The sequence below is a fragment of the Musa acuminata genome, unplaced genomic scaffold (genome assembly GCF_036884655.1).
Source record: "Musa acuminata AAA Group cultivar baxijiao unplaced genomic scaffold, Cavendish_Baxijiao_AAA HiC_scaffold_1137, whole genome shotgun sequence".
In the NCBI taxonomy this organism is placed as follows: domain Eukaryota; kingdom Viridiplantae; phylum Streptophyta; class Magnoliopsida; order Zingiberales; family Musaceae; genus Musa; species Musa acuminata.
Window position 1 is genome coordinate 2,271,493 of NW_027021349.1, and position 60,948 is coordinate 2,332,440.

Consider the following 60,948-nt stretch of genomic DNA (forward strand, 5'->3'; position numbering starts at 1 on the left):
TTGTGCCTATTCTTATACTATCTCTTCAAAATTGAATTCATCTAAAATTTTTTCTTCAATTGAGCTTTATGTGATTTTTTTAAACTCTTGTATATTTTTTTTCTTAATTCTTTTTATATTTGAATGCATTATATAAAAGTTTATATTTGTCTCGTATTGTTTCGTATAGGTACATATATGTTTTCATTATTTTGTATATGCTTATAATATATGTCGATTTCATTACTCACTATTATTTATTAGTGTCCTACAAGTCAATCACGTAAGAGATAGTATATGTGACATATTGAATAATCTTTTTGGTTATTATTATTATGACATTTTATCTCTTTATATTGATGATGAATATACATATTATGACATCCCTAGATCTAAATAATAGGAATTAGATTATAATGAGATTATAATAATAAGACTAATTCGCCTATAAACATAGACTCTAAATATTTCTGGTCATAGGTTACTTGAGAGTAATATAAAGATAACCGGATAGATTAATGTGTTATATACTCATCCATATAATGGAGGTAGTTGATCTCATAGCTACCTGTGTAGGGACATTAGGGATATAGTATAGGTGCTTATTAGAGAATGAGTTCACTAAGTGGTCCACTTACGAAATGCTGGTTGGTTAATGATATCTCATTGTCAGATAATAATTTCGTAGTTCTAGTTATGTATCTAATCTATAGACTTAAGACATTAAGGATACCCTATATGAGTATGTTAGAACTCTTACAGATTCTAAGCTTAGGGTTGATCTCTTTAGGGGATCGACCTCCTTGGAACTCTATAGGGGTTTCTTCCTCCAAGTTGCTGCTCAAGGCTACTAAGACATATTCATCTATTGCTTATTAAAAGAGAATGAATACATGACTATTTATAGGCTTCTATACCCCAACTCCTAATAGGACTCCTACTCAAGACTCCTAATAGAACTCCTACTCAAGACTCCTACAGATAATCAGCTCCTAATGCTTCTCTAAAAAGCAACATCCAAACTAATCCTATCCTTAGTCGGCCTCTTTATGATCTTTAATTGGGATCGACTAGGTAGGTTTAACCTGAATACCCCTTTCAATGAAACTCAATAAGGACTCTCCTAGCTAGAGTCCTAATAGACCCGCCCTCTTCAAATCAGCCTTATCCTCGAGGCTGATAATATATGAATTCTAAAAATTTAATCTTTAAGTCATCATATTTCTCCCAAGTGGCATCTTCTGCTTGTAGGTTCACCCACTGTATTAGCACTTCAATAGAGAGTCATCGTCATTGAGTCACGATCTGTTGATCAATAATAGCACTCGACTGGGTCTGGAGTTATCCTTAAGTAGTCATATTTGGTAGATGACTTTCGGCTATCTCGTTTTGTCCCAGCTTGAGCTTTAAACACGACACATGGAAGACTAGATGGATTCGGGAGCTGGCGGGTAAGTCTAATTTGTATGCTACCGCTCTGATGCGCTCCAAAATTTGGTAGGGTCCATAGAATCAAGGTGAAAGCTTCATAGATGCTCTGGTCTGGATTGATGTTTGCTTGTATAGCTGGAGTCATAGGAAGACCCAATCTCCTACTGAAAATTCTCTTTCATCTTTGTGTTGATCATATTATTATTTCATCCTTGCTTGAGCTGCAGTGAGATTATCTTTTAGCAACTTCAGCATTTTGTCTCTGTCCTATAGTTTCCTATCTACTTTTTCTACTTTAGAGGTACCCAACACATATATTGGGATCACAGGGGGAGGTCGACCGTACATAGCCTCATAGGGAGTACAATTTGTGGATGAATGATAAGTTGTATGATACCACCACTTAGCCTAGGGAAGCCATTTTGTCCACTCTTTTGGCTGGTCGATAGTGAAGCATATGAGGTATGTCTCTAAGCACCTATTCACTACTTCAATCTGGCCATCGGTTTGTGGGTGATACGTCATACTCATTTTCAATTTAGTGCCTTGTATTTGGAATAACTCTATCCAAAATCTACTTGTGAAGACCCTATCATGATCACTTATAATAGATCTCGGCATCCCATGTAATTTTATAATATTCTCCATAAAGATTCGAGCAATACTAGAAGCAATGTAGGGATTACGAACAACACAAAAGTGAGCATACTTTGTAAGACGATCAACCACAACAAAAATTATACATTTTCCTTATAACGAGGGAAGTTGTTCGATGAAGTCCATTGATATATCAGTCCATATTGAGTCCGGGATGGGTAAACATTGCAGCTTTTCGGGACTTACCATTGTCTTGCCTTCATGTCGCTGACATACATCACATTATTCCACAAATTTAGCAATAGTATTTTTCATCCCTATCCAATAAAAATATTGCTTAATTCTCTTATAAGTTCTAAGAAACCCAGAGTGCTCGGCCATAGGTGTGGAATGCATCTCTTGAAAGATGATCTTTATGCAAGTAGAATTTGGCAAGTACAATGAATCCCTTATAGTGTAATTCTTTTGAGTCCCAATTATAATGAGCCACGAAGCTTGGTGTTTCCTCCAATTTTTTTATGATCTTACTAGTCTCCAGATCTTCCTACCATTCACTCTTAATATCCTTAAAGAAGTAACTGGTTGAAAGTAAAACGATAAAAAATTCAGCTTGCTCGGGTACCGACAAAAGTGCATCTGCAACAACATTCTCTTTCCCCTTTTTGTAAGTTATTTCATAATCATATCCAAGAAGCTTTGTTACCCATGTTTGCCGCTTGGGGGAAGATATTTTCTGCTCCAAGAAATATTTTAGGCTTTTATGATCGATCTTGATTTGAAAGCGTCACCCGATCAAGTATGTTCTCTATTTGGTCACCGCATGCACAATCGCGAGCATCTCATTATCATAAATAGTCATCTTGAGATGGGAGGGAGATAATGCCTTATTAGTATAAGTGAGGGGGTGGCCATCTTGCACTAGTACAATACCAATCCTGACTCTGGAGGCATCAGCTTCAATAACAAAAGTCTTCCCGAAGTCGGGTAGCGCTAGTATGGGCATTGTCATCATTGCAGCTTTAAGTTCATAGAAGACGATGGTGGCTTTGTCCAACCATTGAAAGGCATCTTTTTTTAGCAAGAAAGTAAGAGGTACACTAATCTTTCCATAGTTTTTCATGAACTTACGGTAGTAGCCTATTAAACCGAGAAAGCTGCGTAGCGATTTTCTATTCCTCGAGGTCGGCTAGTTCTGCATTGCTTCAATTTTATAGGAGTCAACCGCCACACCTTCCTCTGATATGATATACCCAAAATATTCTACCTTATGTTGAAGAAAGTTATACTTTAAATTTTTTGACAAAAAGAACATGTTCTCACAAAATCATTAAAACAAGTCATAAGTGCTGAAAATGACTTTCAAGAGAAGGGCTGTAAATAAGGATATCGTCGAAGAAAATCAGCACAAACTTATAAAGATAATTCTAAAAAATATCATTCATAAGGCTTTAAAAGGTGGAGGGAGCATTGGCGAGACCAAAGGGCATTACCAAAAATTCGTAGTGGCAGTTGTGTGTTCGAAAGGCGGTTTTCGGTATGTCTTTTTCGTACACTCGTATCTGATGATACCCAGATCGAAGGTCTAGCTTTGTGAAGATTTGTGCTCCTTTTAATTTATCAAAAATTCATCTACTAGTAGAATAGGGTATTTGTCCTTGACGGTTATAACATAGAGAGCTCGGTAATCAATGCACATTCGCTATGTTCCGTCATTTCATACAAGGAGCACCAATGAAGAGTAGGGGTTGCAGCTTGGCCAAATAACTCCTATTTCGAGCATCTCTTTGACAATCATTTCTATTTCATTCCTCTGTAAATGTAAATATTGATATGACTGAGTATTTGCTAGAGGTTTGCTTGAGAAAATTGGTATACAATGATCATACCGATGGGTAGGAGGTAAGTTACGCGGTTCATCAAATATATCTAAAAAATCAGCAAGCAAAGGAAATAGGTTTAGATTTTCAAATTTTGTTGGCTCTCTCTTAGTTTGCTACTCAAGTTGTACCAAAAAGTCATTGCATACTTTATGCAAAACCTTCTCCATTCGTTGTGTGTAAATCGTCGTTACGTCGCCCCTACGTTTCCCATGCAGCATCACCTGTTTCCCCTTATTATAAAATTTCATAATTAATTTCATAAAGTTCTAGGAAACATCACCTAATGTCATCAGTTATTCAATACTGAGCACAACCTCATAATCATCAAGAGGGAGGAGGAAGAAATATACAATTATCTCTTAGTCCTACAGTAGTAGTTTCACCCGCGGGCACCTACGATCACACTTCAAAATACATCCGTCAGCGATCTTAACATCAAACTTGCTACAATTCTCAATAGGTAAGGCCATCTGAATAGGAACCTTGCTATTCATAAAATTATTAGTGTTCCCAGTGTCAATAAGAACAGGGATTGGCTATTGCTTCAGAAGTCCTCCCACGCGGGTTCGTGTAATCGACAAGGGCATGCATTGTAATGTAAACCGGCTGTTGTTCTTCATCCATGACCACTTCCTCATACTCTTGGACCTCCTCCTCTATTTCTTCAAGAGGTTTAATAGGCGGCAGAGCCTTTTGCAGCGATGATTGCGGTTCCATGGCTTGTCACAATGCAAATAAAGACCCTTTGCTGATCGGTCATATAGTTCTTCTCTTGTCAATTTTTTTGGCAGCGAAGGATGGTTGGGAGTAGAAGGATGTTTATATGCCATGGGCCTAGGAGAGGTTTTCATCCTTCAAGCATCTTGGTTGAGCTCTTCTTCTTGTATTCAGGTGAAAGAAATCGTAGCTGTCATGGTACGGGGTTGCCATGCCTTAACCTCCCTTTTTATTTCTGGCTTGAGTCCTTCAATGAATGTTCTTAACAATTGATAGTTAGTCCAATCATGAGTAAGATAGGATAACTTCTCAAACCTGGTTTAGTACTCTTGAATCGTAGAGGTTTGTCGAATCTTTACGAGTTGGCCATCGATATTTTCATACTCTGTAGGTCCGAAATGATTCAGCAGTGCATTCTTAAATTGATTCAATGCCAAAGCCCCATGATTGGTTCAAAAAATTCATAAAAAAAATATATCAAAAAATGACACTAAAAACAAAATTGAACCCAAGAAAGAACAAATTATATGCTATGAATTCAAGAAGAAAGGACATTTCAAAAGCGAATGTCCCCAAATGAAGAAGAAACAACCAAAGAAGAAGAAAATGCTCAAATCAACATGGGATGATTCGAGCGATTTTGAAGACGAAGAACAAAGCAACAAGGAAATCACCAACTACGCACTAATGGCTATCGGAGATGAGGTAAGTGGTTTATTATATATAAATTTATCTTTCAATGAACTTTTAAGTGTTTTTCATGATTTGTTCGATGAATATAGAATAATAAGCAAAAAGTATAATTCTTTAAAAAAGGAGCATGTCCTTCTAAATACCAAATTTGAAAAACTTAAGCATGATAGTCCTTCATTGCCTACATGCATTAGTGTGAACACTTCGAAGTACTTAAGAAGGAAAACTTGCTACTCAAAGAAACTCTAGAAAAGTTTAAGGTTAGTAGCAAGTCCTTGAACATGATCCTTGCCAATAAGGGTCACATTCATAGAAGAGACGAAATCAGATTTGTGAGTAGGTCTCACCAAAATCTAACCACCTTTGTTAAAGGCCCTACCTTGCATGTATCACCCCATACCAAATGTAACTTTTGTTGCAAACTCAGACATGTTGCTCATAAATGTCCATTTAAGAGGTATAGTCCACATAAGTTAATTTGGGTCCCTAAAGGAACCTTAAATAACTCAATGCAAAATGATAAGTTAGGTAGATCTATTTATGAGGAACCCAAGGCAAAATAGGTACCTAAAAGAAAACACCCTTTCTTGTAGAAATATTTATCATCACAAGTTAAGAGCAAGAAATGGTACATTGATAGTGTATTCTCAAGGCTTATGACCTGAGATCCAAAATACTTTATAAAGCTCTTTAGCCAAAATAATAAATGAAATATCATTAGAATTAGAACTATCGGTAACAAAATGAATATGGTTTATATTCAATCAAATCATACTTGATGATTATTTGATCTCTTATGTTTCTAACTTCCATATACTAAAGAGGAAAAATTATCCAAATGAATAATGGTTGTTCTTGAGAATTCTTATGCATGAGTTCCTCTTTTATATTTTTCAGATTTCTTAATTTTTAAAAATTGAGTCTTTTTTTTCGAGATCATTCCTTCTCTTTGCAATTCACAAAATAAGAGATCTGATTCTTGGACCATAGGTATGTATGAATGATCATTTCTATAAGAATTCTTCCTTCTATTTACGAAAGTCAAACTTTGAAATGACTTGATATGATATTTATGCAAATAAGTGTTTGCACCACATAATGATTGTAATCTTACTTATCTCAAAAGAAAAAGAGGCAAGAGTATTTGCTTGCTGCATATCAAAAGAAAAATGCTAGATAAGGAAAACCTGCACCAAAACAAAGCACCAATGGTGGCACTATCGGACTAGCGGTAACACCGCCAGTACTCACTATCAGTAGGCGATAGCATCGCCCAACTGGCGATACCACCGCCCACAACTCTGCCCTATAAAAATACTTTTAGGACCAGTGGTAGAACTACAAGGGTAATCCTCAATTTTTTTCTCAATTCATAGATCTTGCTTTTTATAGTTTTCTCATTGATAATATGTTTGGTTCCATGGTATCTAGAAGATCCTCACGGGACAAAAAAAAGAGGAGAGTAGATAAAACCTATGATTCTATATTCTTTGATTCCCCTCAACATGCCCTTAAATTCCCAACCTTGGAATCTATAAGTGTTCATAAGGGAAAATATGTAGATCTAGAAGAATTGAGTAATTTAAAATAAATTCAATGCCAACTTAGTTGTCCTTCCAATCTTCCAAATAAGTGAACTCATTTATTCTAGACTTGTTTGTTTATTTTACAACAACTTGCGTGTTGATGAAAACGATGAGGTGTCCACTTATCTTTTAGGGCATCACATACTTATCATGGATAGTGTAATTTGCAACCTTATAGGAATTCCTGAGAAAATAAGAGGTTGCTACTTTAGAGGGCTATGAGATGAAGAATCAATTGAGGTTACATATTCTGAGGCATTAAAAACTATCTTTAGTAACCCAAATCTGTCCATCATTCCAAAAAGTTGTGAACATTTGCTACCCATTAGCACAAAATTGCTTCATCATAGAGTGATAAGTATTCTACGTCCAAAACAACATCATCATGATGAACTTAGTCAAATGGAATTAGAAACAATGGGACACGATAACTGTTTTGGATATCTGATAAAACAAAACATGATTGAACTATCAACAAAAGATATGATGCTTCCTTATAGTGGTTTAATCACTAGACTAATGCATGCACATAACATAGTTATTCCATCTGATGAAGAAACCTTAAAACTAGATTGATTCAATGTCATCAATAGAAACCTATTAAGGAGATTAAGATACATAGTAAGAAACGGAATTTGGACTAGATTACCTAGAAGAACTGAACCTCCCCCACCTGAACCAAAATCAGAAACACCTATCTATAGGGAAAGTCATTCTCCTCCTATCAGTCCCCTTGAGGTAGCACCTTCGACAGAGCAAGCACTCTCCTCATCTGTCGATCCAATAGTGACTCGACTGGATCGAATTGAACTACATCAAGTTCATATCTTAACCGAGATGCAGTAAATTCATCAGCAACTAAATACTTTGTTTATGTATTTTGATTTACCACCACCTAAATAGGTTATATATTTTCTTTTACTATTAAAAGGGAGTAGGGAACTAAAAAGTACCATGATGAGTTGTGCTCTATATATTCTTCTTACATTCTCTGATGTTTTGTGCTGATGTGCTTCGTGATGATGGTTTAATGCTTACAACACTTGAAGAATTAGGCATGATAAATCTTTTGAATGTATAAATTCCTTGGTATATTTTTCGAACTTCTCTTCTTTTTCTTTTTGTAACTTGAGTTTTCTTTTTAAATTGAGATCGCTTTTTCCTTCCAGTGATATTTACAAAAGAGAAGACTCAACTCATGGACTTTTGGTATTTACAACTTGATGTCTTGTTTTTCATGAGTTCTTCTTTCTTCTATTTAAAAGGAAATGATTTGATTTATGAAGATTTATTCATGGATTTTTTATCCTTCATTTGATGTTTCTTTCCCATGAATTCTTGCTTACTCTTCTCATGAAAGAAGAATTTTTATGGACTATGATGATCATTTCCAATGTCAGGGATGTTAAACTATCTGAATGCATGAGTTCGTTGTATATCTTTTTCGAACTTTCTTGACTTTTTATAAATAAAGCTTTCATTTATTTCATTTCATAAATAAAGCTTTCATGAAATCCAAAATTTCAATTTGCATGATATCAAATTTTCTTCATACTCTTGCTCCATCACTTATTTTTGATACACTTAGACCCTTCACTCATGAATTTGACAAATACATCTCTCACGGATTTCACTCTTATGAATTTTTAATGAGAAATAAATTTTATTGACGGATATTCATGAACTTTCAATATTTTGATTCTTCTTGATAAATACACTATTCATGAATCTTTCCTTCTTGATAAATGCATTATCGTAATAAGTTAAATTTTGCTTGAGACGATTGTCCATTTCCTTTTTATTGATGGCAAAGGGGGAGAAATATGGTAAACTTGGAATTATAAATATTTGACATAATGTGTTAAATGTATCGTATTATAAATGCTTGAATGTTTTGCGACTGCTAGAAATATGATTGGAATCGTCAAATACATCATAAATACTTGAAAAACATAAATACTTAAAATTATTTTATTCTTAAAATCATGCTTGATTTCGTATCAAAATGATTGTCTATCATTATGATTATAATGCTTAATTTCCTACTTACAATTGATATCATGCCTCAGATTGATGAATTATCATCTTTTATCGAAATTTGAATATTTTTAAAATTCATATTTGAAATTCGTATCATACTTGAAAATGATGATTGTCTATCATCATTCTATATTGGACTTAAAAATAGATGTCATGCCTTGATATCATTTGTACTATGATAAATATGTGATATCGTATTTTGAGATGGTAAATCATGATTGGTATCATGATGTGCATATCGATAAGTTTAATTGCATATAACTTATCGGTTCGATGATTGAGTTCAAGAGTGTCTTTTCTCAAGTATGGCATATAGATAGGGGGAGTTAAGGTTAACTTCGTCATCAATTGATTGTCATCATCAAAAAGGGGGAGATTGTTGAATCTTGGATTTTGATGATAAAATCAATTGGTAAATTATTTGATCTAATATATATGTTAAGAAATGTGTGTAGGATTAACTACGATAGCAATCAAGGCATAAAGCAAAATGAAATGCCGAAGTCAATATCGAGATTTTGTTGGGAGTTTAGAATTCAGCGGGAGTCCGGAGGTTCGTCGGAAATTCTACCAGAATTGACCGAGAAGAAACTCGTCGGAACTCGCTAAGAAAATCATCGTAAAGTTCAGGAGCTTACCGAGAGTCCGCTGGAAGATTGCTGAGAGATCATTGGAAGTCTGCTAGAAGATTGTCGGATGCTCGCCGGAAGAAACCTAGACTTACCGGGCTTGTTTTGTTTATTGTATGCCTTAAAAATCGTAGTTGGCTCATAATTAGGATTATGTTAGGAAGGTAATCTCATTAACCTTGTTAAGGGCTAATTGGTCCCGTAATTGGATTGGTTTGGGCCGAATTCAAGGCCCAAACAAGTTGTTAAATATTGTCAAGCGGTGGCATCGCCCAGGGTGGGCGGTGGAACCACCTGAGGCTCAACCTCCCAGGTGGTTTGGGCAGTGGTACTGCCTAGACTGAGCGGTGGTACTATCAGAGCCCAATCTCCAAGACTCTATCAAGCGATAGTACTACCAGACTAGGCGGTGGTACCACCTAGTGGCAGGCTATCAGGCGATGGTACCGCCTAGTGTCAGTGATGCAGGTGGTGGTACTATCCAGCATAGGCAAAGGTACCACCAGTACCCCAAAAACTCGGGATGAGATACTTTTTTGCTCCAATTTTAAAGTCATTAGGGCCTATAAATACCCCGTCCTTTTCTGTATGAAAGGGTAACAAAGTGTAATCAAAGTGTAGAAAAATCTTTAAATGTTTGGGTGTAAAAGTATCATAAAAGTGCAAAGAGTCCTCCTCCTCGCTCTCTTTAGCTCTGTAATCATCCAAGAAGAGGTGTGAGTCTTGTAAAGGTTTTTGTTAGGATCGGAGCGGCACTAAGAGGGGGGGGTGAATTAGTGCAGCGGATTAAAACTTCGATTTTAATCAAAATCTTTCGTACGTTAAGAACGAAACTTGAGAAATTTAACTTGAAGGCGTATTCTTAAAGTTGCGCAGTAAGAGTAATAAGGAACTAAAGCAGTAAGAAGATTTGCAGTAATGTAAATGACAATAATAAAAAGCAAACCAGAGATTACGCCGATTTTTAGAGTGGTTCGGTCAAATGACCTACTCCACTTGCGAGGCCCCTCTTCGATGAGGCTCCCACCTTCCACTAGCAAGTCTCTTGAAATGGAAGGGTAAACACCCCTCTTACAACCTTTTACAAGCAGCTCAACCTCTTACAAATTTTCAATAAGAAAGGAGGAGGAGAACTCTCTAGCAAATTGAAAACAAGACTTGCTAAGACTTTCTAAGACTTTTCTCTCAATAAAAAATGCTTCTCAAAAGTTGTTACCTCAGCTGAGATTTGAGGGGTATTTATAGGCCTCAAGAGGATTCAAATTTTGGGTTTCAAAATTTGAATTCTCTTAGGGTTCCCGGTGCTGGAGGTTCCACCGCCCAGCCAGGCGGTGCCACCGCCCAGCACTCGGGTGCTGGACGGTGCAACCGCCCAGCCAAGGAGGTGTCACCGCCCAGCTCTCGGGTGCTGGGCGGTTTCACCGCCCAGCCAGGCGGTGCCACCGCTTGGCTCTCCGATTCATTGGTTTGGCTTAATTTTAGCCCAAACCAAATCTGACTTTGGGCCCAGTTGGCCCCTAACCAGGATATAGGATTATCTCTTAATCCTAATCCTAATTACAAGTGAACTACATAACACAAAAACATCCTAAGCAAATTTTCAACCGCGAACGTCGAGTCTTGTTCCGGCGAGCTTTCCGACGAACTTCTTCCGACGGACTCCCTGCAAGCTCCCAATCTTTGTGATGACTTTAACGAGTAGCCGAGCCTTCTCGGTGATCTCCGCGAGCCTCCGACGATTTCTTCGACGAACTTCCGACACGTTCCCGATTTCTTCTCGGATGGTTCCGGCAGCATCTCCGATGATTCTTCGGTCTCTTAAACGTCCATCGAGCTCGACTCCGGTATCCTTGCTTTATGTTTGCTGGTTATCGTAGTTAATCCTGCACACTTAACTCAATAATATGGATTAGATCAATTAACCCACCAATTGATTATATCATCAAAATCCGAGATTCAACAATCTCCCCCTTTTTTATGATGACAATCAATTGATGACGGAGTTAAACATAACTCCCCCTATCTATATTCCATATTATGAGAAGATAAAAAACACTTGAATTCCATCCCATTGGATTCAAGCATAACCCGATAAGTTCTAATCGTAGAACTTTATCGTTATCCTCATTAAACAATAGTAAGTACGAAACTTCGATGAAAATCATAAGTTAAATGATACGGGACGAATTTTGCTACGACAGAAGATAAAGATTTTCAATATAAATTTCATGATATCAAACTTGTGATATTTTCAAGGATTTGCAAGTCATATAAGACATTCATATCACACAGAAGATAAAGATTTTCAATATAAATTTCATGATATCAATCTTGTGATATTTTCAAGGATTTGCAAGTCATATAGGACATTCATATCACATAAGTTTTTGTAATTCATATTAGTCATGCTATCATTCTGGTGCAAGTCATCACTTCTCCCCCTTTGTCATCAACAAAAAGAGACAAGCCAGCTAATTGATGATCATAGAAAAAGGTTTAGCATTTATCAAAGTTCATCATTCAAATTTGCCAGAAATAGTTTATCCAAAAGACATCATCATCTATGCAGATTAAGACAGTAGTTATCTAAAGGAAAGATCAGTTATCGTACAATCGATGACAAACATGAACTTGTTTTTAAAAGCAAACAGAACAGAATAAAAAGATACATCAATTTAATCATTAGGAGGTAATCCATAGTGCTGATACATGATATCTATTTTTTCATTCATCTGTCGTAGTGTCTTCAAAATTTCAACTTGTTGATTCTGAATTTGTTCTTGCTGTGATTTGATCTGAGATAGCTCCGCCATAATGATATCTTCAGAGGAGGAAACAGGAGCTGAAGGTGCTGCTCCAAAGGGACTAGGAGGAGGAGATTCATTTCCCATAAGAATTGGTGTTTCGGGTTGTTCTATTGGTGTAGGAATTGGATCCGTCCTTCTAGGCTGCCTAACCCATATGCCATTGCTAAGAGTGCACCTAAGTTTTTTTAGCAGGTTTTTATTTATTATGTTATATCGATCATTTTGAATAGATTCTTCATCGGGTGGTATGCAAATGTCATAGGCATGAAGAATTCTAGTGATTAACCTCCCATATGGCAATATAGTATCTTTAGTCATAATTTCCTGCATGTGTTGGCGAATCAAGTACCCAAAACAATTATGCTGACTGGTCATAATCCAATACATGGTTCCTATCTCTAATTGACTTACTTCGTCAAGATGAAATTGTTTGGGGAATATGATGCTTGTGATAATGTGATGAAGAATTTTAGAGTTGAAAGGCATTAAGTGTTCACAGCTCTTGGGTAGGAAGTCAAGGTTTGGATTTGCAAAAATTGTTTTCACGGCTTCGGAATAGGTTGCTCCTATTTTTTTGACGTCCCATTTACCTTTAAAATAGCATCCCCTATCTTTTTCAGTTATGCCAATTAGCTCACAAATGGTGCTGTCAAAAATTCTAATGGGTGTTCCTAGAATGTAAGTGCTTAGGCTATCATTGTCTTCATATAGGTTGGCATAGAACAATCTCACTAACCATGGATAGATTGGTTCATCTATTTGTAGTAGAGGTAGAGCTTCTAGTTGAGCAAACCACTTAATGGGATCTAAGTCCTCTAGTTCATCCAAATCAACGTATTTTCCCTTATGGATACATCGTGTTTCAAATTTTGGAAAGCTAAGGGCTACCTCTTTTGATCTAAAAAGGTCATGGTTATATGAATCTTCTTCAATCCTTATTCCTTTTGATCTCTTTGGTGCCATTTTCTAGACAAGATGATGATGAAATTGTGAAAAATAAGCAAGAGAAAGAGAAAAGAAATGAGGGATTTCAAGTGTTACCTTGTGGAGATTATGTTGAGAGATGGAAAGCTTGGACCACCAAGAATCCTTCTCCAATGTTTCTAAGAGGTAGAATGAGGGTTAGAGGGAATGGGAGAGGGTTTTGGAGGGGTCTTTCTTCGGGTTGGGGGCGGTGTCACCGCCGGCCCTAACCCCTCGGGTTAAAAGGGTGACTCGGTCGGTGTCACCGCCAAACTGGTCGGTGTCACTGCCTGGCGCCCGAGCGCCAGTCGGTCCAACCGCCTGATCTGGCGGTGCCACCGCTGGCATCACGCGGAGGAAAGAAAAAAATTTCTTCCTTCCTTTTGTTTAGCTTCTTCCCTCAAGATCATAATTTATACTTTAATGGATCATTTTGAATTGTAGAAGAAGGAAGAATTCAAATTTATAAACGAAGGGAAAAGAACGAGTCCTTTTTTTTTGTGAAGTTCATTTTAGGGACAATTTAGCATGCCTAATTCCCTTCGGATGAATTCAAATTGGTCTTCATTCAAGGCTTTTGTGAATATATCTGCTAATTGATGCTTTGTGTCAATGAATTCTAGAACAACATTATTGTTAAGGACATGATCGCGTATGAAATGATGCCTAACGTCGATGTGCTTAGTTCTAGAATGCTGAATTGGATTTTTAGTAAGGCATATGGCACTAGTATTATCGCATTTTATGGGAATATTTTCAAGGTGAATTCCATAGTCTTCTAATGTATTTTTCATCCAAATTACTTGTGCACAACATGCACTTGCAGCAATGTATTCGGTTTCCGCCGTAGATAGTGCAACTGAATTTTGTTTCTTGGAAGTCCAAGAAACAAGTGCATGTCCTAAAAATTGGCATGTTCCGGATGTACTTTTTCTATCTATCCTGCATCCGCCAAAATCGGCATCTGCATAAGCTATTAGATCAAAATTTTCAGATTTTGGATACCACAATCCTAAATTTGGAGTTCCTTTAAGATACCTAAATATTCTTTTAACACTCTTAAGATGAGATAATTTAGGATTAGATTGAAACCTAGCGCAAAGTCCTACACTAAACATAATATCCGGTCTAGTCGCAGTGAGGTAGAGTAGACTACCTATCATTCCCCTATATGTTTTTTGATCGAAACTTTCACCATTTTCATCCATATCTAACTTAGTCGCAGTACTCATAGGGGTGTTTATTGCTTTTGAATTATCCATGTTAAATCGTTTTAACAATTCTAATGTATATTTGGATTGGTTAAGAAATATACCATCACTAAGTTGTTTGATTTGTAATCCCAAAAAGAAAGTTAATTCACCCATTAAACTCATTTCAAATTCAAGACTCATACATTTGGCAAATGATTCACATAGTGATTCATCCGAAGAGCCAAACACAATATCGTCAACATAAATTTGCATAATAAGAAAATTATTTTCAAAATGTTTAATAAACAATGTAGTATCAACCTTGCCTTTGGTAAAATTATTTAAAATAAGAAAGGAACTAAGCCTTTCATACCAAGCTCTAGGAGCTTGTTTTAAGCCATAGAGAGCTTTAGTCAATTTGAATACATGATTAGGAAGAAGAGAATTTTCAAATCCGGGAGGTTGTTCGACAAATACTTCTTCGGAAATAAAACCATTCAAGAAAGCACTTTTAACATCCATTTGAAATAGTTTAAAATTATTACTACTAGCATAGGCAAGGAGCATCCTTATGGCTTCTAATCGAGCCACGGGAGCGAAGGTTTCTTCGTAATCGATACCTTCTTCTTGGTTGAAACCTTTGGCCACTAATCTAGCCTTGTTTCTAACCACGATACCATTTTCGTCTTGCTTGTTTCTAAAGACCCACTTAGTACCTATGACTAAGTGGTCACTTGGTCTAGGAACAAGCTTCTATACCTCATTCCTCTCAAATTGGTTCAATTCTTCTTGCATTGCAATGATCCAAAAATCATCTTTTAAGGCTTCGTCAATGCATTTAGGTTCAATTTGAGAAAGGAAAGCGGCGTTAGCACAGAAATTTTTGAAAGAAGAACGAGTTTGAACCCCTTTTGATGTATCTCCTATAATTTGCTCTTTTGGATGAGCATCTACATACTTCCATTCTTTTGGTAAAGAAATTTCGGAAGAAGATGCATTCAAATGGCTATTTTGAGGAAAGGGTTCATTTAAATTCAAATTATCAAAACCAAGATCATCATCAAAATCATTTTTCTTTAAATCACAAATTTTATTAAAAACTACATGAATAGACTCTTCAATTACTAAAGTTTTTTTATTAAAAACTCGAAAAGCTTTAGAAACGGAAGAGTAACCAAGAAAGATGCCTTCATCGGATTTAGCATCAAATTTTCCTAAAGCATCCCTTTCATTTAAAATAAAGCATTTACAACCAAAAACTTTAAAATAGGAGATGTTTGGTTTTTTGTTATTCCATAATTCATAGGGAGTTTTGGATAAGGATGGTCTTATTAGGACTCTATTCATGATATAGCAAGCCGTATTTACAGCTTCGGCCCAAAAGTACTTAGGTAAACTATGTTCATTCAACATAGTTCTTGCCATTTCTTGTAGGTTTCTATTTTTCCTTTCAACTACTCCATTTTGTTGAGGATTTCTTGGAGTTGAGAAGTTGTGATTGTACCCATTACTTTCGCAAAAATTTTGAAAGTCACGGTTTTGGAATTCACCACCGTGATCACTCCGAATTGATGAAATCATGAAGCCTTTTTCGTTTTGAGTGAGTTTACAAAATTTAGAGAAACACTTGAAGCAATCACTTTTGTGAGCTAAGAAATAGGTCCAAGTGTATCTAGAGTAGTCATCCACAATCACAAAAGCATATTTGCTTCCACCTAGACTTGTTGTATCAATTGGTCCAAATAGGTCCAAATGGATCAATTGTAATGGTCTAGTAGTGCTAATTTGATTTTTTGGTTTGAAGCTTGTTTTTATTTGTTTGCCTAGTTGACATGCATCGCATACTTTGTCCTTAATAAACTTTATATTTGGAATTCCTCGTACTAATTCTTGAGATGAGATCTTAGATATTGTTTTCATGCTTGCATGGCCTAATCTCCTATGCCAAAGCCAAGCATCATCATTTATGACGGAGAAGCACATTTCATTACTTAGTTCATCAAGATTGATGGTATAGACATTATTTTGTTTTAAAGCAATCATAGTCATGTTATGATTTGGTTTTTCAATAATGCACATATTTGATTCAAATCTAACGATGTAACCTTTATCGCATAGTTGACTAATACTCAAGAGATTATGTTTCAATCCATCAACTAGTAAGACATCATCAATGGAAAAATTAAATTTGTTACCAATAGTTCCCTTGCCAATGATTTTGCCCTTGTTGTTGTCTCCGAAGGTAACGTACCCTTCTTCTTTGCTAGTGAGCATAGAGAAATGAGATGGATCTCCAGTCATATGTCTTGAGCATCCACTATCGAGATACCATCTCTTGCTCCTAGCTTGTGGGTTTGTCTACAAAAGAGGATGATTTTTAGGTACCCATTTGATTTTGGGTGCCTCAAAAATTGACCCACTAACTTTGTTATTTATGATTGAATTCTTTATAGTTCCTTTAGGAACCCATATTAATTTTTGTGAACTAATTTTCCTAAATGGGCATTTGTAGGCAATATATCCGGATTTGCAACAAAAGTTGCATTTCATATAAGAGGAAACATGTAATGTAGGTCCTTTTATGAAAGTGGTAGGATTTTGATGTAATCCTTTTACAAATCCAATTCCATTTCTATTTGCGATGTGACCCTTGTGTGCAAGGATCATATCTAATCCTTTGCTACCAACCTTAAACTTGTTTAAGGTTTCCTTAAGAAGCAAATTTTCATTTTTTATTGCTTCTAAGTGCTCACACTTAGAGCATGGAGGAGTTTGAAGACTATCAAACTTATCTTGTAGCAAAGCATGCTCTTTCTTTAAGATACTTAACTTCTTGCTAACAGTTCTACATTCATCAAATAATTCATGAAAAGCGATAGATAGTTCTTCAAAAGATAAATCTTCATTAAATAAATCACATACCTCTTCTCCTAACGCCATTAGCGCGTAATGAGCAACTTGCTCGGTGTTGGACTCCTCTTCTTCGGATGCGCTTGAATCATCCCACGTTGCCTTGAACGCCTTCTTCTTCGATGTTCTCTTTTTGGCTTGAGGACAATCGTTCTTGTAGTGTCCCGATTTTTTGCATTCATAGCAAATCACTTGGTCCTTCTTTTGTTCAAATTTGTTTTTAAATTTGTTCTTTCTTAAGTATTTCTTAAATTTTTGAGTCAAAAGTGCAATGTCATTATCACTGTCCTCATCACTTGATATTCCTTTCAAGTGGTCTTCTTGTGATTTGAGTGCCATATCCTTCCTGTTCTTTGGAAGGGGGTTCTCGAGCTCGTCATGAGCTTGACATGTCATTTCGTAGGTCATTAGAGACCCAATGAGTTCTTCAAGAGGGAATGCTTTAAGGTCTTTGGCCTCTTGAATGGCCGTAACTTTTGGATCCCAACTTTTAGGGAGGGATCTTAAGATTTTAGTTACTAGTTCAAAGTTAGTAAAATCTTTACCAAGAGCTTTGAGTCCATTGATGACATCCGTAAACCAGGTGTACATGTCTCCGATGGACTCACTTGGTTTCATTCGGAAAAGTTCGTAAGAGTGCACAAGGATGTTGATTTTGGACTCTTTCACTCGGCTAGTGCCTTCATGAGTGACCTCAAGAGTTCTCCAAATATCAAAAGCCGAATCACACATTGAAACACGATTAAATTCGTTTTTGTCTAGTGCACAAAACAAGGCATTCATAGCCTTTGCATTTAAAGCAAAAACCTTCTTCTCCGATTCATCCCATTCGCTCATCGGAAGAGAAGATTTTTGAAATCCATTCTCGACAATAGACCAAAGCTCAAAGTCCATAGAAATGAGGAAGATTCTCATGCGAGTCTTCCAATATGTGTAATCCGACCCATTAAACAAAGGTGGTCGTGCAATAGAATGGCCCTCTTGCATGCCGGAGTAAGCCATCTCTCTTGGGTATTAAACCAAATATGAGAGATAACCTTGCTCTGATACCACTTGTTAGGATCGGAGCGGCACTAAGAGGGGGGGGTGAATTAGTGCAGCGGATTAAAACTTCGATTTTAATCAAAATCTTTCGTACGTTAAGAACGAAACTTGAGAAATTTAACTTGAAGGCGTATTCTTAAAGTTGCGCAGCAAGAGTAATGAGGAACTAAAGCAGTAAGAAGATTTGCAGTAATGTAAATGACAATAATAAAAAGCAAACCAGAGATTACGCCGATTTTTAGAGTGGTTCGGTCAAATGACCTACTCCACTTGCGAGGCCCCTCTTCGATGAGGCTCCCACCTTCCACTAGCAAGTCTCTTGAAATGGAAGGGTAAACACCCCTCTTACAACCTTTTACAAGCAGCTCAACCTCTTACAAATTTTCAATAAGAAAGGAGGAGGAGAACTCTCTAGCAAATTGAAAACAAGACTTGCTAAGACTTTCTAAGACTTTTCTCTCAATCAAAAATGCTTCTCAAAAGTTGTTACCTCAGCTGAGATTTGAGGGGTATTTATAGGCCTCAAGAGGATTCAAATTTTGGGTTTCAAAATTTGAATTCTCTTAGGGTTCCCGGTGCTGGAGGTTCCACCGCCTGGCTCTCCGATTCATTGGTTTGGCTTAATTTTAGCCCAAACCAAATCTGACTTTGGGCCCAGTTGGCCCCTAACCAGGATATAGGATTATCTCTTAATCCTAATCCTAATTACAAGTGAACTACATAACACAAAAACATCCTAAGCAAATTTTCAACCGCGAACGTCGAGTCTTGTTCCGGCGAGCTTTCCGACGAACTTCTTCCGACGGACTCCCTGCAAGCTCCCAATCTTTGTGATGACTTTAACGAGTAGCCGAGCCTTCTCGGTGATCTCCGCGAGCCTCCGACGATTTCTTCGGCGAACTTCCGACACGTTCCCGATTTCTTCTCGGATGGTTCCGGCAGCATCTCCGATGATTCTTCGGTCTCTTAAACGTCCATCGAGCTCGACTCCGGTATCCTTGCTTTATGTTTGCTGGTTATCGTAGTTAATCCTGCACACTTAACTCAATAATATGGATTAGATCAATTAACCCACCAATTGATTATATCATCAAAATCCGAGATTCAATAGTTTTCTCCTAAACCAACGAAAAGGAGAAAATGATATAAATAGGTGGTTGGTCTTCGCCTATTGAAGGAAGACTATTAGTGGACGTCGGTGACCTCAACGGTGGAGAAATCGGAAGTGGATGTAAGTTACAACGACCGAACCACTTATTAAATTTTTCAACGAGAGATCATAAGAGATTAATAAATCTATTTATGTCATTTTGAATCTCTTGAAAGTGATTTTGATGATTTTGATTTTGAATGAGTTTTTACCTATATCGTGATTTTGATTCCTCGGAATTATAATTTGAAATCTTTTATGAATCAAGATCTCTTATTATGTGTTCTCGTATTATTTAAGAAGAGATTTTTTATGATTCATGATTTTTTGAATTATAACTTGAGATTTTTTCTTTAATATATAAATCATAATCTTGACAACTTAAACTTTTTATGCATGAATCGAGATATTCTATTTGTTTCTCTGATGATTCTTTTTACTTTTTATACAAAAGAGGAGTTTTATCCAAATCATTCTTCTTTTCACTATTTGATTTATCCAAAAGAATCATAATTTATCTTTTCGATATTTATAATTTAAAATTTGATTCATGATTCCATTTATTCATGAAGTATATATCTAATTACCTAATTAATTTTTCTTGATATTCTTCATGTGATGATATGAAATTATGAATGAAATACTCATGATATTATATTGATGCGTACAAATGAGAAATTATGATCATGCATGGAAGGATTAATGTAATTTGACATTTTGATACCATGTAATACTCATGATTTTTTTTTTCTTTTCAATGAAACGATGTGAAAGTCAACAACTATCATTTTCTGAAATGATACCTTATTTTAATATGCCATATTGAAATAAGATTGATACTTTATCTTTGTCATGTTTTGAAAATTGATGTAAAGGGAAAAGAATTACAACATTGTATTCTTCCCTTCTTTTTTACAATGACAAAGGGGGAGAAAAACTGTCAGCTTGTACATTTCAAAGGGAAGCAAAGAACTTGCTAGCTTGCATATTTCAAGAATAATAAAATTACTAGCTTGCACTTCTCAAAAGAGAAGAAAGAACTTCCTATCTTGAACATCACCAAGAATAGCTAGCTTGCATGTTCTAAATGATGCAAAACTTGCTATCTTACCGGCTTGCATAATTAAACATTTGCTAGCTATACCTTTCTCCTTTTTATTGATGACAAAGAGGGAGAAGGTATGATGATCATTTGAGTTATGATGCTCTTTGATGTTTTGAAATTTGATGCTTCGAAATTATGTCTTTAAAATTTGATAGTTGCACTTCTCCTTTTTGTTGATGACAAAGGGGGAGAAATTATGATAATCATGCATGAAATGATGTATTGAAATTTGGATTATGCATGATTTTATGATGACATGTTGCTTGGACTTATAATTCTTTAAATTCAAATTTTCTATCAATATGGTATATTGATAGGGTGAGTTAAGGTTAACTCCATCATCAATTGGTTGTCATCATCAAAAAGGGGGAGATTGTTGAATCTCAAATTTTAATGATGAAACCAATTGATAATATTATGATCTAATCTACGTTTTGAGTGATGCAGGACTAGCTTCGATCAGGAGAGGTAAATTGATTAAAGCAGGAGGAATTGGATGTTGGGTCGGAGTTGAACATGTCAGAAGATTAGACGTTGGGTCGGAGGATCGGTCGACGTGTTGGTAGAAGATTTCATACCATGAATTTGGGTATCGGATCAAAGGATCGAACATTGCGCTAAGGAGATCGGAAGTTGCGGGAGTCAAAATATTGATTGGGCAATACGCTAAAAGAGAGGACGATGTGCCAAAGGATCAGATAAAGCGTTGGATGAACCAATGATATACCGGACAACGGATGATGTGTGCTTCGTAATAATTTGTCTAGATCAAATTAGTTTAGGTCATAATTAGGTTGGTTTAGAATTTAATTAAGTCAACTCAATTAGGGGCCAATTGAGCTTGAATTGGGACTATTTTGGGCCAAGAGAAAGGACCATTCAGTGACCTGAAGCCACATCAAGCGGTGGCACCACTGGAGTTGGCAGTGAAACTGCTTGAGGATCAACCTCCCAAGTGGTCTAGATGGTGGTACCATCAGCCATAAATGGCTATCAGGTTGTGGTACCGCTAGACTGAGCAGTGGTACCGCCTAGTGTCAATGCTGCAAGCAGTGGTATAGCCCAACACAAGTAGTGGTACGGCTAGTACCATGAAAATCGAAGATGAGACACTTTTAAGCTCCAAGTTTGAATCCATTTGGGGCCTATAGATATCCCTCTTATCCCTACTTATAACACATAAGAACTTAGAGCAAAAAAAAGAAAAACACCGTAGTAATCTTATGAGAACTTCTCTCAAGCTCTAAGTGTTAGTGAAGTTTAAAAGAGAAGGTAGTGGGGGTGTAAAGGTTATCTCCTGAACCTGTCAAAAGAAGAATCGAGTTGTATGGGTACTTGATCTTCGCCCATTAAAAGATGATTGGTAGTGGAAGCCGATGACCTCGAGTGAAGAGAAATCGGGAGTGGATGTAGGTCACGATAACCACTATAAAACTTAGTTGCATTTCTACTCTTGCTATTTACCTTTACCACAAACTGTCTTACTTGCTTACTACTTTCACTACGCTTACGAACGAGCTTTCGAGTTAAACTCATCTTTCTGACATCGGTTTTTAATCGTATGAAGATTTTCAAATCGACGTTTTCTATGTACGCAATAATTCACCCCCAACACCCTCCCCCCCACTTAGTGCCGACTCGATCCTAACATATGCATGTTCATATTTTCTTTTGTTTAGATATTATAATTATGTATAGGTGTCAAAAATACTATATACAGAGCGAAACCGTGTCAATTTTATCTAGTAAGTTAGTATTTAAATTTTAGATTATCTACTCTTCACTGCATTCCTATTGATAGCAATAATATGGATTAAAATGTGACATCCTACTTTAGTCATGCATATAGGGTATATGTGGAATTAGGAATTAGTTGTTACAAGTATTTACTTAATTCCAAATCCCACACAACCCTAAGGGAACCTACAAAAACATATATAGAGCCTAATCGTATTCCTAATGGGCTCAATTTAACTCAAATAAAACCTTTTTCTCATAAAATAATAGATTGTAAGTAACTCATACCAATCTCATATTAAAGTCATGTCAAATGCCTTGGAACAGTAAGAGATTTATATAATATATATTTAAAATTTAAATATAAATTTAACGTCTAGACTACTTAAAAGCATTTGTAAAAATTAACTTATATTTTGTAAAACTAAAATCCTAGGTTTAGCAAGGGAAATATTAAGTTTTTCTTACCTCAACCTTTATAGAGCTGGGTCTCTATGAGAAAACCCGAGAGAAAGTCTAATTTGGCTTAATAAAGATTATATTTTTTTTATCTAAACTCATCCTTCAATTTCACTTATGTATCTCAACATTTTTTTTTTTTCGTATAACAGTCGTCTTTGATTTATATTTTTATTTAATTTTTTATTAATTTATTATATCTAAATAGCTATATTTTTTTGTCTAAACTCATCCTTCAATTTTATCTATATATCTCAACATTTCTTTTTGTATAACTATCCTCTTTGATTTATATTTTTATTTAATTTTTATTACTTTATTATATCTAAATAGTTTATTATCCTCCACATACATGATATTTAAAGCTCAAACTTCCCTACTTTAATTATGGTTCAACTCGTTCTAAGTCTTGAGATTCACTTGATCAATTAAAATTCAATTGTTACTTCCAATCACTATATGTATACTTATTATCATCTCAAACTTCCCTACTTTAATTATGGTTCAACTCGTTCTAAGTCTTGAGATTCACTTGATCAATTAAAATTCAATTGTCACTTCCAATTAGTATATGTATACTTATTATCATCTCATATTCAAGTTGACTAGTACACTTTATTTTGTTGTACTAAAGAATTATGCCTTCTTGCTAAAAATATGCTTAAAGTAGACATTGATACTTATGCATGCTCAATTAAAATTTTATAAAATATTATAAATAATATATTTTGAAAAGCTTGTACTTAAACTTTAAAAGTAAAAAAAAATATAAATATATCATTTATCATATTTATAAAGTATATATATATATATCAAAAATCACATTAGTATATATATATATATATATATATATATATATATATATATATATATATATATATATATATATAATTTCTATTAATAGTTGTAATTCAATATATGAGACTCCAATACTATAACTATATACTTAAAATAGGAGAGAAAATAATTTTGGATTAAAAGAATTTTTTTTATAAAATAAGTATTATGACAGCAAAATACTTTTTCACTGATATGAATGTATGAGGTTAATAAAAAAAAATTCATAGATAATTAGGTATAATCTTAATAGATGATAAAAATGATATGAATATATAAATCCACAACTCATATAAACAAACGAGACAGTTAATGTTAATAATGCGAGGAAAGGTAAAATAATACATAAAAAATTATTATTGGATGATGTAGATAAAATATTTAGATGCTCTTAATTTAATTAAGATAAAAGATCCATATAATTTGCACATCTTCAATGCAAAAGGAAATTTGCTGATGTGAAATGGTTGTGGGGATGAATCGTCAAAATAAACACTGCTTGCATCTTAGAAAGTATATTAAGAGGAGATTTACGTGCCTCATGACTGAAGAAGGGAAAATTATCCACAACAAAACCAAAGCTCTGTATCAACTACTCCAAAGTCCAAAAAAAAGATGTACAAAGAGTGCTTCATGAGATATTTCTTGAGGTTTCATGAGATATTTCTTGAGGTTTCACCCGACACTTTCTGATGCAGCAGACACAAGCAGACCATTGTGGAGAAGGTGAGTAGGCAGAGGAGCTTTGCAATTAGCAATGTGAGACTTCAGCCTTGGGATATTAGGATGTGCACTGCGACACCTGTGGCAGCGCAACTCCATTTTCAGCAAGCTCTCATCTTCGATAACTGTTGCCACTCCATGCTTTTCGATTTCGTTGATTGCGTCAGCAGAATCACGAAAGAACAAGGTGTTGAAAGAGTTCCAGTGTTTCTTGTTCTTCAAGTGTGCCGAATCAAAATCTTGGCTTATGACATGAAGATGCAGTTGCCGCATTGATGGAACCTTGATGACAATCACATCAGACCAGAATCAGATTAAATAAGTAGATATAATGAGAAATTTGATGATAATGATGAACTTACTGAATGATATCCAAGTCTAAATATCAAAGAAGAATCCTCGCATAAGAACATCTTGGCCCATTTTAGCCCTGCAGAATGCATTCGCTTCAATAACGGAAGGTGTTCCTTGTGGACATCCACAAGACAATCAAGGCCGTCCAATCTCGACAGGACCAGAACATGTTTTGTCGCCTGCACAGTAATTGTGGCTAAAGAAAATGGACAGTGAATGACAAAACAAATATTGATTTTCAAACCTTGGGATACAGGTCATTTAAAACAACAAAGTCATCTGACATCTCCATCACAACATCCTTGTGTTTCTCAGGGTTCAATGCAATTACATGAAGTGCTTGGGCCCAAGCATTCCATGTCCTTTTTGAAACTTCAGCACAATTTTTTTCCTTCACCTCAAGACCTGGGTTGGAACTGCTCGTCAAGTTGCTAGAATTTTCATCCCAATTCAATACATCAGAATGAGTTTCAGAATGTGCATATCCATGACCGCCATGTGGAGTGCTGATTTTCTCCTTTGCAGCAGCATTGAAGGGAAAGCCTTTGCATTTTTTGTTTCTCTCTGAATCATACCAGCCCTCTCGCTTGATCTTTTGATCACTATGTGAGAAACAAGTGCCAGTTGTTCCTTTCAAGGGATTCTGTGAATTAGAAATACCACTTGAACTTCTTTTGCTTTCATTCCTCATTTGACACTTGAAGATGGAAGCAAAGTTTTCAAAAAGCGATGAGTAAGCATCATGAAGAATCTTGCAACCTTCAACATAGTCATTCTTTAGATAATTTGGTCTCTGTGGGTTCATGTTTGGTCCAAGAACATGAATAACATGAGTCACCCCTTCTCGTAAGTGGAGAGGTGAAGACGAAGGAAGAGGGACAACAACAGAATTCCCAGGACTAAGAGTTTCTGCTCGTTCCTTTGTTGCAATTTCAAGTGAATCACCTGCTGCTCTATATATTGCTGCATTGACACCTCCACCTCCTGGTTTCAGCCGCCTGCATGAAGCACCACTCTGATATATAAACATTCCCGGTTCCTGAGCAGATTATGTTGTAAAAATTTTCATTTATGATCTTCATAGGCAACGCAAAACGTGAAACTAAGGTTTACCGTACCATGACATACCGCCCTGTCACGAACGGTCGTCGCGCACTCGCAACAACTTCATTCAACAAACCATTCGTCGCTTTTGCATGCTTGAACAGAGATATGGCAGCTTGTTTTGCCTTAGTTTTGTGTTTTTACTTGTAAAAATACATGTTCGAATAGGTTGCAGCGCACAGTGCGACCGCTCACCGCACCGGGCCAAAAAGCCCCAAAATGGCTCCGTTTTCGCGTGTCGCGGGCTGTTTTCTGCAGCCCTCTATAGCGCGCAAAACGTCAGCCATCTCAGTACCCTGGAACCCCCCGGGGTGGCATAGGGCTGGATGGGGCTTCGGTATATTGTTAGGCATTGAAAAATCTTCACAAGTTCGCACGTTGACTTGACGGGAACTTGCCTTCGTGCCCGGCACCCTATCACGGACTTAGTTGGTTTGCCTAAGTCGTGCGGCACCCTTGCGTGTCCGTCCGCAAAGGTCAGCCTCCCCGAAGCCTCTCATTATCCCTTAGGACCAACAAAAGAGAGAACGGGTTAGAGAGAACGCCTCAATCGGGATCCACAAGCAAACATCTCCGAAAAACACTTCATAGACAATGCAAATTACAAACAGACTTTACAAGCTCTGAACAGTGGCACAACAAAGGGTAAAATGGTCCATTACAGACCGAAAATCTCTCGCACATGTCCACATGACACAACCTTTATTTACAAGCCTAAAGAGGCCACCAACTCAACTAAAATGGGACTATTAAGCCTTCAGCCGCCCCTCTACATGCTGTACAAGGCATGAACATGCCAAAAGACACGGACATACATAAGCATTACATCAAACATCTTGTTTAGAAGTTTGTCCGTGACATTCTCCCCCACTTATTCCTTCGACGTCCTCGTTGAAGCCTTTGTCGACACTGCAACTCCTCGCCTTTGCTGAGTCTTCAATCTTCTGCTCCAGCTACAATGCGCCTCTTGGCTCCTAACTGCTCTCCGCTACTGTTTTTGAGTAGTCGAACCTTTGATCCGCCATGCTGCTTCAACTCACCAATGACTCTGACTCTGGTGTGGGGTTGGCTGAGTTGTGTTGATCCTTGTTGATTCCTGCGGATCCCCCAGATGAAGGAAAAGACCATCCTTACTGCGCCAGTCTCTCAAATTCCTCATGCTGCTTGAACTGGGTGGATGCTTGTTGGAGCTTTAACGAGCATCGTCTCGCAAACTTTTGAAGTTTTGGGTCCTTCCTCCACAAAATTTGCTCATTGACTCTTCTTTCACTTAGTTGTCACATCCAAGTAGGTTCGCATCACTTCCGCTTTCGATTGGCATTTCGTTGGGAAATGAAGCGGACAATCTACTCTCAGTAGCACTGATCACCGTTGGTGAGGATTTGACAACTATTGTCTTTCATTATCTTCGAAGGGTCTTTGAACTTGTGCAGAGCTCCTCTACTGGATAGATAAGAGAATTGGGGTACTCGCTTTCGCCCATTCTCTTAAGGGTTGAGAAGGCAAAGGTTACTTGACTTCGCCCGCCTCCTCGAGGATGTACTCCATGCATCGAGCTGGTTACTAGCCTTCGCCTGCTCTTTGCTCACACTTCTGAAGCACTTGAAGTGTTTGCACTCCTTGCGTTGAGTTAGTTACTGTGATTCACCTTCTCAATGCCCTCGAACTTCTAGAATGCAGTAAGTTTTCACCCCAACTTGGAGTAATTCTCTCATAGGTTTGGTCGCCTCTGGGATTGTACCGTCTTCTCCATCAACCCTATCGCCTACTCCTCTGAGTAGCAAAGGTACAGCACCGCGTACTGCCTGCTTCGTTCCTTGGTTATGCACTCTTGCATGACCCGAAGTCCTTCACTTTCGGCTATCTTGATGAGAAGCACATTGACACCAGTCTTACGAAGTTCTTCGGCCTCTGCCCTTCAGCCTTGTCTCGGTACTTGGAGATTGCCTCTGCATTCTCCACCTCCTCGGCCCCTTTCATAACCAAGCGCTCTCCCTCCATGAGAGCAAGGGATCAATGACTTTCACGGAAGTCCCGCCTCTGCGGTACCATGGCGCTGCCATGCCCATGGCCCTACTATCCGTCGCCTCGCATCTGCATCCCTTTCCTTCACGATCAGTAGATATGTCTCCGTGGCACTCCTCTGAGTCCACCTCCATTCTAACTGATGCTTGATTTTGGGTAGCTAAGTCCCTCTGGACTCGTCGTCGCTTCTTCGCCCCTTTCGACCCCCTGCTTCAACACCTCTGTGTTCTCCAAGCAGTCCGTTTGGTCGATGGAAAGACAGACTGCAACTCCCATGCATGGCCTCTGCCATCACGTTGTAGGGTTTGCACCGGTTCTGTTCTCCTTAGCTTCCTTGGTAGCAACGTTCGCTTACTCGGCCTTGTCCTCTGACTTACCGGGCTCCCTTAAGCGAATATGAGCTCTGGAGCAGTCCAACTCTCCAGCTGCTTCAATCATACCTCTGTATGATCAAGTCCCTCCCATGGGACTCACTGGTACTTGCCTTCGAACTTTTCCCTTGGTGGAACACAGCCCCCATATGCTGATGACCAAGGCTTTCATTCGATGCAAAATTCGATACACGCACGGAAGACCCGCCTCTGCGGTACCATGGCCTTCACTCCTTGAATCCATAGCCCTTCTTACCGTCGTGTTGTTCACCGAAGTGGAGCTTCCAGTAGCTCCCGATCATACCTCCGTATGATCTAGTCCCTCACGGGACTATGTCGTGTGTATCGCATTTCCACGAACTGTTCCACCACGATCCACTGCACCATGTCGCCTCCTGGTGACATCTCCATTGCATTCTGATCCTTGTGGAATAAACTCGAATTGTGAACCCTCCATGTGTGGCCTCTGCCAATACATCGCAGGGTCTCCTCCACCTTCGATTTTGTTCGCTCCTTTGGCAATCGACCTTCATCCACCCACTCTTGGGTCACACCTAGATGAAGCACCGCTCTAGGACAGTCCGTCGCCTAGTAGCTCCCGAAGTCCACCGACTTCACTGTAATTTGTGCACCATTGTCTGGATCCTGGACCTCTGCCCCTACCAGCACAATCTCCGCTGCGCACCGCTTCCTTCATGGCAACTTGAATGGCAACACTATGGCATATTCTTCAAGAGTACCCGCCTCTGCATCCTCTTGCCCCGTGTTAAGGCCTTCTGAACCCAACTTCGTCTCCGCAAATTGAGTCGCCTTAGTTCCTCCATCAAATGCTTTTCCGAGATAAGGTGCATGTGCCCAGAAGCTCCCTTCTTCTTCGGCACCATGCAAGATGAGTCCGCTCCGTCAGAATGAAGGACCCATGGAACAACATGATCCTACTCTTGCCTCTGCAAGAGTTCATGTCCTTGACCTCTGTCTAAGGAAAGCCCTGTGCCTCTGCTCCATGTTCCAACTTCTATGCAGGCTCCCTTCATGCGGCTTGAGTACTTCGCCAAGTTACACCCAAGTTGCTCCGCTCCTCGTTTTTTCATTGAGTCGATGGTGGCCCTCGCGCCCACCATTCCAGGGGTCAGCCCTCCCTTGAGTCCGATCTCCATATCGACTCCAAGTGTGCCTTCATTTAAGTTGCTTTGGGTCGCTCCCCCACTTGATCTCGCAATGCATCCACCAATGCATTCTCTCAAGCGAGATCATGTGACGACTCCTCGCCGCTTGCTCAGTCCATCGAGCTTTGTGGAGTTGTTGTTTGTTGAGGTACTCCTCCTCAACATGTGAGGTCCGTCTCACATGATTCTCCCTCTGGAGAGCCGAGACTTATCCCTCCTGGATAACTGTCCCATTGGAGCAACATCTCTCTTCGTTTCGAAGACCACCATCCCCTTGGACTACTCCGATCTGCTGAACAAACTGTGCATTGTTCTGCCTCTTGCAAACGCACTTGCTAGATTGCGACTCCCCGTCAATACAGTCCCCACTGCACCCCTCAAGGCCTAGCAACATGCTGAACTCATTGCACACTTCAGCCTCCTACGGACGTATCCTTCACATGCCGAAGAGAAAGTTTCAATGCTCCATGGCGCCGAGTTTCGGTCGCCTTGGGATGGCCACGAACATTCCATCGTCCGCATACAAGCCCATGCATGAGTACCAGATTCTTCGAGTTAGCAATTCCCCTCACCTCTGTGAGCTTTGCATAACTCTTTTGGTCGTTGAGCAACTCATTCCACCTTGCATGGTCTCATCCTTTACCAAGCGCCTCGCTTGGCTTGAGCACCATCAAGTATGGTTGTCAACGTTGAGCCATAGGTCAAACTCAGCCATCCCAACCTTTGTGCGCTCCACATTCTTCCAAGCTTGCCTGTTCTCGTGGTGCCTCTTGCGCGAAAGGTTGGCCATTCCTCCGAATGCCAATGTCAGATACCCGCTCCTCTGAGCGACTCCTTTTCCCTACATCTCTATGCCTGTTTTCCCCCAAACAGTCGCACGTGTGCTGACTGCCCTCAACGCAGCCCCGCTAGGTCCCCAACGTTTGCATGCTAAGTGTTTCTATGAGTGCTTGTCCCGCTCTGATACCATCTATCACGGACTTAGCTGGTTTGCCTAAGTCGTGCGGCACCCTTGCGTGTCCATCCGCAAAGGTCAGCCTCCCCGAAGCCTCCCATTATCCCTTAGGACCAATAAAAGAGAGAACGGGTTAGAGAGAACGCCTCAATCGGGATCCACAAGCAAACATCTCCGAAAAACACTTTATAGACAATGCAAATTACAAACAGACTTTACAAGCTCTGAACAATGGCACAACAAAGGGTAAAATGGTCCATTACAAACCGAAAATCTCTCGCACGTGTCCACATGACACAACCTTTATTTACAAGCCTAAAGAGGCCACCAACTCAACTAAAATGGGACTATTAAGCCTTCGGCCGCCCCTCTACATGTTGTACAAGGCATGAACATGCCAAAAGACACGGACATACATAAGCATTACATCAAACATCTTGTTTAGAAGTTTGTCCGTGACAACCCGGTGAGCAGTTGTTTATGGACTTGCAACTGTTCGTTCTACCTTCTAAAGTCCTTGTTTTCCTCCTTCCTCTCTTTTCTCCTATGCACACAAGGTGCTTGCTGAATTACTTGTAAAGCTTCCCTCTTTGCGAGACGTCGGGACTTGTCCGTCGCTCGTTTTCAATCTAATCAACTTTTTGTTTTACAGGACCTTCGGGACCTGTACGAGGTTGCAACTATGCTGAACCTTTGCGGACGCATATGTCGCAAGGACGCCTCAAGACTTAGGCAATCCCAGCTACGTCCGAGAAGTTGGTGCAAGGGTGCGTTGCGACTTAGGCAACTCAAGCTAAGTTCGCGTCTTAGCCGCAAGGGTGCCTCACGACTTAGGCAATTCCAACTAAGTCCGTGACATTGTGGTATCAGAGCGAGCAAGCAATTCGAGCAAGCAGCGAAGGAACTTCGCAATCTTGCCATGGCCAAGCATCGTGGCGAATCGAGCAAGGTGGGGCAAGCCGGACCTTTGCCCCAAGCAGCCGTAGGTGGGTTGCAAGTGCAAACTCACTCTCATGTCGTTGGAGCCGCTTTGGAGGATCGTGGCAGCGAACATGATGAGCGAGAAATTGGCTGCTCTCCACGAGCGGAGGAGGCACAATCTGGAGCGCCAACCGGGAAGAGGAGTCATAAGGAGAGACTCACAGCGGCGGAAACCCACTTGGATGTTCTTGAAGTGAGCTTGGAGGAACTCTACCAAGGCCAGTGAAGGCTTCTTGGGGTAGAGAGCTCACAAGAAGAAGCTAAATCCCGAATCAACAAGGTTGAGGCCCTAGTCGATCGACTAACGGATGATATTAAAGACTCCGTGCAACATTTGCACGAAGTCGTGGCGGAACTCGCTTCTAAAGTGACAGCACTCACAAGGGCACTAAATGCGGGAGGGAGCAACACCCGCGTTGCACCGCCACAAAACCTGAGGGTACCTGAGCCTCATTGCTATGGAAGTGCTAGGGATGCAAAAAAGCTCGAGAATTTCTTATTTGGCATGGAACAGTACTTTCAAGCTACATGCATGATTATGAAGATACCAAAGTTTCAATAGCAACCATTTATCTGAACGGGGATGCAAACCTTTGGTGGCGAACCCGATGGAAGGAGATCCAACAAGGTCGGTGTCGGGTGGACACATGGGAGGACTTAAAGCGGGAGTTGAGAACTCGGTTTCTACCTAAGAACACAGAGTTCGTCGCAAGCAGGAAACTAAGACAACTCCGCCAAAGTACTTCCATTCGAGACTACGTGAAGCAATTTTTTGTACTAATGCTGGACATACAGGACATGTCCGAGAAGGATAAACTGTTCAGCTTCCTCGATGGTTTGAAGTCATCGGCTCAACAAGAACTACATCGAAGGAATGTCACCGATGTGATCGGGGCAATTGCTACTGCAGAAAGGTTCACCAACTTTGTTTCCTCTGAGGACCCGGGAAAAAGGAAACAATCTTCAGGAAATCGCCCTCCAAAATATTCTCGAGAGAAGGAGCCCGGGGGCGAACAAAGGAAGAAGAGTTCCCACAAAGAGCCAAGCTCAAAACCTAAGGCCCCGAAGACTGGCGGATGCTTCTTGTGCGGAGGGCTGCACATGGTGAGGGAGTGCCCACAAAAACAGGCACTCAATGCTTTAACAGCTTCCATCCATCCCCCCAAATCAAACAAGGGCAAAGTCGTCGCCCTTGGTTCAAGCAGTTCAGAATCTAGCAGTGACGATGAGGAGTCGCAGGGTCCCCGAATGGGAGCAATACGTTTGTTAAATGCATTGCAGGGTCAAGTGGGGGAGAACAATAAGGCAAAGTCATTGAAAGCAGGAAGTAGCGAGCTGATGTACGTGGACATTAAGCTCAATGGCCAAACAACCCATGCAATGGTGGACACGGGAGTTACCCAAAACTTTATTACCGATCGAGAAGCAAAGCGACTTGCGCTGATCTTGGAGAAGAACTCAAGTCGAATGAAGGCAGTGAACTCGGAGGCTAAGCGAATCTCCGGGTTGGCAAAGGGAGTTCCCATCAAGATCGGAACATGGAGCAGGAGCACAAACATGATGGTGGTGCCACTGGACGACTTCCAAGTGATTCTTGGAATGGAATTCATGCAATTGGCGAAGTTGGTGCCAATGTCGTTCCTAAACTCCCTATGTATGATGGGAGGTGACAACCCCTGTGTAGTTCCCGTCTCTCAGAGAGGAACCAGGGAACCCCAACAGATATCAGCATTACAACTGAAGAATAGGGTACGAAAAGGCGAATTAACATTCGTGGCTGCTATAAAGCTAGAGCCACTCGACCAGAAGGCCATTCATGAACCTGCTGCGGTGGGCGAACGTCCTGAAGGAGTTCACAGATGTTATGCCACCCGAGTTGCCGAAGACTCTACCGCCACGCAAAGGCGTGGATCATCACATCGAGCTGGAGCCAGGAGTGAAGCCTCCAACGAGACCACCATACCGCATGCCCCCTCCTGAGTTGGCAGAACTCAGAAAGCAGTTAGATGAACTACTAAGCGGTGGTCTCATCTGTAATTCTAAAGCACCATTCGGAGCTCCAATTCTCTTCCAAAATAAACAACATGGGAGCCTTCGATTATGCGTCGATTATCGAGCCCTCAACAAAGTGACGGTGAAGAACAAGTATCCAATCCCGCTCATCACGGACTTGTTCGACCAATTGGGCAAGGCCAAGTATTTCTCCAAACTCGACCTCCGATCGAGATACTGGCAGGTGCGCATTGCTGAAGGCGACGAAGCGAAGACTACCTGCGTGACCAGGTATGGAGCGTTTGAGTTCTTGGTGATGCCTTTTGGCTTAACCAATGCTCCGACCACGTTCTGCACTCTTATGAACCAACTATTCAAAGAGTATTTTAATAAGTTTGTGGTCGTCTACTGGGACGATATCGTCGTCTACAACCAAACGCTCGAAGAGCATGTGGAGCACCTTCGGACCATTTTCAAGGTTCTCAGGGAGAACACTTTGTTCGTGAAAAGGGAGAAGTGCTACTTTGCTCAAATGAAGATCTTATTCTTGGGGCATCGAATCGGTGATGGCTCCATTCGGATGGACAAGTCGAAGATGTAAGCTGTTGCGAAATGACGAACTCCAAAGAAGGTGCCAAAGTTGAGATCCTTCCTTGGTTTCGTCAACTACTATCGGCGCTTCATAGCGGGGTATTCGAAACGTGCAACTCCACTGACAGAGTTGCTGAAGGAGGAGCAGCCTTGGGGGTGGTCTGATAAATGTGAAGCTGCGTTCCAAGATCTGCAGGCTGCTGTGTTGGAAGAACTAGTGCTCAAATTGTCGGACTATGAGGAGCCCTTCGAAGTCCATACAGATGCTTCAGACTTCGCTATTGGGGGAGTGCTCATGCAGGAGGGTCATCCGGTGGCCTACGAGAGCCGCAAGCTCAATGAGACCGAGCGGCGGTATCCGGTGCACGAGAAGGAGATGATAACAGTGGTCCACTGTCTACGAGTTTGGCGGCACTACCTTCTTGGATCGCGATTTGTACTGAGGACAGACAACATCGCATTGAGCTATTTCCAAACTCATAAGAAACTCTCCCCAAAGCAAGCATGATGGCAGGACTTCCTGGCTGAGTTTGATATAGCAATGGAGTACAAACCCGGAAAAGCAAATGTCGTGGCCGATGCATTGAGTCGGAAAGTAGAGCGTGTGAATGCTGTACAATTAGAGGGCAGAGGCCAAGCAAGTCAGTTGCACTCCAACTTCCTTTCCAGGATCAGGGATGGACTGTACAGTGATCCCCAGGGAGTAACCCTGATGCAGCTCAACAAAGCAGGCAAGGCACGACGATTTTAGGTCAAAGAGGGACTCGTTTACACAAAAGGGAATAGGGTTTATGTCCCTCGAGTAGACAATTTGAGGAGTGAGCTCTTTAGAGAGTGTCACGATTCCCTTTGGGCTGGACATCCGGGCATTCACAGAACCTTAGCTCTCGTGGAGAGGGCCTTCTACTGGCCGAAGATGAGGACTGATGTGGAGGAATATGTTCGAACGTGTCTCACTTGCCAATAAGACAAGGTGGAGCAGCGGAAGCCAGTGGGACTTTTGGAGCCATTGTCCGTACCAGAAAGGTCGTGGGAGAGCATTTCCTTGGACTTCATATCAAGCTTGCCGACAGTAGGGGGACTCGGATCGATACTCGTGGTGGTCGATCGATTTTCAAAGTATGCAACTTTTATTACTGCACCCCTACACTGTTCAGCAGAAGAGGCGACCAAGCTGATGATGAAGAATGTGGTGAAGTATTGGGGAGTCCCGCACAATATCATCAGTGATCGAGACGCTCGATTCTTGGGACGATTCTGGACCGAGCTATTCAAAATGTTGAGGTCCAAGTTATACTTCTCCACAAGCCTCCACCCCCAGACGGATGGCCAAACTGAAAGGATAAACTCGCTCCTAGAGCAATATCTTCAGCACTACGTGAGTGCCAACCAACAAGATTGGGTGAAGCTGTTGGACATAACCCAATTCTCATACAATTTGCAGCAGAGCTTTGCGTCCAACAAGAGCCCCTTCGAGATAATTACAGGACAACAACCATCGACTCCTCACACCTTGGCTATTGGATACACTAGAAGTAGTCCGTCAGCATATCACTTTGCAAAAGAATGGCATCAAAATGCAAATATTGTACGGGCTTACTTGAAGAAGGCGGCCAAAAAGATGAAGAAGTGGGCCGACTTGGGAAGGCGACCACAAGAGTTCAAAGTCGGCGATTTGGTGTTGGTGAAGCTCCAACCAGCATCACTCCAATTCTTTAGGAACAAAGTACACAAAGGATTGGTGCGCAAGTATAAAGGGCCCTTCCCAATTATCAATAAGGTGGGCAATGTCTCCTACAGGTTGCAGCTGTCAGCATGGCTCAAAATTCACAATGTTTTTCATGCCAGCAACTTGAAAGCCTACCACTCAGATCCGCAAGATGCTTCCTGAAGTGTTCCAACTCGGCTACCCCCCACCAGAGCCTCCTACGAGAAGCGAGTCGAAACCATTCTGGCAGATCGCAAGATAAAGCTACTCAATGGAGTTGAGCAGACCGAGTACTTGGTGAAATGGCAAAAGCTTCCCCGAACTGAAGCCAATTGGGAGCCCGAAGACGCCCTACGACATGAAGAAGCAATAATCAACAACTACCAACAAGCATCAACGAGGGCGTCGACAGTTTAAGTGGGGAAGAATGTCACGAACGGTCGTCGCGCACTCGCAATAACTTCGTTCAACGAACCGTTCGTCGCTTTTGCATGCTTGAACAGAGATATGGCAACTTGTTTTGCCTTAGTTTTGTGTGTTTTTGCTTGTAAAAATACATGTTCGAACAGTTTGCAACGCACAGTGCGACCGCTCACCGCGCCGGGCCAAAAAGCCCCAAAATGGCTCCGTTTTCACGTGCCGCAGGTTGTTTTCTGCAGCCCGCTGCAGCACACAAAACGTCAGCCATCTCAGCACCCTGGAACCCCCCGGGTGGCACAGGGCTGGATAGGGCTTCGGTATATTGTCGGGCGTTGAAAAATCTTCACAAGTTCGCACGTTGACTTGACGGGAACTTGCCTTCGCGCCCGGCACCCGGCGAGCAGTTGTTTATGGACTTGCAACTGTTCGTTCTACCTTCTAAAGTCCTTGTTTTCCTCTTTCCTCTCTTTTCTCCTGTGCACACAAGGTGCTTGCTGAATTGCTTGTAAAGCTTCCCTCTTTGCGAGACGTCGGGACTTGTCCGTCGCTCGTTTTCAATCTAATCAACTTTTTGTTTTACAAGTCCTTCGGGACCTGAACGAGGTTGCAACTAGGCTAAACCTTTGCGGATGCATATGTCGCAAGGACGCCTCAAGACTTACGCAATCCCAACTAAGTCCGAGAAGTTGGCGCAATGGTGCATTACGACTTAGGCAACTCAAGCTAAGTTCGCGTCTTGGCCGCAAGGGTGCCTCATGACTTAGGCAATTCCAGCTAAATCCGTGACAGCCCGGTATGAGCGGTACATACTGGTCCGATAAGAGACCAGTATGGGTGGTACATATCGGTTTGTCGATATGCCTCACAATAACATGTGTCAATGCATCAGTACAATTGAGCACGTACTATACCAATGGCCAGTTGGTACACCAGTACGGACTAATAAGGCAAACCATGCATGAAACCATACAACATGAACTAATATGCAGATATAGCACTCAGAAAGTAGACGGCCATTGAAATAAGCAGCATAAACTAATTTGTTCATCAAGATCAATATAAGACTTAAGATGGCCAACAAAAATTTAAATTCTAGAGTTTACACCAGACAGATCTTATTGAATCCTAACTATAAATTCAAATCTTTGGGTAGCACCTACTATAGCATATTTACATGATATTAGGACACCCACAGCATAAACTCTAGTGAATGCCTAAAGTTAATAGACAATCTAACACAATTATGCCTTGACAAGGTGCATACTTAGTAGGTCAAATGTACATATACAAGCTAGAATTCTTGAAGAACCCTTTGAAGCCAACAAATAATTCATTTTACACGAGTGCTAAACTAGGTCCATGTTGTCGTGGGTGGTAATATTGAGGGATATCCTATCCTGAGTAGTGAATAAGCATACAAATGTATGCATAGCCATATTGGCCTATTATTTAAGTTTAATAGGGGCTGGCTTTTGTTATGGCAATAGTTTGTGGTGGTTCATCTATTATGATGGCCGGGTGTGGGACTTGGGGATGGGGGGCAACAATAGCAAACTTCACAATCACTTCTTCAAGCAGCAACTCATTGCAAGCTTTCTGATAGGCACTTTATTATTCTCATTTCTACTGTGCTTTTTTCACCATCTTGAGCCTTCTCTATGTTGCAGCAATTTGGATGATCAGCAATGAACCCGTCATCAGGTTCTGCAAAGTATTAAAGCACACATCATTTACTAAACATCTTGACCAAGACGTTACCAATGTAACTACATCAACAATTGGTGTTTTATTATTCAACACTGAGCTCTATATCATAGAACATTATCTTAAAATTGCATTTCACATACTCGTTTTCATTCAAATGATTAACACACTGGCAACGTCCAAGCCTTTGCTTGAGAATATATAGTTCATCATTTAATACATCCTTGCTACCAACTAAAGAAACTATACCCAGTTTCAATATTTCTGATATTACATGTTCATCTTTAACCAATGTGGACAAGTGGGTCCATTTCCAACTGTGGAGTACAGACACAGTTTTGGAAATCACCTAGTAGGTAATAACAATTTATAAGTTCTATTTAATTCTCCATACAGAAAACAAACTTTAGTCCCCGATAATTTACAATAATGAATGGAATGAAACCAAGTTACCCACCACATCTTTTCCACACGTTATACACAAAATAATTATTTAAACAAGGCATTCCAGAAGTCATGTTCCAAAAGAGTTCAAGTAAATAGGATGATCTTCAATCAGAGTATGAAAATAAAATCTTACCAGTTGGTAGCATTGGCTATGACATTACACCTGAAGTTTCCTTTTGTGTACAGCTGTGTAATGTCTCCAACAAACGTGAAAAACTTATTAGATTCGATATTCTTCTTTGCTGCCTTTTTCCTGACCAAGGATAAAATCTTTGACTTATCACTCAGGTCCACTAGAACAAGCCTGACACTGTCAAACTTATTCAAGAAATCAGAAACACTATCTACTATGATGTCGGATGCCTTCTCAAGGTCAAATTGAAAATCAGATGTCGAAATAGATGGAAAAGCCAGAGTATGAACATCATTACAGGAACTACCACCGACAAAAGATCTGTCTGAAGAGTTCTCATCATTCAAACTTCCCTGATCCTCATTTTTGTTTTCAAGTTCAGCAGTGAAGGTATTGCCTATAGAATCTTGTCTTGGAACATTTGCCTGAGTTAAATTTTGATCAGATGTTATATCCTTGCCTGCATCTTGATCTTGTTTATCTACTTTCTTCAGAAATCTCATTATTCCAAGCTGGACTTTGTCATCCTTATTCTTCTGTCCAAATACTCCAGCTGAAAGGTTGCCCGATGGACCAAGATTGTTGTATGCTTTAACAGCTTCTTTGACATCATTTTCACTGTGACAGAATGTTATCCGAGAGAATCCTTCACTTAATTTTGGTAACTCTTTCTTTTGTAGCATACGGTTAACAACTGCAGCAGCTTTCCCACCTTGTAGTTTCCCCTCATGCCCAGTCCGCTTTACTGACCGAGAAATACACAATCGAGCAGGAAGATCAAGAACCACTGCATGCACAGCTACTTGTGCTTCACCAAGTTTAACAAAATCAGCTCGTTGTTCTTGTTCAAGGTTGCATCGATCAATGAATACACTTTTACCATCTTTGAGTGCAGCAGCTGCACTCATTAAACACTGTGACTTTGTTCCCTGTTTGCCATTTGCGATGGTATCCTATAAGAATAATAGTAAAGTTGTGAGGAAAAAAGAAGACAAGGTGAATACATGCATTTTTTAACATGAGGAATTGGATGCAATACTGTAAATTTCAAACATCAAAATGAGTCTGAACAAGAATTTCCTTTAAGCAACATGAGCTAATTAGACCATATTTATTAGTCAAAGAAGAACAGAAGTAACAACCAAGAAAGAGAGTCCATAAACAACTCAAACTAAAGTATCTTTACCGAGGTTTCCAAAGAAACCAACCTCTCAACCTAGTGGGTCAAATATTTCATCTAATGGTATAAAAGATGGTTCAAATAAGAACATAAAAACTTAAGGAAAAGATGCACTTAGTTTATACCCAGAATAACCACTATAATAATAGAAAATTGACACAAGAGGATACCATAAAATTAAATAAATCAAATTTTCATTTACCTTCCCATCTCAAGGAACAAAAACTAAGACTGAAAGGTTCAAACAAATACCTAAACAGGAAATTGTCAGGAGTTAAGTTAAACAATCATCTCACTTAGAAATCACCATTGCACGAGACTTCAAGGTTCAATCAAATATCTAAACAGGAAGTAGAAATAAAGAAAAAAGTTTTATAATCCACATTGTTAACTCTTGCATGCAACAAAGATGGAAACAACACAGAAACCTACCTGCAATCTGATGTGTGCATTATCAAATTCATTCTTGAGCTATGTTGGAAGAAACAAATACGACCAAAATGTGAAATACTGAGATAAATGACTATGCATCAAATAATTATCAATCTGACATAAGCAATACTCATGTCATCAACGAAGAGATATTGAACCCTGAGCATCAGAAGAAGAGTTCGAATAACAAAACCAGCTATGACAAGACGAATTATAATGCAGCTCACGTCATGAAGGATGTACTGGAATCAAACACATTATACATTTCACATCCAGAGCCTAGATCAAATGTACAACTTGAATCGTTACTTAGGCCAATAAGTACACGGCAAGACACTTCATTTCTCCCTAAAATCGAAGTCACCCTACGCAAAGGAAACAACTTTATTGAATCCAAGATACACCAAACTCTGCAAGAGAAGCTGACGAATATGACAACAACAAATAGAATTCAGAGCCACCGCTTCCAACGAATCCTAAGATCAGTCGAGGCTCATCCTGCTGTTTCGCATGCAACGGAGAGTACAAAAGCAGAAAGCAATCGGATTTCGAAAACGAAGGCTTTACGCGACAATTAGGTCTCACGAATCCATCGATAGAGGGGAAACAGCAAAAAGGGGGCCGACCTGGCAAACGCGGACCCAGGGGCGGCGGGCGGCGGCCATGACGTCGCTGCAGAAGGTGGACTTCCCGCTGCCGGGGGCGCCCACGAGGAGGACAACGAGGCCCTTCTTCGCCTCTTCCCCGCCTCCAGCGGACGAAGGGTCATGGGGGTTTGGGTCGTTCTCCATCTCCCTCGACGAGGGTTTCAAGACGAAGCAAAAGAGAGACAAATGATGGTCGGATTTGTATCGAATATTAGAATTTAAATATCATTGATAACAAAATTATATTTATATATATATATATATGATGAATTTTCAGTAAAACGCTAACTTTCGATTTTTTTTTTCTGTAAAACATATGAAGTTTGAAAATTATTTATAAAGTATTATTTTTTAATGATCATTTATCTCTATCGATCACTATCCTTCGTTACACCTTTGTTTGTGCTTGGTCATGCCTCTGTTGTCTCCCTCCCCCCTTATGTCTTCGTGTGTACACTAATAATACCAACTATCATCCTCCATTCTCCTTATTGTCTACACCTCCACGTGCGAGCTTTACTAGTTGTCCCTTCCTCCTCTCCTCTTTATTGGTCTTTTGCACTTCAATACTGACATTCCTCCCTCCCCCCATAATCGCCTACACCTCCACGCGAAGGCTGATGGGTCATGTGATTACGTGTGGGCGAAGACATGATTAGAGTTAGGGCTATGATAAAAAATTTTTACAGTTATGGGAGCAAAATAATTTTGTTATCAATCGAAGGTGGGTGCTTTATTAGAATTTTTTAAATTTACGATGCTCTTAGGTGTGGGCGAAGACATGATTAGGGTTAGGGCTATGATGAAAATTTTTTAAAGTCGTAGGAGCAAAATAATTTTATTATCAATAGGAGGTGGGTGCTTTGTTAGAATTTTTTAAATTTACGATACTCTTAGAAAAATCCAAATATATATATATATATATATATATATATATATATATATATATATATATATATAACACTATTGTTCTGCCATATATATCGTTATATATACATAGATTCGAGAACGTACGTATGTTAAATAAAATTTCTCGAAAATAAAATAAAACGGTGTGCCAAAAAGACTCAAAATGTGGCTGCTGGGATTCGAGCCCAGGTCTCTACGGCCACAACGTAGAATTCTTACCACTAAACTACAGCCACTTGATGTGATTACCTTCTACCAAATTATAGTTTTTAGAAACTTAAACTTTCACAGAACCCTTGACGGTCGTTTTGACAGAAGGATGTTCTTGGTTTCAAACCCTAATTGCTATTCCCAATGGGTCACAGTTTAGCCTCAAGTAGAAGACAGAAAATTTAAGGCCTCCATACAGCATATTTTACAACAAAAAAAATCTATGCTCATGAAAGTCACAACACTATTCAAACATAGTGTTTGAGGTAATTCGGTCTAACAAAGGAGATGGCGAACTGAGGTTGGTTCATAATATAGTTTTGACAGATCCAAATAACTGAAGCTAAGAACAGGGGATTGTTGAAGAGAATTGAAGAATTAAAAGATGACCATGTGTCCGAAGGAAGGAAGATATCATGGCTGAAATTAGGGCACGTTAGCGCATGCCCTTTTTATTATTGTCATTATTATGAAGATATTAACGCTAACTAGTTCGAGTGAGTCCCGTGATGAATTTTGTTATATGGAGGTATGATTTGAAATTGTTGAGAGCAAGGATTATGAATTTAAGAAGTAAATATCATGGTATCGCAAAGGTCGGTATTTTGTATGTATACTAAATTTTGCATCGAATGAAATCTTTGATCATCAATGTATGAGGTAGTGTATCTTTGATGAATAATTTTGAATGCAAGTATCAATGAGTTCCGTTAGAGACTTAGTTATATAGAGATATGATCAAGGCAATTGAAGAGTTGGATTGCTCTGGAATTCATATTCGCTCAAGAAAACTTGACAAGTTAAATGACAAAATCGAATAAATAAATATTGCTATCAACAATGCAAAGGAGAATAGATTAGTATGAGCCCTATAATATGATAGCGGAGGACATAGATTAAAATTACAATATATCTTTTTATGGATCAAGGAGAAATGTTTGGCGAATATAAATGTGTTGAAGTAGGTGGTCGAAACGGGTGATGAAGCAAGGATACAACTAGATGGACTTAGTTGTCCAAAACTAAGCATTATAATGGGAGTGGACTCGAAGGAGGTCCACAATGCCATTGGGGCCGATGTACTGAGCATAAAAAAAGAGAAACATATACATATACGAGGTGATGGATAATGGGGTCATGAGCATAGAAGCAATATAGTATCATAGAAGCAGGACTTTCGTAGAATTATTGAACTTTTATTCTCATGAGGTCATTGATCTTTTACTCTCATAATCGATATTAAATAATTGAGATTCACAATTTTATAGTTGTTATGTTTTCGATGGTAGCGGATGATGACGTCGCTAAGGGTCACGGGTGGCTATTGTAGATGAGGAAGAAGAGTGACAACGAAACGCGAGGCAATAAATATAGATGCCAACACTCAACATCTATATCAGTATCGCTCAACAACTGCATCGACGTCGTTATTGATGTAGAGCGACGAAAAGGTCATCGACATTTGCATCGACACCGACATATATGAAAAGTGGCATCGACATAGATGTTGAGCAATGTCGCTCGCTCAACATCTAAATCGATGCCAATGCAGATGTAGATGTAGAGTAGTGCAGCTTTGCATCTACATCGACATCGACAATGATGTGAGGAAAGACGATGCTACTCTGCATTTATGTTAACATCGATGCAAATGCCAAGCAACTCTTTTACTACTTTACATCTGTATCGGCACCGACACAATTACCAAATGAAACCAACGCAAATGTAGAAAGTCAGACATTTATGTCATCGTCTCACCTCTCACTGTCGCTCTCTTTTCTCATCTACAATAGTCACTTGCGACCACTAATAATGTTATCGTCCGTCATCATCAAAAATATAATCGAGATATTGAAATTATCTTTTTATCTATCATTTGTATACTTCTATCCATAAAATCAATAACATTAGGATAAATAGAATTAGATATTTTATTTTCATAATTATAAAAATTTTAATATAAATTTTTAAGTACGAGAATAGGGATTCTAGAGAGGTCTAATTACATAAATAATTAGCCCGATCTCGTTCCTCGTTTGTGTTAAAAGGTCTTACTACTATCCTTTGCATCATATATGACGAGAAATGACCATATGACAAAACTGCATCAAGTAAATGATGAGCGAAAGAAACACCAAAAGGCTGTGAGTTGTCACCACGAATCAGAATATAATGAGCAGCGAAAAGAGCATGTAAACGAGACAGCAAGCGTAGGCTACGAGGCCGCGATGTTCGTCTCGACATGCCACCAACTCTACCAGAAGCCCCGTGCAAACCCTCGTCGACCACAGCACAGAAACTGCTGCCATCGCGAAGATCACAATCCCATCATGGGGCACAGAAAGCGACACTGCCGAGAACATCACCATCGGCAGCATGCAGTACCCAACCAGGCTCGAGCACCGGTACAAATCCAAGTTCCCGTTCCGTCCGGCGAGCATATTGAAGACCACATAGAGGTAGAGAGCGGCGACGATGAACCAACCCAAGATGATCCCAAAGTGGAACTTTCTGGCGAGAAGCTGGAAGAGACCGAAGACCATGAGGAAGAGGAAAGGGCCGGAGAGGTCGGCGTCCTCGTGGAGACTAGGGTTCACGCGGAGGGGGTTCAGGATCGAGAGGATATCCATGGATATGAAGGGGATGCTAGTGTTGGCGGGGCCGGGTTTCGAGGGGCGAGGACGCTGGAAGGGCGGAGCCTGGCGCTCGTGGGTAACGTTGGGGTTCCCGGCGGAGGAGGGGAATACCACTGGCGAGACGGAGAACTTCTTGACCGTCACGGCAATCGGTTGGAATCGGCTGAGTCGGGACTCGGAGACACGGAGACTCGGGGAATCGGGTTTCTGCCCCGCGGTGGCTCATCTCATTTTTGCTGACCGCCTTTTAATTTATTTTGGTAATTTGATACCTATCTTTCTATCATACTCGTACATAAATATAATTAAAAATATCCAAACCTGATTTATATTTAATTATATACGTACCAATACTAAAACATAAATTTTAATACTATTTTTTAGGATAATAATAATAATAATAATATATTTTAAATTTTCTTATTAATTGCTTTCTTTATAAACAAAGATATAATATTTTATTTCCTCAATAATTAATTATATATATATATATATATATATATATATATATATCCAAAATGCTCATATATCAATCGAATAAGCATAGAACAGATGATTTATTTTTTCTTCATTTTCTATGACTCACTAAAAAAAAAGCCACAAAAAAAATCAACAAAGTGTGATATTTAGTTTAAAAAGAATGATATGTACCTCTAGTTGACACATTTGAGAAATTTATCACACATCATGTGAGATGCTTGGTGTTAGTGAACAAAAGTACCGTGGCTAATGAGTCAGCACGGTTAGGTTCGGGGGTCAATGTCGGAAACTTATGGTGGAATGAGTAGGATGATGAGGTGGCTGCGCCCCTTGAGCATCTTGGGCGAGGGTTGGACCGACGGGGTCGGTTGAGCCCTCGTGAGTGGGTGGGGGTTGGCACTCCAAGACCTGCCGACTTGAGTGTCGTTTGTAGGGAGTTATATCCTCTCGTCCCCGGGGTGGTTGGTAGCTTTTCTTCGCAGCGTGGGCACGCCCTTGGGAAGAGGGGTGTAAGCTGGCGTTGGTTGGGATTCGGGCTGATGGACCACCCTCCTCTGCATATCGGATGATGACTCCAGGGTGAAGACGCCCGTCGCTCGGGGGTGCCCACCTCCCTGCAAAATGGCCTTCGTCGGGTGCTTCCCGACTTTGGCCCCTCCGACGAGCAAGTCAGTTCGGTCCGCCCTCATTTTTTTCTCCCCCTTGGCCGGGTGTCGGACATGGATTTTTATACCTACATGCGAGGGTTGGTTGCGCCTCGGTTCGGCGTAGCCGCTGACTTTCACAAGGGTGGGATGACTTTTCTACCGAGATGACATTTTTGGGGGTGCTTGAACGCCGTTAGATGGCACCACCCCGAGCTCTCGGGGTGGTCAAGTCGCATAGTGTATCGGTACCGAACCTAACGTGGCGTGCACCCCGTGGTTCTGACAGCGTGTGGCGTCGGATTCGTGGTTGACAGCGTGTGACATTGCTAGTGATTCATCTAGGGCCAAAATATGCCCTATCACTTCTCCTTCCCCTCCGGGGTGTGCCGACAGACCCCCAACGGACCAGGAGGCATGCTTGGGGCTGAGGGACGTGATTATACTGGGTGTTTCCGTGGGAGAGGTGGATTGACTCATCGAGGGTGATTTAGAGGGGTATGACCCCATGATGTAGGTAGGACCAACCCCGCTGATTGAACGATAGGGGTCTGACGAAGTGAAATCAAAACGTTGATGCCGGCGAGTCGAGGTTGTTGTGGGGTGATTTGGATAATGGATTAGGTCATCGGTTTGGGTATCAGATTGAGCGGGATGCGATCCGGGCGTTAGATTGGCTGCGAGGTGTGGCTCGGGCATTGGAGTTGGGCCTGTGGGCCGAGTGACTACATCCGAGCTCGAGTTTTGGTGCCGACGGGTCACAAATTGAGAGCGATTTAGCGTGACTCGGATAGGAGCTAGATCTGGGGGCCGAGTGGGTAGATTCGGCTCTGAATCGGACCTAGGGACCGAATAAGTTCGGTTCCGAATCGAGTTTGGGGATCGAGTTTGTGAGCTCGGCTCTTTATCGAGTTTGGGGACCGAGCGCATGAGCTTGGCTCCATATCGAGTCTGGGGACCGAGTTTGTGAGCTCGACTCCGAATTGAGTCTGGGAACCAAGTTTGTGAGCTCAGCTCCGAATCGAGTCTGGGGACCAAGTTTGTGAGCTCGGCTCCGTATTGAGTCCAGGGACTGAGTTTGTGAGCTCGGCTCCGTATTGAGTCTGGGGACCGAGTTTTTGAGCTCGGCTCCATATCGAATGCTGAAGGGTCGCCAGTCGAGGGTGATCTAGAGCGACTTGGGCAGGAATTGTGCTTGGGGCTGACGGGTCACCAGTCAGGAGCGATCTGGAGCGACCCGGGCAGGAATCGTGCTTGGGGCTGACGGGTCACCAGTCCGGGGCGATCTGGATCGACCCGGGTAGGAATCGTGCTTGGAGTTGACGAGTCACCAGTCGGGGGCGATCTAGAGTGACCAGGGCAGGAATCGTGCTTGGGGCTGATGGGTCGCCAGTCGAGGGCGATCTGGAGCGACCCGAGCAGGAATCGTGCTTGGGGCTGATAGGTCGCCAGTCGGGGGCGATCTGGAGTGACTCGAGCAGGAATCGTGCTTGGGTGCGAGTCATACCTGAACGCCATTGTGCCACATGGCGGGCTAGGTGGAGCGCCATGTGGCATGGCGGGAAACTTCATTTTGAACGGCCTTCGGTGGGGGATCTCGGGTGATGGGATGCCTCTAGCGAGGAGTTTGAGGCGGGCGAATTTGGCGAATCCGAGGGGTTGTGACGGGTCTTAAATGCCGCGACTGTTGCTCTCCTTAGGAAGCCCTAATCGCCACCTCGCCGTGGGTCACGCCCATCTTATAGTCCCCATCTAGGGCGGTTATCATCACTCTTGCAATCAGTCCTTCGTCCTGTGCCTCGACTCCTTCCTTGCAACTCCTCCATCCTCTTTGCTTCAATCCCTCACCTCGGAAATCGAGCTTCTTTCCTGCGACTCTAAGGTCGGGATGTCTCCATCTCCGTCTTCATCTTTGTCTTCGTTTTTGTCCCCTTCTCCCACTCCTTCTCCCTCGCCTTCTCCTTCTCCTCCTGCAAGCTCCTAGGATGAGGTAGTGAGTGTGTCCTCGGGTAGCGCCTCTTCAGAGACCTCGAAGGGTTCAACCGAGCTTGAGGCCCTCAAGTCCTGGCACGATGTAGACTCGGTGGTGACCGAGGATATTTTGAGAGTGCTCCAGGATCGCTACCGCATCCCGAAGTGCTATGGCCTACACACCCCTCGTCCGGGGCAATGGTCGTATGACCAGGTCCCCGACGGATTCAGGCTGACTGTGGGGGTGCTTGAAGTTGGGTTGCGGTTTCCAGTGCACCCCGTCATTAGGGATTGTCTTTACTTCTGGGGAATTTCCCCATCCTAGGTGTCGCTCAACTCCTGGCGCTACTTGATGGTTTTCATTTGGGAGCGTCGGGGGGCTGGGATCGAACCATCCCGGTCTCTGTTTCTAGCTTTCTTCCCCCTGGGGAGGGGACCAGGCGGATATTACTTGACCATCCATAGTAGTTTCAAGATTAGTGGTGTGCCCTCCAACAACAAAGGTTGGAAGAAGCATTTCTTTTACATCAATTGTGATCAAGAGTGGGGCTTCAGCACCGGGTGGGCTATTCAGTCCATCGATAATGCCCCGCCATCGCTCTCTGCTGGTGACACAACGATGGTGGATCGTCTAAAGGGTATCCTATCCTCTTCTCGGGTAATTAAAGAGATGATCGAGGAGTGGATGGTTGGAGCTGAGCTGAAGCCCCACCATCAGGGGTATGGCTATTCGTATATAATGACTCACTCGTTCATCCCATGTCGTCTGACCGTTGTCTATTCTTGCAGAAATGGTTGACCTATGATCAATGAAGAAGACGGCCATCACTAAGGCCATCGAGCCCCCGTCTCAGGACGGGGAGGGCTCTAGAGGTGGGATTGTCGTACTGGAGGGTACGCCGAAGAGGGCGCCGACATCACCGGCATCAAAGCGCCCTCCTAAGAAAATGAAGACGACAGTTAAGAAGACACTAGCAAGCCGGGCCACTCGCTCGAGCGCCTCCCTAGTATCACCTGGGGTCCTTGCCCAGGGGGAGGGCTCGAAGAGTAGGAAGGGGAAGGGGTCGGCCGGGTTGTCCGGTAGCGACCCTTCCAAGAGGGGGCTGGCATGCCCCTTGCCAGTGCAGGAGCTGTGCCGTATCTTCTCTTGGCCTGAGGGCGGGCAGTTCCAAGCCCAGCTTATGGTTGATCTTTCGGCTGGGGAGCCGAGAGCCCCCTACGCCACCCGGTGGTCGACTCTGAAGGTCGACAGCTACCCCTGGGGTGATGGAGAAACCGCCCAAGAGTTCGTCCGAGGGGCCTTGCACCCCTCGCTAGCCAAGGACCTCTACAGCTCTGCCTTCGAGGTCTTGGTAGAGCGGGCGACCAAGTTGCTCGTTTGGGTAAGTGATGGCTTCCCCTTCCTACCGATTCCTTCCTTTGTGGATGCTGACAACGATTCTCATGCAGAGCCAACACTACGGAATGGCATTGATCGACTGGGTCCTCGATGCCGGACGGGTGATCGGGCGTCAGATGGAGCTTGACGCCGCCCTCCAGTGGGAGAACCTGGAGCTGCGAGCCAAGGGGGGTCCGAAGGCCTTTGCCGCAGTCGAAGAGCACGCCATGGCGTTGGGTGAGGAGGTGGCTCGTTTCAAGACTGAGCTAGAAGAAAGCTGGTCACACATCCGTTCATCAGATGATGAGCTGCTGATTCTCTCCTAGGACGTCGAGGCCACTAGGTCGACGGCCCAGGCCGCCGAGGAGGCACTAGAGGAGGAGCGGCTGGGGCTGCCCAGAAGGGTCGAGGAAGCGGTTGTTGGGTATAAAGCATCCGCCGGGTTCAAGGGCGGCCTGGTGAGGTCGGGCCAGGTCACGTACGAGTACGAGTATCGGGTGGCCTGTGCTCGTTTCCAGGTGAAGTACCCAGACCTGGACCTGGAGTCGGACTCGTTCGTTGACCACCTGGCGGACCAGGATGTCGACATGCCTGCGAATGTCCCCTTCGATGATGGGCCGATGACTCCTCCCCCGAGCTAGGGGCTGCACCCCCTCTCCTTTTGTGTTTTGTTTTCTTTCTTTTTCTTTTTTTTTTTTGTCTGGTCGGGCTTGGGGCCGTGTTGCCCGACCGCTATATGTACCTCCTTTATAATCAAGAAGCACTTTCATTTTGGAACTCTGGCTTGCTCTTCTCCCCGACCGTGGATGCGCAGGCTCCCATATCTTTTCTGTGTCCCGAGTAGCTCCCCCTTAAGGGTAGAATTTCTTTAGGTTCGCAGCATTCCATGTTCTCAGCAGGGGACTTCCCTCCATAGTCTTGAGTCGGTAGGTTCCTTCTCAAACCATGTCATAGACTCGATAGGGGCCTTCCTAGTTGGGTGCAAGCTTTCCCCTTGCTCGGGTCGGGTCACTTACTTCTGCTCTTCAGAGGACAAGGTTTCTAACCTGGATCGGACGTAGATGGACCCTTCAGTTGTATATCCGAGCGGTCGCCTTCTTGTATGCCAAGGCGCACAGATGTGCCCTGGCTCTTCTCTCCTCAAGGAGATCTAGGTTAGCCCGCAGTCCCTCCTCGGAGTGCCCTTGCTCATAGTTAGAGGTGCGCAAGGTCGGGAATAACATCTCGGGCGGAAGGACTGCCTCGGTCCCGAATGCCAGGCTGAACGGGACTCCCTCGAGGCGATTTTGGGAGTTGTTCGCATTACCCACAGGACGCTGGGGAGCTCATCCACCCAGGCACCATGCGCGCCTGAGATTCTCCTCTTGAGGCCTTCTAGAATTGCTCGATTCATCATTTCGGTCCGGCCGTTGGTTTGGGGGTGTGCGACCGAGCTGAACTTCAACTGGATTTCGTACGATTGGCAATAGGCCTTGAATTTAGTGTTGTTGAATTGAGTCCTGTTGTCGGCAATGATAGCCTTCGGGATCCCGAACTGGGTGATAATGTTTTTCCATGTGAAATTCTGGACATGCTTCTCGGTAATGGAGGCCAAGGGTTCGGCTTCAACCCACTTCGTGAAGTCGTCGACCCCGACTATGAGGAAACGTCGCTGACCTGACGCCGGAGGGAAGGGCCCGAGGAGATCGAACCCCCATTTGGCAAAGGGCCAGGCCACATCTATCGGAGTCAGGGGAATTGTCGGCTGGTGTGGCAGTCGGGCATGTCACTGACATTGCGGGCACTGCTGCACGTATGACATGGCATCCTGGTGCATGGTCGGCTAATAGTACCCTTGCCGGAGGGTTTTGAAGGCCAAGGTTCGTCCATCGATGTACTCCCCGCAAATCCCCTCATGGAGCTCGACGAGGATGGTTTCGGCTTCTGACGGTGTGAGGCAGCGTAGGAGGGGTTAAGAGAAAGCCCTTCGGTACAACCTTCCACTGATGACGTAGTACCAAGCTTGAGCTCACCTTAACCATCTCGCAGTCGTCGAGTCGTCGAGCTCCTTCCCGCCCGCTTTGTAGCGGAGGATATCCTCTATCCAATTCGGTGGTAGATTCATTTTGGCGACCTCGTGAGTCGTTATTGTCGGGGTCGCCACGGACTCAGTGGCTGGGGCCAACCTAGGGATGCGGGTGGAGGTCGATCTGGCCAATGCATCGGCCCGCTCGTTCCGTGCCCGAGGTATTCTGGCGACTGAAAGGCGGTTAAATTGGTGGGCGAGTCACTTTACCTCCATTAGGTATGACACCATCGTTGGGTCTCGGGCTTCGCAGCTCCTATTGACGTGCCCCATCACCAATTGGGAGTCACTGAAGACTTCAATATCGTCTACGTGCAACTCCAGAGTGAGGCATAGACCATGGAGAAGCACCTCGTACTCGGCTTCGTTGTTAGTGGGTCGAAATTACAATTGGAGCGATCTTTCATGGGTTTCTCCCGACGGGTCTCTAAGGATAAGCCCGACCCCACCCCCCCCGAAAGTGGATGAGCCGTCTACGTGCAGCGTCCACATGCACTGGCTGCTTTGTCGCCCTACAGCCTGGTCCTCGGGAGCTAGCTCAAAAATGAAATCAGCCAGCACCTGAGCTTTGATGGCGGTCCTGGGGGAGTACTAAATGTCGAATTCGCTGAGCTCGACCGACCATCGAGCATATGACCCGATGTGTTAAAGTTGGAAAGGGTCTATCGCGGTGGTTGGTCGGTGATCACTTTGATCGTGTGGGCTTGGAAGTAGGGCTGCAACTTCTGGGCCATCATGATAAGGGCGAGAGCTAGCTTCGATCAGGGAGTATCGCGTCTCGGGCCCTTCGAGGATATGGATGATGTAATGCACTGGCTGCTGCGCCGATGGTACCTCTCGAACTAACACCGAGCTGATGGCTTGAGACCGCCAGGTAGAGGCCGAGGGTCTCGCTTGGCTCGGGTGAGGCGAGTTGGGGCAAGTGGGCGAGGCACACCTTCAGCTTTTCGAAGGCCTCCTCGCACTCCGGGGTCCAAGTAAGTTGTCGGCCCGCCGTAGAACCTAGAAGAAGGGGAGGCACTTATCGCCTGAACGCGACACGAACCTGCTAAGCGCTGCCAACCTCCCGGCTAGTCGTTGTACCTCTTTGACCGAGCGAGGGGAGTGTATCTCGGTAATGGCACGTACCTTCTCTAGGTTGGTGTCTATCCCCCACTGGTGAATGATAAAGCTGCGGAACTTCCCTGAGCTGACCTTGAAGACACACTTCGTTGGGTTCAGACGCATGTTGAACCGCCTGAGCGTTTAAAACGTTTCTGCCAGGTCGGCCAAATGTGTCATTGCAACCCTGCTCTTTACAATCATGTTGTCTACGTATACCTCCATGTTCCTCCCAAGTTGGTGCTTAAAAAGTTTATCGACCATTCTTTGGTAAGTTGCGCTAATGTTCTTTAGGCCGAAGGGCATCACCTTGTAACAATACGCTCTCCGGTTGGTGACGAAGGCAGTGTCTTCTTGGTCTTGGGTCGCCATCCGGATTTGGTTGTAGCCCGAGAACGCATCCAGGAACATAAGGCGTTCATGACCTGCGGTGGCGTCAACTAATTGGTCTATCATGGGGAGCGGATAGCAGTCGTTGGGATATGCCTGGTTGAGATCGATATAATCAATACACATTCTCCAACTTCTATTAGGCTTCTTAACGAGGACTACATTCGACAACCACCGGGGGCATTTAACCTTGGCGATAGACCTGGCCTTTATAAGGCGATCAACCTCATCTCCGATCACTTTCTGCCGGTTGGGGGCAAACCTTCTTAGCCTTTGCTTTACCGGCCGTGCCTCGGGGTTGATGTTGAGTCGGTGTTGCGCCATCTCTGGGTCAATCTCGGGCATCTCTTTGGGGGACCATGTGAATATGTCGACGTTCTTTCCCAGGAAATCAACAAGGTGGAGCTAGTCTTCTTCGGGGAGTGCAGTCCCGACCTTGACATTCTGGTCAGATCGACTCCTCTTCAGGGGTACCTCAATAAGTGGCACCAGGGGCTCGAGCGTCGCTCGTGGTACGGGTGTTCCACGGGGGTCGGGAACCGGAGTTGGGTGCGTCTTTGCTGGGAGAGTAACCGCAGTGAGGTAGCATCGCCTCGACTCCCCTGGGTCACTTCGGGCCTCCCCAACCCTAGCCGAGGTCAGGAACTTGATGGTTCTGTGGTAGGTGGAGACCACCACCTTGATCTTGTTGAGGGTTGGGCGGCCAAGGATGACATTGTAGGCCGAGGGCAGGTCGACTACCATAAAGGTGGTCATTATTGTTTTCGCTCTCGGTTCCTCCCCGATGGGGAGATGGAATCCCCCGTGAACCCTGTAAGTGCTGATGCCACAGGGGTGAGATCTCCCCTGGTCAAGTCGAGCCTCTTAAAGATATCGAAGTAGAGAATGTCGGCGGAACTCCTGGTGTCAACCATCACCCTCTTAACTCGAGCGTTGGCGATTTGGATGGAGATCACCAAAGCGTCATCATGGTGGGAGCGCTCGACCTCTCTTGCCCCAAAAGTGATTTTAGGCTCGTGCTCAGGCCGAGGATGTTTCTCCATCGTGCTGCGGGCGTAGGCCTTTCTTGTTGTCGTGATGCTGCCGCTAGTTACTGGCATGCCAGAAATGACGTCGATCTGTCTCTCGGTGGGTCCCCTGGGGCGTGGAGTCGCCTCTTGGGATTTGAGGTAGCATCCGAGGTGGCCTCTCCGGATTAGTGCCTCTATTTGATTCCGGAGGTCGCGACAGTCCTCTGTGTCATGACCGTGGTCTCGGTGGAACCTACAATATTTGGATTGATCTATGCGGGCGGCCTTCATAGGACGAGGTTGCTGCAAGAGACCCGTCTCCTTGATTTGGAGGAAGATCTTGGTGCGGGATGCATTTAGGGGAAGAGGCGGGGGCCTTGGGAGCGATAGCTCTTATCAGCTGAGCCCACGGCGGGGAGGTGTCGAAACCGCCGAGGTCATTCCCCGAGACAATTCAAACCTTGGCTTCTTGCCTTCTACGTGCCTCCCCGCCACTAGTGCCTCGGCGACAACGTACTGGTTGGCGCGTTGGAGCATTTCGAAGATGGTCGTTGGTAGCTTCTCGATCAATGACCAAAAGAACCTCGAAGGCTTCAGACCCATCAAAAAGGCCTGCAAGATTAGAGAGGGTTGAGCATCCAAAAACCCCCGAATCTCGGTGGCAAACCATGCCATGAACTGAGAGAGCGACTCATCCTCGCGCTGAGATAGTGCGAGCAGAGTGGCCATGGAAGGCCTGAGTCGCGTGCTGGTGAGGAAGTTTTACTCGAATTTCTCGGTGAGCTGGTCGAAGGACGAGACTGAGGTTTGAGGTAGTCAGCTGAACCACGTTCGCGCTGGCCCCCTCAGAGTGGTCGGAAACGCTCGACACATCAGCGCATCGGAGGTGCCATAGAGGGCCATCTGGGCCCGGAATATAGAGACGTGCTCCATGGGATCGAAGCCTCTGTCATATGTTTCTAGTGTCGGCAGCCTGAAGTTGAGGGGTACTGGCTTGTCCTGTACTTCCTGAGTGAAGGGAGACCCGCCCGAGGCGCCCTCGCTGGACTCGCTCTGCGATTTTCGAAGCTCGCGCTGGAATGCATCTAGGCGTTGGTTGACCCAGGATAGCTGGGCTCTAAGCGAGTTGTCCACCGAGTCGGACGATATGGTGTTAGGCTCAAGATGAGATAGCGTGACTCGACAGGGTGCAGGTGTGTTTTGCCCAGGAGGACCCCTCGGGTCCGTCGCTTGCTCTTGGGCTTCTCCGATCCCGACTTGCTCCCCATTCGGGGGTTGCTGGGTCAGATTGGTCGGGGGTGTCGCCAACCGCACGATTTGAGGGATGATTGGGGTGAGCGTCTGCATCATGCCCGCCATAGCCTACACTTGCTTGGTTAGGCTAAGGAACGCCTCAAGTGTCACGACCAAGGGCCCCGGGGCAAGCCTCGAGGGCGACAATCTCGGGTCGTTGAACAGACGCCAGTAGCGATTTGGCATCGAAGTCGGTATCCTCCCGTCCGTAAGGCCGGGGAGGGCTTGACTTTCTGGTTTGGTGGGAGGGAGGGAGGTCGGGAGTTCTCTCCCGGGGCAAGCTCTTGCCAGGTGTTCCAGCGACATGGCCCTCCTTCTAGTGCCAAAATGTTAGTGAACAAAAGTACCATGGTTGATGAGTCAACACGGTTAGGTCCGCAGGCCGATGTCGGGAACTTCTGGTGGAATAAGTGTGATGATGAGGTGGCTGCGCCTCTTGAGCATCTCGGGCGAGGGTCGGACCGGCGAGGTCGGTTGAGCCCTCGTGAGTGGGTGGGGGTTGGCGCTCCAAGACCTGCCGACTTGAGTGTCGTTTGTGGGGAATTGTATCCTCTCATCCCCGGGGTGGTTGGCAGCTTTTCTTCGCGGCGTGGGCACGCCCTTGGGAAGAGGGGTGCAAGCTGGCATTGGTTGGGATTTGGGTCGACGGACCACCCTCCTCTGCGTATTGGATGATGACTCCAGGGTAAAGACGCCCGTCACTCGGGGGTGCCCACCTCCCTATAAAATGGCCTTCGTCGGGTGCTTCCCGACTTTGGCCCCTCCGACGAGCAAGTCAGTTCAGTCCGCCCTCGTTTTTTTCTCTCTCCTGGCCGGGTATCGGACATGGGTTTTTATACCTATGTGCGAGGGTTGGTTGCGCCTCGATTCAGTGTAGCCACTGACTTTCGCAAGGGCGGGATGACTTTTCTGACGAGATAGCATCTTTGGGGGTGTCTGAGCGGCATCAAATGGTACCGCCCCAAGCTCTCGGGGTGGTCAAGTCACATAGTATATCGGTACTGAACCTGATATGGCGTACACCTTGTGGTTCTGACGACGTGTGGCGTCGGATTCGTGGTTAACAATTCATCTAGGGCCAAAATATGCCCTATCACTTAGCATAGAAACTTACAGTAAATAACCATCAATATGACCACCAACACTTGAGGAGGCAATTTAATGATGAATTGCGTGTGTCGTAACTTTATTTCCTTGCTGTTGAAGACAACATATAAAGCTTGATCATAGCCCTTAGCAACCTTTAATGCTATGGTATAGTGGCTGCTAAAATAAAAATAAAAAATAACAGCGAAAATATATCGAATTATGTATAGATAAATGAAAGCCGAAACAAGAAGATTGTATCCACCAAGAATCAAACAGCCCTCCATCTTTATTCTTTGTTGCTTTCTTTGAGCTTTCTGCTTTGGCCAACCTTCTTATGGCTGCGCCGGCATGGGTTTGTTCTTCAAGAAATGCTCGAAGAGCATCAGAGCTTGTCGGGGACGATGAAGAGGGACCTCATGTCCGGCTCCCGTAACAGTCACATAGGTTAGGCCTTTGTAGATTTGACTCCATCCACCAACCTAATGGATGCATCGAACACGAAAAGACACCGAAATGTTCTCCGATAAGCTTCATCATGAACGTGAACAAGTAGTAGCATCAGAGAGAGGATTCTTGTGACTGACCTTCCCATGGTCATACCATGGGTACCACTTCTCGAGGGTTCTTAATCTGAGAGCATCAATCGAGTATCTTGTTGCAGTTAAGGGGACTACAGCATCTGTATCACCACTGTCGCAAAGTGCAGCACAGCCATAGATATCAGAGGATGAACATTAGCAAAAATTCTATCATCAAAGCAAAACAAATGTGTTGTTTATAGAGGTTGTGAAGCAGTCTCTAGAAACTGAAATAGAATTAGTTCATCTGTTGATCTGAAGCTGGCATCCTTCACAGGTTGAACAGAATCGAACAATTCAGTGACATGCATCTGATTCAATCTCATTTGCGGAAGCATTTTCCAGTGAAATTTAATATCTACTCTTGCTTCAGGCAGTGTACCATAGACCATGCAGTTTGATGAATGAAGAAAAAGTCCATGTTTCCTTTATAGTGAAAGTTCATCATATACATATTGTTCATCATATGCGATAGATTTCATCATGTAAAAAACCAATGGATTTTAGTTTTCAGATATTATGTATTTAAAATAAGGGAAAAAAAAAAGACAGAGTTCCTCAAATGTACCTGAAAACCCATATCCTTAGGCCGGCAGCAATGAGTTCACGGTAAATAGGAAGCATGGACTTGGGTGAATCTCCCCAGTTCTCACTAATAGTATCGCTGTCATGCGTTTCGGGTGAACGATCAGTGGAATCTCAACTTACATGTAAATTTACAGTCATTCCAACACAAACCTGCATGTATCCCAACCATATGGTATTCCAGTAACGTTGGCATGCATCGCTCTTTGGACATCGGCACGGTTGTAGTAAATCCTGGAATACCTTTCTGTGCAGGGATCGTAAGCTCTGGACATCCAAGGCTGAGTTGGGAAGACAAAATTACAAGAAGCATAAGATGAAACACGGGGAATTCAATCGATGTCAAATTTGCGGTTTACTCGGGAGCGGATTGCTCACATAATGACCCCTTAGATTGCGCTTGAGAGATCGGGGATGATCGTTGCAAGGAAGCGTGTAGATGCTGTAAGGGTCGATGTTCCCCATCTCTGAGTCTGCGGTGTCGAGGGCGTTTACGCATGCATCTGAAGGGTGTTCGGAGGCTTGGTAGTCGCAGCGGACCCTCAGAATTCGGTAGGTGGCATCCGAGATGAGGCCATGAGTCCACCAGTACTCGAAGGTTCCAACATAATCGTGGTAATCATCGGTCACTGCATTGCCTACCTGCATTAGAGTAGAATTCACACATCAATCCTTACATATTTATGAGCTTTTACGTTAAGTCAGATTTAGTGTTGAACGAGCCAATAAAGAAGAAGGGAAATGCACGAGAATTAGTCAAACATCATGCGAACTAAAGAGGGATCGATACAGAATTCGACCTGATAAGGAATTTGATTGCAGAAAGGTTGCACAACTTACCAGGAATCCCCTGAAATTAATGGTCGCATTCTCAACGCCGACCTTCTTTCTGTACACAAGCTGGGACAGCTGAGGAACATAATGCCCTGTGTCGAAAGGGATGAATCAAATTTGGGTGTGAACGTATTGATTCGAAACAAGAAGAATATATGACAGAAGAATTAAGCCGGTGATTAATCTTATGAGACCTGCATAGCTCTCTCCAGCTATGTAGAATTCGCGATGTTTATACTGAGGAAACCTCTCGAACCATTTCACCAGGAAATTATATGCATCCACAGCTAGAAGAAGAAGAAGAAGAAGAAGAAGAAGAAGAATTATTTGAAACCGAAAAATTTTTCTTACAGAAAACTAGTAATCTAACCTGTTCTGTGGTCTCCAGAAGTGTGGAGATCAGAGGAAGTATTAGTGTACGAGAAGCCAACGCCTGCAGGCGAGTCCAAGAACAGCACGTTCGCCACTGCCGACACCAAATTCAATCGGAAAAGTTGGTAAAGGAAGGATTTTTACGAGCACACACACCACGAAGATGCATAAAAGTCGAATCTTTGAGGGAGAAGCCACCGGTGTTCCAAGCGTAGGGATTCAGGTAGAGGGTCTTCCCGTCGGAATCGATCCGGAAGGGGCCGAGTTCCTCGGATGCGCCGTAGGCGATGGAGGAGCACCCGGGGCCGCCGTTGAGCCAGAGGACGAGGGGCGCGGGCTGAGCGGAAGGCGGCGCCTCCACGAGCCAGTAGAAGAGAGCGCGGCCGGCGCGGGCGTCGACGGTGACGTAGCCGGAGTACTGGGCGAAGTCAACGCGGGGCTGGCCGGGGAGGCGGGCCACCCTGTCCTGTTCCTGCTGCTCCGCTGGCGAGCAAGAAGCCGCCGCTACCGCTGCTAAGCCCGCCACCAGCAGCAGCAAGCATATCCGAGAGGAGGAAGAGGAAGAGCCCGAGGAACGAGCAAGCAAGGACAGGGAAGAGAACCTCATTGGCCTTTTTCCTCGCTCTCCCTCTCTCTCTCGTTGATTGGTTTGGCTGTCGCGAGAGGGAGAGAGAGAGAGAGAGGGAGGGGAGTATATACTGAAACGAAAGGAGAAGGGTGGGGCCCACGGAAGAAGGCTGCCAGAGACATTGTATTATTATTGTTTGGTTGGCTACTGATATAGCAAGAAAGATTTCATCGCCGTTAAATCCGAACAGTACGGTGATGTTTTGGAGGCAGATTTCATCTCATTGACTTCAAACTTCTCTCATGACCAATAGAAAAGACAAATCCAATCTTATTCTGTGTTCATTTTAGGATAAAATGATGTTAGATCAAAAGATTTTGAGATAATCTAATTTGGAGTTCATATAATCTAAAGGAGGAATCGTAGATCGTTAGTTAGTTAGATATGATACGATAGTTTTACCCCTATAGAATTACATTAGCAGTGAACTCGTAAAATTCATGATTGTGTCATGCACATAGCTTTTAGGTAGTTGATGATGACATTAAAATGCATCATGGTTGACATTGACATATTGAATCATGTTTTTAGTTTTCTTAGACATGACTCAATATTTTATATTATGATAAAGTGTGAGCATTCTCATTACTTTTTAATCACTTCCAAGCATGATTATTGTTTCTTCTTTGTAAAGATTTCTTAATATAAGTGCAAAATAAAGATCATGAAATTTAATTATAATGCACTATAAATTTGTTTATATTTGTAAGCTTCTAGTAGTAAAATAAATTTAAAATGTGCAATTGAAACACTATACCTTTATAAGATGAAATTAATCTGTTAGCCTTACATGAGTTACTATAACTTGTAATGAATCTTAAATCAAAAGCACTTATAAAAAAAAAAAAATCTTAAATCAAAAGCTACATGTATATTTTTTTTGTTTTGCTTGAATAAGTTACTAGATTCATTTCATTTCTTATGCATTTAATATAAGTAAGCAGTATACACATGCATATGGATGGCTAAACTTATAAAGATTGTATAATATTTAGAAATAAATAAAGCTTAATCTGCAAATAATAATTTGAAATGTGGAAGTCTATGGTACATAGAAACAATATTGTAATGTTATTAATGTTACAATATACTTTTATGGAAAATCTTTATAATAAAATATTATGTGATGCATATATAAAATAATGTTATGCATATCTTACAATATGTTACTGCTAAATTTTCTTACAAATGTGGGAGCATTTCAAATTTCTTAAGAAATGTAGTGCTAACAATATCATGTTTATATTTATGAATTTATTTATTATATGTAATTACTTATCATCTTTTCAGTGTGATAATTTGTAAATATTTTGGCATGCTTCTTGATGACATTGTTATGTATTACAATTATTTGTTCACATGATTCATGTCAAACATAAAATAAATTATATATTTTATAAATTAAAAAAATTATATGACTATATAATATGTCATGATAGTTTTAACAAAGACACAAATAAGAGAACTATAATCTTAATATCATTAAGGGGATACGTTAACCTAGTTAGAACCCCAGGCCAAGGAGCATATTAAAAAATAAAGAGTAAAAAATATATTAATACATAAATAGAGCTTAACTCTAACCATTAATTTTATTACTTCTATGTAAATGTATATGAAGCGTATATCCCTAAAAGAGATATGAAACGATGTTTTTCATGAGATACGACTCTATACACATCCTTGATAGATAGAGACTCTCTTACATGAAAGTGATTATGTAATCACGATTAGGGATCTAGGTAATCTCTAGAAACTCTCATGAATAATCAAGATATACTGTACGATCCATGAATAACGAATGTAAATATCAATATTATATATATGATAGTTGAAATATAGATCAAAAGAATATTCTTTACATGAAACCATCTTATTAAGTGAAGTTTAAGTATTTAAAGACACTAAGCTCATTGCAATATCAGCACCGAGTAGTTTATTTTAATTAATTTTGAGGAAAATTTTGTATTGTCCCTATCATTACAACCTTTTTTTGAGGGCAGGGATGTTAATAAGGTATGACGATGGTGGCTGGCTAGGATTTATCAGTCTAATTTGGTTTTGATTTAATTTACATTAAAATTT

The 60,948-nt window shown here is 42.4% G+C and overlaps 4 protein-coding genes and 1 non-coding gene across 5 annotated transcripts; all 5 read right to left on the reverse strand.

Annotated features, from left to right (window-relative positions):
- Window positions 1-24,233: 24,233 nt before the first annotated feature.
- Window positions 24,234-40,889, reverse strand: LOC135582838 (transcription factor bHLH140-like). The gene is made up of 5 exons (XM_065178949.1): window positions 40,670-40,889; window positions 38,432-39,384; window positions 25,079-25,832; window positions 24,843-25,013; window positions 24,234-24,762 (listed from the first exon to the last, which is right to left on the reverse strand). Exons 1-5 carry the CDS (start codon window positions 40,832-40,834, stop codon window positions 24,433-24,435), a joined length of 2,373 nt encoding a protein of 790 aa, XP_065035021.1. The 5' UTR covers window positions 40,835-40,889; the 3' UTR covers window positions 24,234-24,432.
- Window positions 40,890-41,763: 874 nt separating this feature from the next.
- TRNAH-GUG (transfer RNA histidin (anticodon GUG)) lies at window positions 41,764-41,835 on the reverse strand. Its single transcript has one exon. It is a non-coding gene; the product is annotated as a tRNA-His (tRNA).
- A 2,136-nt stretch (window positions 41,836-43,971) lies between these two features.
- On the reverse strand, window positions 43,972-47,087 carry LOC135670972 (uncharacterized). The gene is made up of 2 exons (XM_065178782.1): window positions 46,783-47,087; window positions 43,972-44,608 (listed from the first exon to the last, which is right to left on the reverse strand). The coding sequence occupies exons 1-2, from the start codon at window positions 47,085-47,087 to the stop codon at window positions 43,972-43,974; spliced, it is 942 nt and encodes a 313-aa protein (XP_065034854.1).
- A 6,142-nt stretch (window positions 47,088-53,229) lies between these two features.
- LOC135670973 (uncharacterized) lies at window positions 53,230-54,213 on the reverse strand. Its single transcript, XM_065178783.1, has 2 exons — window positions 53,945-54,213; window positions 53,230-53,737 (listed from the first exon to the last, which is right to left on the reverse strand). The coding sequence occupies exons 1-2, from the start codon at window positions 54,211-54,213 to the stop codon at window positions 53,230-53,232; spliced, it is 777 nt and encodes a 258-aa protein (XP_065034855.1).
- Window positions 54,214-55,934: 1,721 nt separating this feature from the next.
- Window positions 55,935-58,907, reverse strand: LOC103974009 (serine carboxypeptidase-like 27). Its single transcript, XM_009388724.3, has 9 exons — window positions 58,434-58,907; window positions 58,234-58,329; window positions 58,058-58,150; window positions 57,870-57,955; window positions 57,408-57,671; window positions 57,183-57,310; window positions 57,013-57,108; window positions 56,451-56,556; window positions 55,935-56,345 (listed from the first exon to the last, which is right to left on the reverse strand). The coding sequence occupies exons 1-9, from the start codon at window positions 58,840-58,842 to the stop codon at window positions 56,199-56,201; spliced, it is 1,425 nt and encodes a 474-aa protein (XP_009386999.2). The 5' UTR covers window positions 58,843-58,907; the 3' UTR covers window positions 55,935-56,198.
- Window positions 58,908-60,948: the final 2,041 nt, after the last annotated feature.

What these genes read in the sequence shown, in the direction of transcription:
- LOC135670973 (XM_065178783.1), bottom strand. Translation starts at nt 54,213, where the DNA reads ATGGCCACTCTGCTCGCACTATCTCAGCGCGAGGATGAGTCGCTCTCT. An exon ending in GTAGAAGGCAAGAAGCCAAG is followed by an intron (nt 53,738 to 53,944) that starts GTTTGAATTGTC and finishes CAAATATTGTAG; the next exon opens with GTTCCACCGAGACCACGGTC.
- LOC135670972 (XM_065178782.1), bottom strand. Translation starts at nt 47,087, where the DNA reads ATGGCGTTCAGGTATGACTCGCACCCAAGCACGATTCCTGCTCGAGTC. An exon ending in CTCCAGATCGCTCCTGACTG is followed by an intron (nt 44,609 to 46,782) that starts GTGACCCGTCAG and finishes GTCCCGACTCAG; the next exon opens with CCGATTCCAACCGATTGCCG.
- LOC135582838 (XM_065178949.1), bottom strand. Translation starts at nt 40,834, where the DNA reads ATGGAGAACGACCCAAACCCCCATGACCCTTCGTCCGCTGGAGGCGGG. An exon ending in CCTGGGTCCGCGTTTGCCAG is followed by an intron (nt 39,385 to 40,669) that starts GTCGGCCCCCTT and finishes TTATTCTTATAG; the next exon opens with GATACCATCGCAAATGGCAA. An exon ending in TTAGACTTGGATATCATTCA is followed by an intron (nt 24,763 to 24,842) that starts GTAAGTTCATCA and finishes ATTGTCATCAAG; the next exon opens with GTTCCATCAATGCGGCAACT.
- LOC103974009 (XM_009388724.3), bottom strand. Translation starts at nt 58,842, where the DNA reads ATGAGGTTCTCTTCCCTGTCCTTGCTTGCTCGTTCCTCGGGCTCTTCC. An exon ending in TTCTGGAGACCACAGAACAG is followed by an intron (nt 58,151 to 58,233) that starts GTTAGATTACTA and finishes TTCTTCTTCTAG; the next exon opens with CTGTGGATGCATATAATTTC. An exon ending in CTAAGGATATGGGTTTTCAG is followed by an intron (nt 56,557 to 57,012) that starts GTACATTTGAGG and finishes ACTTTGCGACAG; the next exon opens with TGGTGATACAGATGCTGTAG.